The 72,089-nt window shown below is 37.5% G+C and overlaps 2 protein-coding genes and 1 pseudogene across 2 annotated transcripts; all 3 read left to right on the top strand.

Annotated features, from left to right (window-relative positions):
* The first annotated feature begins 14,734 nt into the window (after nucleotides 1-14,734).
* On the top strand, nucleotides 14,735-20,456 carry LOC149234805 (protein SHOU4-like). Its single transcript, XM_089461244.1, has 2 exons — nucleotides 14,735-15,429; nucleotides 20,250-20,456. The coding sequence occupies exons 1-2, from the start codon at nucleotides 15,118-15,120 to the stop codon at nucleotides 20,424-20,426; spliced, it is 489 nt and encodes a 162-aa protein (XP_089317370.1). The 5' UTR covers nucleotides 14,735-15,117; the 3' UTR covers nucleotides 20,427-20,456.
* An 882-nt stretch (nucleotides 20,457-21,338) lies between these two features.
* Nucleotides 21,339-22,518, top strand: LOC149234804 (protein RTF1 homolog). The gene is made up of 2 exons (XM_089461243.1): nucleotides 21,339-21,459; nucleotides 21,601-22,518. The coding sequence occupies exon 2, from the start codon at nucleotides 21,804-21,806 to the stop codon at nucleotides 22,125-22,127; it is 324 nt and encodes a 107-aa protein (XP_089317369.1). The 5' UTR covers nucleotides 21,339-21,459; nucleotides 21,601-21,803; the 3' UTR covers nucleotides 22,128-22,518.
* On the top strand, nucleotides 22,387-23,247 carry LOC149234803 (protein RTF1 homolog pseudogene; annotated as a pseudogene).
* Nucleotides 23,248-72,089: the final 48,842 nt, after the last annotated feature.

The raw sequence follows: 72,089 nt of genomic DNA, 5'->3' as shown, positions 1-72,089 counted from the left end.
TTTTAAAACAAACTGACTCAGAAAACAACACAGTCACAAAGGATTTCTATTAATTAAAACAAACAGAAACTCTGTTACATATTTCTTCTTCTGTGCAAAGAGGGAATCCAAAAACTCTGCTACTCTCACAGATTTTTCCACTGCTGTGGATATTACAAAATCAGTTCTATATGCTTCAATGGTAGAATCAAGACATTACATACATACATCTATATCGCACTGCTGTGCGTTTAATACATACCCAAAAAAAACACACGCAACTACCGTGCGCAGTCACAACACACATAAAAACTACTGCACGTAAACTATTTTTTATGACAACGTATATAAAACATATATATATAAAACTTATATTAAAACATGCCCATAACTTATATTAAATATATGGGACATATGCCCATCATAATATTAAAGGCCGCTACCAAAAAAAACTACGAAAACATTAAATCCATTGAATTCCTCCTACGGCGGTCAACTGATGAACTTTCACTCCACGTAAAAATTGATTTGACGCAGGCAGTGCACCTTCGGGAAGTCAACGGCTGTGATTGAGCGCCCAGATGATCCGACGTGGTTCGCACACCCTCCTCGGGCAAACCAATCGACCTTTACCGTCCGGGGAAAGTGGTTTTGGGCGTCGTACAAGAGACGCGTGGCGGCATGTGAATGTGTTCGGAGCCTCAGCAACGGATACCGCCTTTGGTGAATGGCGGTGCGGGGAGACCGGGTGGTTTTCCTAAACCACCGCGCTGTTCAAATTAGAATTTAACACTCCCCTTTAATTTTAACAGCCGCGCGTTCGGTCATTCCCAAACACTTTCTCAAAAATTCAAAACTCTTCTGAACTAGTGGCTTTGTCAAGATGTCTGCAACCTGTTCCTGGGTCCTGCAATGTTCGAGGAAAATTTCTCTGTTGTTCACTAATTCTCTGATGTAGTGAAACCTTGTATCGATGTGTTTCGTTCTCTTATGAAACACTGAATTCTTTGACAAAGCAATAGCCGAGCTATTGTCACAAAAGACCACTGTCGCTTTTGCCTGCTCTTGGCCTAAGCTTCTCAACATCCTTCTAATCCATACTGCCTGACATGCTGCTGCTGTCGCTGCCACATATTCAGCCTCTGCTGTAGACAATGCTACAATGGACTGCTTCTTAGAAGCCCATGAAATGGCTCCTGAACCCATATTAAAAACATAACCGGAAGTGCTCTTCCGATCATCTACACTTCCAGCCCATTCGCTATCTATGTACCCAACCAAATATGAATGTCCTGAGGCATGATATAGAATTCCAAACATTTTGGTACCTTTGACATAACTCAAAATTGTCTTTGCTGCCTGCCAATGTGCCTCCTTTGGCCTCTCCATAAATCTAGAAATTAAACTAACAGCATACATTAAATCAGGTCTAGTTGCTGTTAAATACATAAGGCTGCCCACAATGCTTTTATACAAACTAGGATCAAAATCCTTGCTGCTGTCCTCTCTGCTGAGCTTTAATCCCATTACTGTGGGAGTGATGGCTCCCTTGCATTCTTCCATCTTAAATCTGCTCAAAATTTGATTTACATATCTTGCTTGAGATATAAAAATTCCTTCTTCATTTTGATATACTTCTATGCCTAAGAAGTATCTCAACAAACCCATGTCAGTCATTTCAAATTCATCCTTCATGACTGATTTAAAATTCTCAATAAGATAAATATCATTTCGAGTGAAAATAACATCATCTACATACAAGACAACAATTAAAATTTTACCATCCTTTTCCTTGATGTAGACTGTGGGCTCTCCTTCATATTTGTCAAATTCATTATCCAATAGATATGAATCTATCCTGCTGTACCATGCTCTTGGCGCTTGCTTCAGCCCATAAAGAGCTTTCTTCAATTTGCACACTTTGTGCTCTTCACCTTTCTTCTCATATTCGAGAGGCTGTTCCACATAGACCTCTTCCATTAACACTCCATTTAGGAATGCTGACTTCACGTCCATTTGGTAGACTTTCCATTTGTTTTGTGCTGCTATGGACAGCACTTCTCTCACGGTTTCCATTCTTGCAACCGGGGCGAAACTCTCCTCATAATCTCTCCCATACTGCTGCTTGTAGCCTTTGACAACTAGCCTTGCCTTGTGCCTTTCAATCTTTCCATCAGCATTGCTCTTGGTCTTGTAGACCCATTTCACACCAATGACTTCTTTGCCTTTTGGTAACTCAACCAAATCCCATGTCTTGTTTCTTTCTATGGCATTCATTTCCTCATCCATAGCTTCTATCCATTTTCTATCTTTAATAGCTTCTTCAAAATGAATAGGATCATCAACATGACAAAACAAGGAAAATAAAGAATTCATTCCTTCTTCATAAATTTCACTTAGATTTCTAAACTTCTTACCTCTTTCACTTGGTGTGCAAGTGCTTGAAGATGCACTTGAATTTCCTCCTTGTGGTGTGCTTGGAGAAGCACTCTCATTGATCCTCAATGGTGTACCTTGCTGTTCTTGTGTTGGTGCTGCTGTTTGGGGATTCATTTCAGCCACCTCCTCTTCATCTTCATCCTGAGGCAAACAGCTTTTAATGTTCACTGTTTTCTCTATGCTTCCATCCCAAGCTTCCTCTTCAATGAATTGAACATCCCTGCTCACAAAGAACTTCTTGGATGATGGAATGTACAGCCTGTAGGCTTTGGATTCATCACTGTATCCAATGAAGATACATTTCTCCCCTTTGCTGTCCAACTTCTTCCTTAGCTTATCTGGAATGTGTGCATAGGCCACACACCCAAAATCTCTCATGTGGATGACACCTTGCTTTCTCCCACTCCATGCCTCTTCTGGCACTTTGTTCATGACTGCCTTTGTAGGACACTTGTTTAAAATATAAACTGCACAATGTACAGCTTCAGCCCAATACTCATTTGGCAAATGCTTTGCCTTCAACATGCTCCTTGCCATCTCCATGATGGTTATGTTCTTCCTTTCAGCAACTCCATTTTGCTGTGGAGTGTACCGAGTTGTAAACTGTTTATGTATTCCATTTTCTCTACAAAACTTTAGGAATTCATTGGAGATATACTCACCTCCTCCATCAGTTCTCAATACTATTATGTGCAGCCCACTTTGGTTCTCCACAAGTGCTTTGAAATTTTGGAATTTCTCAAAGACTTCACTTTTGTTCTTGAGGAAATATATCCAAGTCTTTCTTGTAAAATCATCAATGAATGTCAAGAAATATAGGCTGCCAGCTAATGATGGAGCTTGCATTGGTCCACACAAATCCGAGTGGATAATATCTAAGGGTGCCTTTGCCCTTATACTTTTCCCTGATGGAAAACTCTCTCTATGTTGTTTGCCCAATATACAACCTTCACAAAGGCTTTCCGGCTTCTCTATCAATGGTAATCCTCTTACCATTCCTTTTATGCTTAATAGATTTAGGCCTCCAAAATTTAGATGCCCAAATCTCAAGTGCCACAACCAATTTTCATCCTTTGGCACGCTTTGGAAGGCCTCTTGGGTAACTGTTGCCATTTCCTTCTTGTTCTTCAAGTCTGCCCTGATCCGGAGAGGGAACATCCTGTTCCTTGTCATCTTCACTTCAGCAATGCATCTTTTGCTGGGTGGTATATCCATGATGGTGCACACATCATTTACAAAGTAAACATTGTAACCCTTTTGGATAAGTTGTCCAACACTCAATAGGTTACATCTCATTCCGGGGACATAGTAGACATCTGCTATGGTTTTCCTTTCTCCTTGCTTTGTAAATATTTTTACCTCCCCTTTTCCCATAACAAACACTTTACTATCAGTTCCTAGTGTGACCTCTGATTTCAAATTCTGATTTAAGGCTGAAAAGAGGGCTATATTCCCTGTCATATGGTTGCTGCAACCTAAGTCTAAAAACCATATGTCCTCACTATGTGTTTCAGCCATGTTACAAGCTAAGAGGACATTTTCTTGACTGTTGTTTTCTCTTGTAACATTTGCATTTTGTCTGATGTTCATATCATGCTGTTTCTTTCTACAATCACTAGCATAATGTCCATACTTTTTGCAATAATAGCATTGAACATTAGATTTATCATACCTTTGTCCTTGAGGCTGATACTGATCTCTTTGTTGGCTGCTGCCTTGACCTTGGTTCTCATTTCGATTTTTGCCTCTTCCTTGTGCATTTGATGGGCTGTTCCTTCCTCCTCTGTTCTGGCTTCTGCCTCTTCCTCTCTTGTTTCCTCTTCCTTGACCTCTTCCTCTTCCAAAGGACATCTGGGTCTTGAAGGCTTGCTCAAGGGATGAGTTTTCATTCCTACTCAACCTCTGCTCATGAGTTATCAATGATGCATGTAGCTCATCAACTGAATAGTTTGAGAGATCCTTTGTCTCTTCAATGGTTGTGACTATGGCATCGAACCTTGAGGGTAAGACCCTCAATATTTTCTCCACTATTCTTCTATCTTCAATTGTTTCTCCATGAGTTCTCATTTGTGTGATTACACCAATCACATGAGTGAAGAATGAGTCAATGTTATCTGACTCCTTCATGTTCAAGTTTTCAAAGTCCTTTCTCAGCATTTGCAATTTTTCTCTCTTCACTCTCTCCATGCCTTGATAGACAGTTTTTAGGGTTTGCCATGCATTGTGTGATGTTGTAGCTGCTGCTATCCTTGGGAATATACTCTGTTCCACTGCTTGATACAACAAGACAATGGCCTTTGCATCCTTCTTCCTATTGAGCTTTAACTGGTCCTTCTCTCCCTGAGTTAATGCATTGAACTCAGTTTCATCTGCTGGTTCCTCAAACCCATATTCTACTAGTTCCCATATATCTTGAGAGATGAACAAAGCTCTCATGGTTATAGACCAGTAGTCATAGTTCTTCCCATTAAAGTGTGGGAGCTGGGTGTTGAACATACCCATGCTTGTGCTTGCCATTCCTTGCATCTTGAACTATGGTTTTAAATCTTTGACTGTGATTTTTTTTAAAAAAACTGACTGTCTTCAGCAATAACAGGAGAAATTCTTTTGGGGAATACCTGAATCCTTCGCTGTCTGAGTCTTCTGTCTGCCTGAGAAGTTTTGCTGCAGCAACAAACCTTCTCTCTTCAGCTTCTTTAACTTCTTTAAAGAGCCTGAGCCTGCTCTGATACCACTGTTGGGTATTTTTAATGGGAAAATACCAAAACCAAATAAAATTAATCACCACAGAGACAATGCTCTGTTTCCTCTGTCCAGGATCTTTACACAGGGAAGCTTTTAAAACAAATTGACTCAGAAAACAACACAGTCACAAAGCATTTCTATTAATTAAAACAAACAGAAACTCTGTTACATATTTCTTCTTCTGTGCAAAGAGGGAATCCAAAAACTCTGCTACTCTCACAGATTTTTCCACTGCTGTGGATATTACAAAATCAGTTCTATATGCTTCAATGGCAGAATCAAGACATTACATACATACATCTATATCGCACTGCTGTGCGTTTAATACATACCAAAAAAACACACGCAACTACCGTGCGCAGTCACAACACACATAAAAACTACTGCACGTAAACTATTTTTTATGACAACGTATATAAAACATATATATAAAAAACTTATATTAAAACATGCCCATAACTTATATTAAATATATGGGACGTATGCCCATCATAATATTAAAGGCCGCCACCAAAAAAAACTACGACAACATTAAATCCATTGAATTCCTCCTACGGCGGTCAACTGATGAACTTTCACTCCACGTAAAAATTGATTTGACGCGGGCAGTGCACCTTGGGGAAGTCAACGGCTATGATTGAGCGCCCAGATGATCCGACGTGGTTCGCACACCCTCCTCGGGCAAACCAATCGACCTTTACCGTCCGGGGAAAGTGGTTTTGGGCGTCGTACAAGAGACGCGTGGCAGCATGTGAATGTGTTCGGAGCCTCAGCAATGGATACCGCCTTTGGTGAATGGCGGTGCGAGGAGACCGGGTGGTTTTCCTGAACCACCGCGCTGTTCAAATTAGAATTTAACAATTTGATCAAAATGATATAAACGTTGTCGTATGACTAATGTTACAAGACATTAACGTCATGATTAACAAAAATAAATAAATACATTTAGTTTTGAGTTTTGACACAATTTATGTACAAAATGTTTGAATAACTAAAAATCAAAATCACAATTTAACAATATATCATTTTTTTAAATAATACAATCACATGAGAATTAAAATGGTCAGCTATTAATAATATAGTTTTTGTTGATATAAATTTGCTATTTTTGTATTATGGTTATTTTTTACTTTAATATTTTATTTGATTAGATAAATAGATTATTTATGATAAATATTGAATTTTTTAAATATAATAATTAGGTGAGATTTTAAAGTTTTGTGATCCATAATGATAATGAGATTGTCTTTTATCTATATATCTCTTTTCTATATATAAGTCATGACACATTTTATTTTCAAAAATTAGGTAAAATAATATCATTGAAACTTGTAATAAAAAATTATCAAAATCTTACTAAATAAAACTTTTTTTTGTGCAGTTAAATATTGTTTTTTTTTAAACAAAAGATTATAAGAAAACATTGACAGTTTTCAAATGGTTGGCCACCATGAAAACTCAACCATGTCTAAAAATTCACTTCCCTTAGAGAGACACAAGAAATTGAGGAAACAAGAAATTTAAAAGCAAATTGAGGAAACAAGAAATTTAAAAGAGATAGACATGACAAAATACTAAATAGAAGGGTCTAAATCAATGGTTGCAACTTGGATAGGGTACTTGTTGTTGCCTCTAACTAGGGAAGGATGCAAAGGTGTTGCCTAATGCACTCTAGGTGTTGATCTAGGTCCTTCTTCATGTGTTGATGCAAATGCTCAATGGAGTGGAGGAGGCCTACTCTATGTTCATGGTAATCTAAGAGAACCCTACCTAAGAGGAATTTTATATGTGAGTACAAGTCCATTGTGTGCATGTACTAGTTAGATCACCCACCTGTATGCACGAATGTGCCGCACCTAATCAACAAGTTTAGCTAGAACCTTGTTATCTAGAGTTGATGCATTTATGAGGTCCCTTCTATCTTTGCATAAGTGACTTTGTCCTGAATGGGACGGCCGAATATTTCTCTAAACTGAGCAGTTGTTTGCTCCAATTCGTGATGAGTATGTGTACTACCTTGACTTGATCATTCCTGCTAATAAGTAGCTCCCTTGCAAACCATAGTAGGCTGATGAGTCATGATGGATGCACTAGAAGGGCGAAAAGAAAAAATAATAGAATTATGAGGCACATGGATAGGAGAGCCAAGCTAGCAAGTTAGAGCCATGAATGTGGCCTAGAAAAATGAGTGATATTAGTGGCAAGCTGGAGAGATGAAAGGAGGGCTAGTAAAGGAAGATGTTTACTTAGGGATCCTCTTCAAAAAAAGGGAGCCACAACGAGGAATGAGGAGTCTAGTAAGGAAATAAGCATAGAGTGAGAGAAAGTGATAGCATTGGATAGTTATGAAGGTTGGCATACTAGACAATAACACTTTGAGTATTAAATCAAATAAATAACCAGGAGAGGGATGATCATGCTTGAGAGAGAATTTTGTTAGCGTTTTATTGATTTGGTAGCATATGACACCAGATCTCCAAAACTTATACAAAATTTCAGGAGATAAGATTGTGAAACACCTTAATTAAATTAATTAGCCATAATTTAGATATTTCCTATGCTTAAGTTAAGAAACATGGTTAATTGAAGTGAATTAATTGAGAAAATCAACTTATGCGCTAGCTACTTCCAAAAAATGACTTGGATCAAGTCTGAAATGATCTTAGTCGTTGATATGGCTCTAATCATGGTAATTGAAGCTCCAACCAGAGATTATAAGAGAAAGGCAATGGGATGGAGACATACACAAGAGGGAGAGTGAGTTACCATGGCAGATAGAGCTACCCTATTGTAGTGATTCAACACGGGAGAAAGTTATAGATAGAGAGAGCATCCAAGAGAGGGAGCAACAGAGAAATTTGGAGGAGAATTCTATAGTGTGTCCTAGTGGTTTCTCCAGTGCTAGAGAGGTAGGAAAAGGGAGGTTGAAATTATTCTGCAGAGAGGCCAATGACAATAAGAGCAACCAAAAATCCCAATGTGAGTTACCAAAAGGAGGTCATTTCAATTGTCTGAGGCCAAAACTGTCATTAGAGAGGTAGAGAGGAGAAGGACTACTCACTTGGAACTAGCTAGGCTGAAGTGTGAATTGTTTCCAAACTATTTGTGCCCATTTCTAGATGTTATTTTTTGAAGCATCAAGTGCGTTATAGCCTTAAAATTTTGTGGAGAGGCTAGAATGAGTGATATCTCCAAAATTCATAAATTGTTTTTGGCAATTCCACCTAGAAATTACTTCATTAGATTATTAGTAAGTTTTTAAATATTTCCTAAGTCTAAGATTATGGAATATGACTAATTAATAAAAAATAATTAAGTTAACGTGTGAATATTCTAGAAACTCACACGGATTGACAGGGTAGTAGCCTCTAGAGGCAAAGTCAATTTGCTGGGAAAAAATTAAATTTGAGTGAACCCAGTGAGAGGTTAGAGGCCATGAGAGAATTTTTCCTATACAACAACTCGTAAATCAGTTTGAGGAGAAGTTGTTCCAAGATGAGAGAAACAAAAACTGCGCTAGGGTGATGAAATGACTCCAGAGAGACAGTTTGGGTGCCTCAATTTGAGCTGAGGTCACTGCCAATTGGAATGAGGAATTTATCCTCACTAGATTTTCTAGCCATTATTTCTTGGTAGGATTGCGAGTTTAGGCATCAAGTTGTACTCATATTATTTCACTATTTCATAATAATAAAACCCTCAACTATTGCACCGATTTTCTCAAGGTTTGTTTGTTGTAGGAAACAATAAATAAATTGTTAAATTTAGTTAACAATTAGGAGATTAATTTCTAGTTGCTGCAATAGGATTCTAGTTTCTAAATTTTCACATGGTCGGAGGAGAGCTCAGTAGCGAAGGAAGAGGGAGTTTCGATGTTCATTGAGGGACAATAGATCGAAACAACATAGGTATTGTAGTCACCTTGGGCAAGAGGTCAAATTCTTCAAGATAATAGATTTTTCTAAGAGGGGCAGAAAACTTTGATCTATCCATATTGAGGGTTTCCAAAGACAAAGGGAGTAGCTAGTATTTTTCATAGAGAATATCTCTAGCTCGACTCAACAATTTTTGTAGTAGGTTACTAGAGAAGAACTAGCATCAGCAGGAACAAGAGAGCACATAGAGGGAAATGTTTCCTCAAGGAACTTCTACTATCAAGAATTTTGAATTCCCTTGTAGATCAAAAATCATTGTGATAATTTTTTCTCACTTGAGAAGGGAGTTTGAATAGCCTAGCAGCAGTTGATGAGAATGGAAGAGGATAGTTTCAACATCATTTGAGATGGCCATTGCTGAACTGTGAGATCAAGGAAGGCTAGACGGTGCATCCAACTATGTCATCTAGAAGGCAAGGATGTCCTTCCTTCCAAATGAATATGGCCTGAATAGACATATTAATGCAGCGGTAACAGTTCCCATGGATGCAGATTAGATAAAGGAGTACAAGAAGTAGATGGCAAGGGAAAAGAGGGTTATCCTTGATGGTGTTCACGATCACATTGTATCACACATAGTGGCCAAGAGAACAACCAAAGAGATGTGTGATACACTTTCCACGATTTACCAAGGAAATTACAAGAAGCAAAAGATGTGCTTGGAGGAGAAGTTGAAATGTGCTTGCAGGAGAAGTTGAGATGCATAAGGATGTACAAATGGGAACACATAGACCCCTTCCTAACCAAGATTTAGGAGATTTGGGATCATTTGTCAATTGTTGGGGCAACACCTCAAGTCACAGAGCTAGTATGATTCACACTCGATAGTGTCTCTAAGGAGTGGTAGGTATTCGTACACCTAGTAGAAGAGATTGAACAATGTGGTCCTATTGATATTCGAAAAATGTGGCTCATGGAGCGATATATGAAGGTCTTAAAACAATTCGTGAGGTGAAGGGCTTGACCAGAAGGGTCCATAGTTGAGGTGTAAAACAATTTGTGAGGTGAAGGGCTCGACGAGAAGGGTCCATAGTCGAAGAAAAATAGGTCCTCTAAAACATGAATTTCATTGATACCAGTAACAAACCTCACTGGTAATTTTCTGGTTCTAAAGGCCATATATTATTATTTTTTTTCATTGTAGGCCATTTCTTTATGGATATGGTTAAAACCGATTACCGGTGTGAGACTGTGCCTATGTTTATATGGGAAATTAGGGGGAGCTAAGTTGAAGATGTTGTTGCATAGGTTTTTGCAGATGAACCCTGAAGGAAAAGTTTCAATCATTGATATTGATTATAAGTGGATTCCAGACTCCGATGTTATAACCCAAATATTTGAGGAAAAGTACCCGGAACCACCTTTGGCAACCCCACCTAAGAAGGAAACAATGTATGTATTCTCAACTCTTTTCCATGTTACATTTTTCCATAATCTATAATTTAATGCTGGAATTATGGATCTATTGCTTCAGAACTAAAAAATACATCACAAACCAATCAGAAAACAACCCAAAAAATCTATGTACTATTTGTTTCCCCATAAAACAACCCAAAAATCTGCATCCATACATCAAAATACGGTTCCAGATTCCATAGCTGCAGATAGAGTATTATTGTGGGTAAAATCACTATAATGTGATCAATTTAACACCTAAGAAATGAAGCGAATCCACTCTAAGGACTTTTCTACAGAACATTTACTTGGGAGGGCAAACAACTCGATTCTTTCATATAACTCTTATGTCTTAATTTTTCCCAAGTTTGCCGAAAATGCATCCGCTCCATCTATTTTTGTACTTGCTACTGTTGTTCTCACTAGTTGCTCCTTTGGGATACTTGTAGGTTAGAATATGTATCATCATCTCTGATAGACTTAGTAATTTCACCCAACTACTCCTTGAACTCTGAGTTTGAAATTTGTCTATTGTTTTTACTTTATCCGTCATCTATGATATACTGATTAATTGCTATGAATTGTTCCTGGAATTTTGGGTTGGAAATTTGTCAATATTTTTTGGCAGCATAAATAACTCTTCATGCCACTCGAAGCTAGATATTCATATGATATATGGCCATAATTCGCTTTGCCATTCTCTTTATCCAACTATTACTGACACAGATGTTTATGGTGCTCACTTCCCATGTTTATAAACTATCTATTTGTTGTCGCATGAATTACTACCATCAATATTTCCTCACCTTGGTTGCTTTCACAATGCCTTTCCACATAATTTTTCTGTTCAGACACAGACATAGAGTGTGAGAAAATCTTCATCTATTATTCTTCAATAGCCATTTCAAATTTTAACAGCTTCCTTTATTATTCCTCAACAACCATTTCAAATTTTAACAGTTGACGGTAAGGATAGCTGCTTCCAAACAAAGACTTTTTTTTCTCCACAACATTCATTTAGGAGGCCTAAAATCTTAGTCCTTTCATATACACCCTTGTGTAGTAATGTCTCCTTAATTTCCTCAAAATATTTCTACTTCTATATTATATTTATCTTTATATTTATATTATATTGCATTTGGATTCAAAAGAGGCATGTAGAATGCTAAACTAGTTACCCGAGGGCAACCACCTTGAAGCCATCACTTGTATGCATAAGACCACAATACATAAGACTAAATAGTTATACACCACTAAAATTTAAATATGTCAATATATATGGCATACATATTTACAAATGCATTCCTCATATTATTTTAACAATTCAAAAAATCTATCGACCTCTCATTGCACCTTTTGGGCCAATTGCTAGTAGACCAGATTGGTGATACTCAGCACTACCAACACTCGAGGGGAATGCAAACTACCAACCCTTTTGAATGAAGATTCATTCTCCTCAACCTCTCTTCATTGAACTCGTTTTCTCATGCTTCCGAACTCATTATTGTAATAAGTAATGGTATTTGTGGGAGAGTTCTCTCTGTGATTTACTGCAATAGGCAGAGTACCATCCAGTTGAGTAGTTCGCTGGGAAGGAGGACATTTATTATGTTTTGAACCAACTTTCCTCTTCTTTGTTTGATGTTTTCCATTTCAATCACCACTTGATCTCACATCATCTCGCTAGGTGGAAGACTTCACTTCTCTCTCCCATATCTCCTCATTTAGGTAAAATCCTATATGATTGCTCATTATTAATGTTGATTGAGATTCTGAAAGTTTTAGTTAGAGATTTTGTTCACTCTTCTAATAAGAGTTTTCAAATACTTCCCATCCCACTACAGAGAAAAATAGGTGATGTAGTTTCATTTTAAAAGGGTTTGAGACTTACCTAGTATTTTCACTAGTATTCACGACATTTTTGGGCTTTGATTGGGAAGAAACAATGCTACCAACCAAAAATAGAGATGGTATCATAATCAAAATTTATGTCTATATTAAAGAGTATAGTGATTTTGTTTTTGAGCCATTTTTATATTGAGAGTTTAATAAGTTTGCGGAATTTTAATTTTATTTTAATTATTAATTATTATAAAGATGGTAGGGGTTTTCATTGTAAAAAAATAAAATGACTCTACTATTGCATTTGCAAGTGCTCCGGGCGGGCAAGGAAAGGCAAGTGATAATGAATAAATACTAAGAGTGCACACATTTCTATTTCAGTTACTCACTACATTTATTTTATTTTATTTCAGTAAGTAGCTCTCTTGGATGGTTGAGAAATGGCATAAAACTTGTCTTAGAGGAATTTATTATTTTATTCTTAACGACAAGAAGGATGGGTGGTTTCGTGTGCCTCCAAGAAATGATTAATTTCCCAGAAAAAAGCTAGTGATAGAGACTTCTCTGCAACTTCAGCTTGCTATGAAGTTGATCATAATAGTTCATTACCAGAATTAGATTCATTGGATATGAAGCTTCCTAGGGAACTATATCACGACCAATTTTGATACGAAATGTAGCAATTCTCAGGCTCCAAACAAGAGATGGAGCCAACTCGAATTGTGAAATCTAATACTGGAGAAGATAATTATGTAGGTCACCAATAGACTGAGAATTAATCTATATCATATTTCGAGGACCTGTGTCAATTTTTTATCTTTTGTAAAACCTTCATTAAGATAGAATTTCCAATCAATTGTAAATTCAAATTTATATACATTATTACAATTCCTTGTTATCAAGGAAGCCAATTCCAATTATACAAGGGTATTGAAATTATGGTTTAACAATTGGATATGAACTTAATTTCCACCATTTAATGTGACTGAAGCTTTGGATTTCTATGTTAGAGAGTAAACCCGCCTCTTGTAGGATGGAGAAATTTGGAACACTTCTTTTTTGACTCATAATATGTCTTAAAATGAAGTTCGAAAGGAGGATCCTGCATGTTCAAATGAGGTGAATGCATTTCCATAAAATATAAGTGTGTTGCCTTATTATTTTCAATGTTGCTTTAGAGAATTGTTTTTTCATTTAGATTTAAAATTACTTTGCTGTTAGCATTAAAATTAATGGATTTATTTATTTTTTATTCTGTTGGTATCCATAAAAAACAAAGATTTAACGTAATTAAAATCACTATTTGGGAACTATTCAAAACGATTTTATTTATTTATTTTTTAAATTTTTTTTAGACAATAATTTTAATTATTGACATATAGTCCCGATAGAGACAATATGTTTTTAATCTCAGCTATTGTCTCTAAAAAAGAAAAAAATGTAATTGCCTCTAAAAGGGACAAAATGAAAGTGTCTCTACAAAGACATTTGTCTCTTAATAGACAATAATTCTTGTCTTTATAGAGACAATAATAGTATGTGTTCTATATTGGACATTATATTTTAGACAATAATAGTATGTGTTCTATATTGGACATTATATTTTGAGACACCCAGTTAAAGACAATATTTAAGACAATACACAAGTTTCTTTTTGTCTTAAGTTAAGGCAATTGACTCAAATATTGTGTTAAATATTGTCTTAAAATCCCCCTACATGTAGTAGTGTGAGTAGATATGTGTTTTTGTTTCTCAATCGGAGGCTATGTGTTGAGATGTAATCTGCTCTTTTTCATTATTTCAAATAAATTTTTTTTTATCTATATAACTTGATTAGGAGGTTGGACAATTTACTCTTTTTTTTCATTTAAGTGCTTCATATATTTTAATATTACTAATATTAATATTTTAATTGACAAATCTACCCATCTTTTCAAACAAATTGAAGTGGTAATATAAATATATCAACATCATTAATTTAAAATGGTAAAGAATTATATCTCAAATAACTCAAACACTAAAATGGTGATACAAGTAAAGGAAGGTCATTAATTTAAAAAAATGGAGAATGATCTAGACAAATAAGTACATTATTGAAATGGTAATATAAATGCATGAGCATCATTACCAAAACAATAGAGAATAATGTGGACAACGACCTAGAGAATAATGTGGACAACGGCCTTTTAATTAGTATTTTATTTAAAAACATATTATAAAAATTAGATAAGTAAAATACCTAACAAATTATGAAAAATAGATAACCAAAATACCTAACACATATTTATATTTAAAAAAATAAAATTAATTACGACGTAAGGCGTTTTCCTCTGAAATCAACTCCCCTCCCTGTACACCTGTCATCGGGTGCACCACAAGATTGTATGTTAGACGATTGCAAAAATTTCAATCGTTGGATCAAAGTGGTTACCCATTCGTTGCAGAAACGGTTTGCTGCAGGATCTGTTTGTTAGATTCTTCCATCTGGGTTTGCGACTTGGCGCAACAGTGCAGGACTGGTGTCTGTTCGCCTGCATATCGGTTTTTCAAACTGTAGTGGTTTTCAAGGTGTTGGATTCTTGCACCTTCAGGTGGCAAGAATTCTGGACCCCAGTCATCTGCTCCTCCTATTGCGAGGACAAACTCTGGTAATTTGCTTCCGGCAACAGGGCTTATAACATCGGGACCTATATCATCGGGTCCTTTATCGTCCTCCGGAGCATTGAAGAAGGTTACCTCTGGTCCCCTGGATTCTTCAGGCGCGCCTGTGAAGATCGTTAGTATGAATCAGAATCAAGCAGTGAGCAACCTTAGCAATGCCGAAGAATATTCCTTCCAGAAGGGATTCCCCAAGATCATATTTTGGATGGTCATCCTCGTGTTTATAATGGGGTTTATAGCAGGAGGGTTTCTCGTGGCTACTGTTCACAACGCAATCTTTTTTATTATCATCGGATCGTTGTTTAGTGTCATTTGCTTTCTGTTCACGTGGAACATTTGCTGGGGGAAGAGGGCTCTGCTTAATTTCTTAGCCTCGAACAGGGATGCAGACTTGAGTAATGCTCGGGACGGACAATATGTGAAAGTTACTGGGGTAAGTCTTTTGGTTACAAGGCTTTACTTGAGAAATTTGTAAAGAGGATTGTTGTATCTATTCCAACACCTTAAATTGCTAAAATATCAAAGAAATGCAAATATCATATCTTTTGCAGGGTCCCATGCTATTAACTCTTATTTGTTTTCCCTCCAGGCTGAGGTAGGTGTGCTATTAGTTTCGATCAACAGCCTGATTATTAAATTAGGTGGACGTTAATATAATTTTGCATTTAAAGGTCGAGAATAATATTTCCGATTACATGATATTAGAATTTAAACTTACGCTTAGTAAGGGTGAAGGTTTGTACACATGCTACACTTCCTATGACACGGGAAGATTTAAGCAAAATTCATGAATGTTGTTTTATCACAGTTCAGTGTTTTAGGTTGTTATATAGAAGTAATTTAATCATAAAATTCAGGCTGTTATGAAGGGCTGCATAAAGATTGATATCACTGAACATTGGATTTATAGGGCATTCTGCATAGATCATGTAATAGAAAAATTCACTACTACAAGGCAGCTGAGAGACGAGAATATCATAATGTGCTTTATATACTATGTCAACCTTGATAATACATTGTCTTTTTGATATACTGACTAATACTTTTATGTTTTGTTTTTGAAAATATTGCTGACATTTTATTGTTTTTCCTTGAAAAAATAACACAGAATTGAATACGTTTAAAAGCACATTCTTAGCCCTCTGGTGTTTTATTTTTGTTTTTCAGCTTTTTCTACTGTTGTACTTCTTTTATTTTAATTTTTTATATTTTTATTCGTGTTTTTTTGGAAGTACTGTTAAATAGATTATTTTTTTATTGTTTTTCCTCGACAACATATTAATGATATTACTTAGAATCCAATTTGCTTAAAACTGTTGTCGGCTATTTAAAAGTACATTCTTAGCCCTGCAGTGTTTTTCTTTCTGCTGTTTTTTTGGTGACTTAGTTTTTCTATTATACTAGCATTTCAGAACAGAGTACAGCATAGCATGGTTACATACTATTCAAAAAAACCCTCAGAGAATCCTTCCTGATAACAATAATTGGAGGAGCAGGAGATTCTTGAGTAGATTGGCTGAATCTGATCAAAAGAACTTAGAATCCTGGCCATATAGGGAAACAAGGCTAGAGCTAGATGTACCTGGACCTGCCCTAAAGGGGGAACCAGGCCATTAGACCCCTGGAGGCAGGAGCCGCCTTCTCCATTTCCTACACCCTGCAATGTTGCTCTGACAAGGTCAAGGTGTGTAAAGTGATTGCTGCTGCAACATGCACTCCCCTAACTTTGATGGAGCTTTGTTCTTGGCATCTTGCAGATGGGATTTCCTGGCCATATAGGGAAACAAGGCTAGAGCTTGATGTACCTGGACCTGCCCTAAAGGGGGAACCAGGCCATTAGACCCCTGGAGGCAGGAGCCGCCTTCTCCATTTCCTACACCCTGAAATGTTGCTCTGACAAGGTCAAGGTGTGTAAAGTGATTGCTGCTGCAGCATGCACTCCCCTAACTTTGATGGAGCTTTGTTCTTGGCATCTTGCAGATGGGATTTCCTCACTGAACGCCCTCAGCTCTTTTAAACCCACTTTTACATGTCTCAATTTTAATTCTAAACCTAATAGAACAGAGGCCCTAACTAGAGCGGTCAGAGATATAGATGCCAACTTCTTTGAAAGTCTCCCCATACAAATCTCAGAAGTACCGTTACCAGTGCTGAATTCCACTAATTGTGATGATTTGTCTCCGTATTCTCTATCTCTGTAGGAAGGGATAAATAATGTAAATACCAACAAGTATTCTGAGGCCAATCAGTGGAGAGCAATTGCGCAACAGAATTTTTGGTGCATCCGGTCTTTTGTGATTAGACCCATCTCCACTCTGCATGCACCATTGAAAGAAGCTTCTGGATGTAGGGAACTGGTGATGCTTTATTGTCAGTTATTCTCATGCAGGAATGCATCGATTAATGGGTCTCCTTCACATATCCACCATGCTCTGTAGTGACTGTAATTCGCTGTAAAGTTCTCAAGTCTGACATTCTATGTCCTCAGCAACCCTGTTATTCTGTTATTCTTGTTTTAGTTACATTCAGCAGAGAATAAATTTCGTATTGATTTGTGTAAAATAAACCTTTTATTGCAGGCATTATATTGTTTGTTATTTCAGGATGTCATTACCCTAGACTCATGAATTTTCTGAATGTATGGCAATGAGGCCTTCCCCTATAGCTTATAGGTATGTGGTATGTCATTCTTGTGTTTACTACTTCCAAGAGAACAATAGATCACGCTTGTGCTCAAATGAACGAAGCTTCCACATCTGTTAATGAGTTAAATATAAACGGTTCAGCTCCCCTAGGGCATTCTCAAATTGCAAATTCTATGTTCTATGGGCTTCCTGCAGAAAGTGCTACTACTCATGATGCCATCCACAGTCTTTCTCTTGCCACAATGCTGGCATATCAAAGAGCTCTATATGGCAATGATTCTGAGTTTCTAAGGACATTCTTTGATCCCCGTAGCTGCAACCTATCCCCTCTCAATTTTGTGTCATTTTATATTAGTGATCGGTGTTTATCAATTTTTTTGGGTGTTTTTTTGAAATTTTATATCATATGGAAATAATGTTTTAGCTGCTGACATTCTGCCTAGAAATCTTCACTTTGTTAACTGACTGCTCGTGAAAACTCATTTATCCACTCAAATTTAGATTAATTTCCAACTTTCTGATTTTTGACTTGGATATTTGAAATTGTTGTCTCATCCCTAAGTACATTCGAATCTGAAACAAATTGCATAGTTTAAGCCCTCTATATTGGGCTAAGTTTGACTTATGATATTTAATTACATCTTTAATTACTAAAAAGAAGAACTATGCCATCTGTATCAACCAGCTCATCTTTGGTCTAATTTTGGAAAATAATATTTCTTATGCAATTTTACAAAACCTCTATTCATCAAATTGAGGCTAGATGTTTGGATAAAACCTCATTATAACAGTGTTGAAATAAGTCAAATTGTTTTTTAAGACAAATATTCTGCAAGTTGAGCCTTTACGCCTTTCAAAATTCTAGCATCTATATCCATGAATGCTGAAAACTTTTCTGAGGATGTTCTTTAGGAATAATCCTCAATCTACTCATTTTTCTCCTTGAAATATGAGACATTTTCTCTTGCATCATCTTATAAATTTGATTTGTTCGGTGAACCATCTGGAGTAGCATTGGAGAGTTTTTTTTATGATGCCTCTTTTGTCTTCACCTACACATTATCTCGGGTAACAATTTTATTTATTTTATATTAGTGATCGGTGTTTATCAATTTTTTTTAGTTGCTGACATTCTGCCTAGAAATCTTCACTTTGTTAACTGACTGCTCGTGAAAACTCATTTATCCACTCAAATTTAGATTAATTTCCAACTTTCTGATTTTTGACTTGGATATTTGAAATTGTTGTCTCATCCCTAAGTACATTCGAATCTGAAACAAATTGCATAGTTTAAGCCCTCTATATTGGGCTAAGTTTGACTGATGATATTTAATTACATCTTTAATTACTAAAAAGAACTATGCCATCTGTATCTACCAGCTCATCTTTGGTCTAATTTTGGAAAATAATATTTCTTATGCAATTTTACAAAACCTCTATTCATCAAATTGAGGCTAGATGTTTGGATAAAACCTCATGCCAAGACCGATGGATGAAAAATGAGACATCCCGTTTAGGCCAGGTGATAAGAAAAGACCTGAGAATAGCATCTGGTCCTGACACCATAAAAAACCTCTGTGAGATCGATGATGTTTATGATCAAATAATTTTTGCGGCATTCAAGACTGAAATGATCGAAACATTTGAAAATGATAGAAGTAGTAGAACTCAGCTCATACTGAATCCCCAACCACTAAAGAGAGGGAAGATATGGGAGAAACTGACAATCGTGCTTTGGATAGGGGTTGGAAAATTAAATTATGGAAAGGCAGGTAAAAAATGATATTTATGCAGAAAACTATATATGTATATGTAATCCACTTCCCCTGGAAAGGCAAGTGCAATAAAAAAAAGAAACTTAGAACCAATAAAAATTGATATTTATGTAGTAAATTAGTTCTATTTCATGAGTCCCTAACTGGCCAACCCATGAAATGTTTGGGGGTGTGCTCTGGTCATTCTAAACACCCCTCCTCCCATCTCCCCAGTTCAGCTGTCCTAGAAACTTGTACACATAGTTCAAATTCAATTGGGGTGCCCAGAAAGTTTGTTTTCCAATCCAAAAAATGGACTTATGCAAATGGGGAGATGTGCTTCCTTTAAATTCCAGAAGGATTACATTTGGGCTAGACTATGTTAGGCATTGCAAGTGGCCCAGTTTTGGGGTCTTCTAAGATGAACCATGCATCACAATCACTTTTGTTTTGCCAAGCTGCGGCAACAAGGAGTTGCTCTTTCCATAAAAATAAGACAGTGCTTAAATTTTGTCCCAACAGTTTATTGGTGCTGTGGAAGACTAGATCTTTGGTGCGTCGCCTGACACACCATTGCATTCACCATTGAACAATGATCTCATTGGTTGCTCAGCTGAAATTTCTATTTTTTGAAATTTCTTACTTTATAACATGTTTTTAAAGGCAACACAACATGTTGCAACTTGCATGACAAGTAATGTCCAACTGTGGGACATGCAAGGACAATGGGTTTAAATTTCTATTTACAATTGTGCATCAATTACATATAAATAATGACTTAAATTAAGCCCAAATATGTTATAGCCAAAATATAACAAGGGAGTCTTACTAAGATTATGTTGGATATGTTACAGTTGGAGAGTCTTCCTGCAATGGTAGCAGGGGTCTGGTCTGATGATCCTACCATGCAGTTAGAAGAACCAACTCAATTCAGGAAGCTTCTCTCTGTTGGTAATAGTCTTGAGTATATGTATCTTTATTACCATTTTTTTTTGTCTTTAGGAAATGGCCATCTGAAAAAATATATGTGACAGAAGGCAGTCCTCCAATTGAGGAAGTTATCGCTGCGGGCGTGGTCCCTCGATTTGTAGAGTTTCTTGCAAGGGATGATTTCCCTCAGCTTCAGGTATGATATGTTTTTCAAATGAGATTCTAAGTATTGAATTGAAATTATATTGTGGTAATCTAATATCGTTTTAATTTGGTCATATTATAGTTTGAGGCAGCCTGGGCTTTAAAAAATATTGCATCTGGAACCTCAGAGCATACCAGAGTTGTGATTGATCATGGAGCTATGCCCAAGTTTGTGCAACTTCTTAGTGTTGCCAGTGATGCTGTCAGAGAACAGGTTGCATTTTGGACCTTTCCATCCATTTATGTTACTTATAAATATTTTTGAAATTTGCCATCTCTATGTTCAATGTGCTTTCTTTACAGGTCTAAGGGTTCTTCTGAACTAATTGAGAGAGTAATGTTCGTTTCATTGTAAGGACCATGCATTACAAAACGTAATGTCGGTGATGTACATTTATTAAGCTCCATGGTGTGGTTTGCCTCTCACAATTTTAATCTGTTTGATGGACAGTAGGTTTTAGGTTTTGAAGATCTATTGAGTGGTATTTGCAGTCTCTGCTCTAGCCAGGGAACGGACTATTCAATCAACATGGGTGTTTAGAGGGGAAAAAAAAGTTATGGCTGAACTGGAGCATTTGCTGCTAGAAGCAGCTGGTCGAACATCTACCAATGATGGAAAGCAGTCCTCCAATTGAGGAAGTTATCGCTGCGGGTGTGGTCCCTCGACTTGTAGAGTTTCTTGCAAGGGATGATTTCCCTCAGCTTCAGGTATGATCTATTTTTCAAATGAGATTCTAAGTATTGAATTGACATTATATTGTGGTAATCTAATATCGTTTTAATTTGGTCATATTATAGTTTGAGGTAGCCTGGGCTTTAACAAATATTGCATCTGGAACCTCAGAGCATACCAGAGTTGTGATTGATCATGGAGCTATGCCCAAGTTTGTGCAACTTCTTAGTGTTGCCAGTGATGCTGTCAGAGAACAGGTTGCATTTTGGACCTTTCCATCCATTTATGTTACTTATAAATATTTTTGAAATTTTCCATCTCTATGTTCAATGCGCTTTCTTTACAGGTCTAAGGGTTCTTTTGAACTAATTGAGATAGTAATGTTCCTTTCATTGTAGGGACCATGTATTACAAAACGTAATGTCGGTGATGTACATTTATTAAGCTCCATGGTGTGGTTTGCCTCTCACAATTTCAATCTGTTTGATGGACAGTAGGTTTTAGGTTTTGAAGATCTATTGAGTGGTATTTGTAGTCTCTGCTCTAGCCAGGGAACGGACTATTCAATCGACGTGGGTGTGTAGAGGGGAAAAAAAAAGTTATGGCTGAACTGGAGCATTTGCTGCTAGAAGCAGCTGGTCGAACATCTACCAATGATGGAAAGAAAAACCAAAATCCTGCGAAAGGGAGACTGGAAGATTCTGATTCAGATGATGGCAGTGACTCGAAATACATTGATGACGATGATTCAGATGATGCTGGGACAGCAAATAGGAAGGCTTCTGGGTCAAGAATGCCCCTGAAAAAGAGATTTGATTCTGGTGACAAGGATGATGATGACAGGGGTTGCTGTGATGATTCCGATAGCGAATTATCCATAGGAAGTGATTTATACAAAGATGATGAAGATAGGGAGCAGCTTTGAAGATATTAGAAGCATAACAATAAGGAGATAAAAACTTTCCAAGTGGTTTATGGAACCATTCTTTGAGAATATCATTGTGGGCTGCTTTATAAGAATTGGGATAGGAATGTCCAGGTCAGGACAGAGTACTTACCGTCTTTGCATGGTAAAAAATGTTGATGTGATAGACCCTGATAAAAAATACAAGTTTGAGAACCACACCACATACAAGTATTTGAATTGTTTCTAGGGTAGCAAGAGCAATGCAACAAGATGGCAGATGGCCAGGGTGTCTGATTCACCTCCACTTGAGAAAGAGTTTTCAGATTGGGAACGGGAAGTAGAACGCAGTGGTGGTCAGATGATTAGTCGAGCAGAAGTTGAGGAAAAAATAAATGCGCTAAAAAAGATAAATCAATTTGTGTATTTTGCAGAAATTGTAAAACAAATGTTGCAGGAAAAGAAGTTGGCTTCCAAAAGGCCATCGAATGTCGTTGCTGAAAAGGACAGGGTTAGAAGAGAGATGGAGCTAGCAGATAGCAGGCATGATTATTCAGAAGTTGAGAGAATTAAAGTGAGATTGAAGGAACTAGAAGTCCTTTCTCTTCAGAGCAAAAGCAAGGATGCAAAAGCCTTGATGCTAGTAGAAATGAATAAGAAAAACAAGGCTGAAAATTTCAAGAACGCTTCTGAGATCAAGCCTCTAAACCTTAATCTTAAAGCAGGTGAAGCAGGGTATGATCCTTTCACTCGGCGTTGGACTCAATCTCAAAATTATTATGATACAAAGGCGAAGGTTGTTGAAAACAACACTGATACGAACAAAGAGGCAGATGAAACCAAAGTAGAGGAAGCCATAGCAATAGAAATTGCTGAGGATGATGGAAAGCTTGTCGACACTGATGCTCCTGTATCACAAGATGCAAGGGTGTATTCTTTGCATGATTTTCAACTTCCAATTTCACTTGCTGGACTGCAGAAGTATGGGGGTGCTCAAGGGGCCCCTTTAGTTTTTATGGCTAGAAAGCAGAAGATTGAGTCAACTTGTGGAGTGCAAGTTCCTAGCAATGATGGAAGGAGGCATAACCTGACATTAACTGTGAATGATTACAAGCGTAGAAGAGGCCTGCTATTAAAATAAATAATGATATTTTCTCTGCTTGTTGGTTTCCCCATTTAATTTTTATATGAAAGATTCGGAAATTTCCTTTTGGGATTGCCAGACACATATACAGAAAAGCCTTAAAGTGAACATTTTGTAAATTGTTTCAAATTCTATATGTAGTGTGCCATTATAGGCACTTTAAAACACAACTGCAATAACCTAGTCAACCAAGGATTGTCTTTTAACAGTAGCAACATCATGGATTGTTGGCAGGCATGAAATCAACAATGTGTTAGAAATATAGGCTGTATTTTCTTGACATCTAAAGTTCAAGGGTGTTTTTTTGTCTCAACCATTATGCTAAAAAATGGTATATAATGTTCCAAAAGGATTCCTTTCCTCTAAGTAACACTATTCCACTGTAAGTTATCATGCAGTTGGTGAAACATGGCATTTTATGTTGTTTGAGATTGATCTTGAGTGATGTCTTTTTCTAAATTATTGTTGAAATATGTATTGTTTTTCATATTCATGTAATAAATGCTATGTTTTATTAATTTCTTTTGTTGTAGTATAGTTTGCTTAAATGCTTTTAGAGTTGTGGTTGTTTTGTTGTGCCTAGTTGTTTATTCTTGCTTTCGATTGATTGCAATTCTATCTAATAAGCAACTATCTTTTACATGGTAAAAAAGTTTGGCTGAATCGAGGAAAACATTCGAAAATCTAGAAGAACTTTGGTTCAGCCAAATAATTCAATCTATTGTTTGTCCAAAACTGAACCAAACCAAATCCAATTTTAACCCAAAAAAAATCATCTTCCCAAGAAACCCTAAAGAATTCTTAAGAAAATGCATTTTAGCTTTCAAGCCACCAATGAATATGATATTTGCCCATTTCTTCTCCCTGTCCTGCCAATGCTTGTCACTACTCCCTCGTTTAGGAGATAGCCATGGGAGATTTCAGGAGACTATGCTGCTGCTGATGCCTAGAGAGGTTTGTCTATTCTTTTGATGTGTGAAGTCTCGAGGAGACTGCATTTGTAGTTGGGAAACTGTTGCCTGCACCTTAAAGGCCTGCTTAGACCTTCATAAACAAAGTTACACTCAAATGAAGCATGCCAACCGAGCCGACACACTAAATAAGTAGATTCCACTAGGTATTTAGTCATATATTCTCTGTTTGCTATGTTCTTATTTAATTTTTATTTTTCAACTTGAAAGGGTGTACCTAATGTCTGTGCATATCCTTCTTACTTCCAGAACACCTAGAACAGGTTACATGACCTGCATTATCAAAAGTAGAATCACAACACACACAAACAAATACATACGCCCACCAAGCACAAGAAAATAGTGTGATGGCTATCAACCTTTTAAAATCAAACTTGTAATAATCTCAATAATAAATCTAATGTTCTTTAGAGAAGACCTGCTACATTTTGCTGGGTTTCGTACAGTTTATTGTGTATGATAAGGAAATACATTTTCTTGAAGGCATTGCATCAGAAGGCTCAACGACCTTTGAGCATTTTTGTAGGGGTTTATGTTATCCAATCATTAAATTTTTGATAAAATTAGTCTGGACTATCTACATACCTATTTTTTTTCAATAAATTTGAAGAAGTGCATGTTTTTGCTTTAATAATATGTATACTCCTGAATTTTTTGAACTGTAGTTTTGTGGGCCAATTGTTTTCTGTATTGTATGGTATTGTATGGTATCCACATTTGAATTTAGATTCTATCTTGATAACTATCATTTCTTAGTATGTTTTTATGAATATATTGCATTGTAAGTGTTCTTTCTCTTCTTACATTGGACAAGAGAATACGGCTGTCTTTGACAATGTGAAGTTGTTGAAGATGCAAAAATTCCCTTTGCTTTACATGAGCCAACTTGACCTTCAATAGAAACGTTGCTAAACACAATGAGAAGTTTCATGTTTCTTTAGAGAGCATCCCGATAGGCTTGTGTAATTCCTGCATTGCATTGTTTTGGTTGATGCCTTGCTGAGGAATCATTGAGACTCATCATGGTTTTGTGGTCCAATCAGAACCTATTCAATACTCACCTTCATTGACTATATTAGTTGGACACAAGCCCTGTCAAAACTCTCAAGCCAGTAGGGCTCGGGCACAATGTTAGTTCCTCAATACGGTGATCAAAGTCTGTCTTCAACATTACAATTGTCTTCACGCATCCTTTTTCTAAATAAATCTATATTGCATGCGCTTGAAGGACTAGCTTTGAAGTCTCTATTCTCCAGCAATGTTCAGGTCTAAGTTCATGTAGGCAATTCTATGTTGAAATTATACTTGCATACCGGAATCTGATATTGGCGGAAGACCGTTACTCAAATGTCTGCCAAAAAGAGCACCCATTCTGACACACCACCTATGCAAAGGAAGAAGCCTCACAATTGTTTGGGCTCCTTTTCTCTATCATGGCTGGGGAAGTAGCCAAGAGTAAATATCTCTGCAGGTATGAAGTCCAATAAAAATAATGTATAAGACATATTTGACAACCAACAATTGCATCTAAAATGCAAAATATGTTCCCGGCCTTTCAGAAAATGTGGAGTCCAGCAGAATGTGAGGCCACCACTATCATCGAAATTCCAACCAGATATGAATCTTTCAACCAGATATGAATCTTTCAGTCTTACGGTATTATGGGACAATAACATCACTGATATATGAACTATATATCAAGCTTTCAATCCTAAAATATAAGTGTTGGATGCTTCATTGCAAAGCCTAGAAGCCTTCTTTCAAATGTAACAACTGGATGATGCACAGAAGTTGATGCTAATAGAAGTCCGTATGGAGCGACCAACCCTTAACATGGTGGTGGGCTCTTGTACGAGAAGCCTTCTTTCAAATTTAACAACTGAATGATGCACAAAAGTTGATGCTAAAAGAAGTCAGTATGGAGCGACCAACCCTTAAACATGGCGGTGGGATCTTGTACAAGACTTAGTCAACTCAAATTCACCTCCTACACAAACTTTGGTCAAAGGCATCAAACAATATTTTTGATGGCTTCAAGTCCATGGTGATGAACTTGGAAGTTCCTCGACTCACTTCGCAAAGGACTCTCAACCAAAATATCCAAAGAAAAATGGACCTGCATAGTATAAATGCTTTGGAGAATTCTTTACAAGTAGCTTTCGAGTTTGAGGCCAAAGCTTCGGAAGAAAATGTACTAAGCCTCCACCAACTAAAGCAAGGTTCTCGAAGCCTTATCTTTTAGAAATGTCTCTATTAGTAACTGAGAGCAGCGTTTAAATTAGGGAAATGATTACACAATAGATAAAATTGGCCAGCACTTATAAAAAATTCCATCCACCCAGATAGTCGATGCTCAATCCTACTTTATATTTTCTAAGGACAACCAATAACTCCACGAGGATAACATGATCCCTATTTAGCAAATACACCAGCTGCCCGCTCAAATGGCTGGTACCTTAAATCATAGCCCTGTATGGATAAAAACTGATGACTACGAGTTACATTGGCTCTATATATTGATGACAGTTTCTTTAGCTTTGCCAACAATCATTGTACTCTAGTATAGACTAAATGGACACTGGAATTTCCATTATCCAGAAGATGGAATCTTACCCAAGGCATTCACAAAAGTTGTTGCCAACCCACAACTGGTTGAAAATAATCTCCATCATCATAATAAACTTTATGCCCATAATATGCACAAATGGTAACACATGATACATCTCCCAAACCAATGGAGTCCAACTAAAGTCTAATCCGAGATCCTCCATTCTCAACACCTTATACATAAAAAAACTTGTTTGTAATCGGCCTCTCTTTGCACTTTTGGGGCAATCACTAGTTATATTAAGTTACTTGAAAAATCGGTCTCCTACAATGTATTTTAGGTATCAGAGGAGGGAAATGGTTATTTCTATTGATTGAGGAATCATTTAGGCAATTTCCATTGATTGAGGAATCATTTAGGCAATTTCAGTCTTGTAGAAAAGATTTGTGTTGGTTCAGCTTGGGCTCGAAACTTTTTCGTTGTCATCTAATTAATGAATGCATTAGGTTGACCATAACAAAATATCCATTTTCAGAATACACATTATCGTCCACCCTTGGTTTCAACAATGCCCATTCACATGTCGCTATTCTTCCCCACTCTATGCCTTACCGAGTTTCCTTTGCAACATAAGGTGCAAATGCTAGTTATTTTTCAATAAAACGCATTTATAACATTGGATGGAGGTTTTCGATGCTTACCCGACTATTAACCCTCCTTATTGGATTATGTATAAATTCTAATCCGTAACCTACTCCATCGAGAATCTAACTGTGAATTTCCTCCAGTCTCATTTCAAAATTCCAGCCGTTATTCCTTTACCAGTCTTTTCACATTCTCTTTGATATCTTCAAAAATGCTATCTACACTTCCATGGAATCCGCGCCCGGGCAGGCAACCAGGCTGTCAAATGTCTCCGCCCATGGATTATAACACCGCCCAATACCATTCTCATCCGCAGCAAAATACGATAGGCGGTTTTCCTCCCCATTGTTCTGGCCAATGTCATCGGCACCCAAATACAAGAGGAGGTTTTTCATTCAATTATTCTGACCATTCTCATCGGCAACCAAATCCCAGAGGCGGAATCCCTCCCGATAATTCACACCATTATTTCGAGCGGAGTAATCCGAAATTGAATTCACACCATTATTTCGAGCGGAGGAAGAAAACTAATAATATGCGAGGAGATCCAAGGGTTTGCATAGAGAACGAGAGGAGTAATTATCCGTATCAGCCACCTGCTCCGCGCAATAGGACTTCGTTCCTCGTGTGGGCACCTAATAATGGCGGTATCCTCCACGCGATTACACTGCCATCGCTACTCCCGTTAACCCTAACCCTAACAGTAGCTCGCATTTTGCTCCCGGACCGGACTACCTAGGCGATTACATTCCCACTACTCCAACCATTAACACAAACCGTAGCTCTTATTTCGCTCTCGGACCAGACTACCCATGCGATTACATTCCCACTACTCCAACCATTAACCCTAACCGTAGCCCACATCACAGGCCCGATCTGCATCACACTTTCACATCTCACGTAATTAATGGTAGCCATAATGCCAGCCCACGGCTTTCTGATAACAATAATCATGAGGAGGACAGTGAAAAATTGAGCCCAGGCAGCCTTCGAAGACGTCTGGAAGAAGAGAATGCCAATTTGATTACTCGGCTTAAGGCAATGGAGATGAAAGTTGACAATATTTATCGCCGCTTGATTACGCTTGAGCGTGCACATCCCTCGTTCTCGGAAAACAGTATCGGATATTAACAGTGACTGGCTAGCTGAAGAGCTGGTGTTATTGTGTTTGGCTTCTAGGTTGAAGACCTGCACATTAAATTATTGTGGGTGGACTTCGCTAACAAAGGTTGATTTCACACTTATGAATCTTTCGTTGGCTATTGTTTAAATGGCTATTGTTTAAAGACCAGGTTTCCATATTTATCTTCATCCGGATTTTCCATATTTATCTTCATCCGGTTGAAATCTGCTGCCCTCACAAGTCATTAGACTGCCAATGGCTTCAATTCCACTGAATTTGTCAAAAGAAGTCTGGATGGAAAATATTCCTTGCTTTGAGGAAACAGCTTAAACTTCTATAATTAAGCTATACCTGCGCACTTCTTAATCAGGGTATTTCTCTTCTGTTTCACGCAGTCGTGATCATCATTTTCTACATATTTGATCCTTATGATATAAACGTTGTGGCATGACTCAGATTCATGGCATTGACTTTCACACATATTAAATACAAAATGTTTAAAATAACTAAAAACCATAACTACACCTCAACAATATATTATTTTTTCAAATAATACAATAAGCATGAGAATTAAAATGGTTAGCTATTAATAATATTGTTTTCATTTATATAAATTTCATATATAAACTTGTATTATTATAAGATAAATAGATTATTTAGGGTAAATATTGAATTTTTAAAATATAACAATTATTAATATAAGTTATTATTTTAACTTATATAATTAAATCTATGTTAATTTGTAATTTTTTTTATATTATAAGTGGAGGTTGTAGCTTAAATCTATGTTAATTTGTAATTTTTTTTATATTATAAATGGAGGTTGTAGCTTTATATATATATATATGAAAATTTCAAAATCACGAAACATTACATCTATATATCTCTTCTCTATATACAAGTTAGCAAATATATATACAAGTTAGCAAATATATTATTTTCAAAATTTAGGTAAAATAATACCTAACAAATTATGAAAAATAGATAACTAAATACCTAACACATTTGGATGGAGGTTTTGGATGGTTCGACGACTATTAACCCTCCTTATTCGGTTATATATAAGTTCTAATCCGTAGCCTAATCCATTGAGAATCTAACTGTGAATTTCTTCAGTTTCATTTAAAAATTCCGACCGTTATTCCTTTCATGAGTCTTTTCACATTCGCTTCGATTACTTCAAAAATGCTATCTACACTTCCTTGGAATCCGCGCCCGGGCAGGCAACCAGGCTGTCGAATGTCTCAGCCATGGATTATAACACTGGCCAATACCATTCTCATCGGCAGCAAAATACCACTGGCGGCTTTCCTCCCAATTGTTCTCGCCAATATCATCGACACCCAAACACAAGAGGCGGTTTTCCGTTCAGTTATTCTGACCATTATCATCGGCAACCAGATCCCAGAGGCGGAATCCCTCCCAATAGTTCACGCCTTATTTCGAGCGGAGTAATCTGAAATTGAAGAGGAGGAAGAAAACTAATAATATCCGAGGAGATCCAAGGGTTTGCATACAGAACGAGAGGAGTAATTATCTATATCATCCGCCTGCTCCCCGAAATAGGACTTTGCTCCTCGTGTGGGCAAGTAATAATGGCGGTATCACATTTAATACTCCACGTGATTACACTGCCATCGCTACTCCTGTTAACCCCAACCCTAACCCTAGCTCGCATTTCGCTCCTGGGCCAGACTACCCAAGCGATTACATTACTACTACTCCAACCAATAACGCTAACCGTAGCTCGCACTTCGCTCCCGGACCAGACTACCCATGCGATTACATTTCCACTACTCCAACCATTAACCCTAACCCTAGCCCGCATCACAGGCCCGAGCTGCATCACACTTCCACATCTCACGTCATTACTCGTAGCCCTAATCCCAGCCCATGGCTTTCTGATAACAATAATCATGAGGACAGTGAAAAATTGAGCCCAACAGCTGTCGAAGACATCTGGAAGAAGAGAATCCAATTTGATTACTTGGCTTAAGGCAATGCAGATGACGGTTGACAATATCTATCGCCGCTTGAGCATGCACATCCCTCGTTCTCGGAAAACAGTGTCGGATAAGACCTCGTGTTATTGGTTTGGCTTCTGGGTTGAATACCTGCACACTAAATTATTGTGGGTGGCCTTAGCTAATAAAGGTTGATTTCACTGTTATGAATCTTTCGTTGGCTATTCTTTAAAGTCCAGGTTTCCATATTTATCTTCATCCGGATTTTCAGATCCAGCTGAAATCTGCTGCCCTCACAGTGATTAGACTGTCAATGGCTTGAATTTGACGCAATTTTTCAATAGAATTTTGGATGGAAAATTTCCTTGCTTTGAGGAAACACTGTAAACATCTATAATTAAGCGATTCCTGTCCACTTCTTAATCAGTGTATTTCTCTTCTATTTCAGGCAGTCCTGATTATCATTTTCTACATATTTGATCCTTATGATATAAACGTTGTGGTATGACTCACATACATGGCATCACATTTTAACAATATATCATTTTTTTGAAATAATACACGTTGATACTAAAAAACCAGAATCACATTTTAACAGTATATCATTTTTTTAAAATAATACAGCTATTAATAATATTGTTTTCATTTATATAAATTTCATATATAAATTTCTATTGTTATTAGATAAATAGATTAATTTGTAATTTTTATTTATATTATAAATGGAGATTGTGGCTTTATATATATATGGAAATTTCAAAATCATGAAACATTACATTTATATATCTTTTCTCTATATACAAGTGAGCAAATATATTATTTTCAAAATTTAGGTCAAATAATATCATGAAAATTTGTATAAAAATGATCAAAATGATACAATAGAGAAGTTTTGTTTGGACTCCACTTTCTACCTAGCATTTCTCTAATTATTGGTTCCACTTCTTCAAAAGACATTTATTGAGGAATAGCCTCATTTTGTTCTAGTGTTACCAAGGAAGGGATGTGCTTAATAATTTGTTCGATCACCTATTGTCTGCTTGTAATATCCCTATTATAACTAACCCTGAGTAAAGTAATTCTAAGTTACAAAACTTATGAATCAGTTATTGAACCGATTCTTGATTTCCATGGAACGGAACTTCTCGTCCCTTTGACATTGTATAGTTTCTCCCCGTGCGCTCATAGGGTATGGATCTGACGGTTAGGCTTCTCGAGAGAGGGTTGAGGTAACCACCTTCCCCTCAAGCTCCATGTCCTATGGGAATTCCGGCAATGAGGCGAGGTTTAAGGCGCTCTCCAACGGCGGGATGGCTTGGGGAGAGAAATGGCTGTAATAGTTAACAGTTAGTTTTGGAAACTGATTCTTGGTATCGAGAAGCTTTACTTGCATGAGCTCTCCGACACCCGTAGAAATGATGGCTATCTCATCACATCAAACTTTTAAGATATAATCTGGGGATGAATGGACGTCGGCCGGGGGGAAATCGCAGTTGAAGCGGTCGTGCTACAGAGGTCACGATTTCGAGGCTCATTCACACCACATTCAGCTCTCGGCTCCAACAGCAATGGATCAGCTCTTAGAAACCCTGCTACAGAACTCTGACTCCCAGGTTTTAGCTGAGTCCTTGGAGCGCCTCCTGGATAAACAGGCCAACGATAGAGATAAGAATATATTTTTGGAGAAATCGCTGGATTTCGGGTGTCATCTTCAAGAAGCGGCTAACAAATTGACGAGACAACGTGCTACACATCGCAACTATATTGTTTGGCCGCTTACTTATGACCTCACGGTCAAGAGAGTTGTTAGCTGCATCGTTGGAAACTACAGCATCTCTCATAGAAGACTTGCGTGGAAGCGTTGTTGGTCCACTGATAACTATGGACTGTGTAAAGTTGTTTGAAATAGTTTGAGTGCCAAGTGTGGATTGAGCTTGTGTGAACACTTTGAGAGGAGTTGCCCCCAACTAGTGAAAAGATTGGGTGGTAAAGTGCTGCCGAAGCTCACTGTTGGAGCTATAATGCTGTAGATCTGAGGCGGCGGGGGGGTCTGCAGACTTGAGTTCAGATATGCAAGTTAACAAGACCTCAGCATGCGCTATGGCGACGAAGATATCGAAGGAAAAAGAGATAAGTTGACCTCGTGTAACACTCTTTGTTTATGTGCAGTAAAAGCATGTTTAAATTATATGTTTTCTTAGTAGAAAATTTGTTAATGCATGCAGATAGAAATGATTGTTTGATGTTTTTTCATGGTGAAGAAAACATATGATAATGCATGCGGTGAAAGATTATCATTATGGATGTTATTTACGAAGATTTATCTTGGAAAATAGGAACCTAGTTTTGGTTCTTTCCTCGGTTTTACATAAGCTAACGAGTTAGAACTCTTAAAGAGAGTTATGCATTAGTAAACATTGTGGAGGTCAAACAGAATTATTTGGGTATATATATGCTAGTTAGCTAGTATGCTATGCGTGCTCATGCATATGAGTAGATGTTTAAAGATCTCTTTAGATGTTGATTATTGTTTGAATAATAATGTGACTAATCGTGTTGCCAAGATTGTTGATGACTGCATTGACAGGAAACCATGGCAGATGGTGCCAAGGAAAGTGATGTTTAACATTATGGCAGGAAAAAGGATTATTCGTCCATGCAGATGAGGTCAAGCTGCAGTATTGTCCGTTGCTAGAAAAATTATGCCACAAGGAATGTTGTATGTGGCGGTATGTAAATAAAATATTACATGAAAATTGTATCAGCTCTTAGCTAGTTATGTGCACCTTAATGATAATTCATTGCAAAGATTTTAAGACAATGGTTAAGGGATGGAATCCCTTATAAACCATTGAGTGAGGGGTAAAAACCCTCACGAGTGTTTAATAATAAGATTAAACGTTTGTTGGTTTTCACCCTACGGGGTTTCCAGGGTATATCCGTGCTCAATGGTGTGATTGATGTGATTGCCTTTTGTGTTAGATGGATGATGTTGAATCCTTGATGTTGATGGTTCTTTATTTGATTACATGATTATCTAATATGGTTAAGGAAATCAAGAAATGGATGCATGGATTCATGAGACAGTTTATGTTACTACAATGATGGTTAAAGGTTATGCAATGGTTATGAAACTTACTGCCTTTGATGGAAATTTACTTGCTACACTAATGAATATTATATTAATGGTTAATGATGATTTGTGGAGTTGTGAATTGGTAATTTGTATGAAGAATTCTAACTCCCTACCTTTTACATGCGAGGTTACCAGGGTATGTGACAAGTGGTATCAGAGCTAAAGGTTGCAGTACTGGCGCCTTTGGGAATTGGTAAGCGGAAAGGATATTGAGGTACGCCATCAGTAGGCATTAACTCAGGTACGAGTTTAATCATTCACATATTCATTTATGTAGTACACTACTTTTGTCATGATAGGTGTGATTCATGTTTATAACTGCTTTAAGTAGTAAGTAATAAGTTGTTGCATAACTACGTTCATAATGTTAAATTCCTGATGAGGATAGAAGACAATGAAACTTTTGTCACACCTAAAAACAATATTGAGTATTCATTACATTCATGAACAATATTGAACACTCATTGAGGTAAGTGACAATCAACTACCAAGTTTGATTTGCAAATATGGCAATAACAATGATGCATTTAATGAAAAAAATTGAAGTTACAATGAAGAAAACTTAATGAGCCAATGCATGAATATAAATTAGGGGAACATCCTTGAATAGGATGAAAAATTGTTTTAAAAAGGACATTAGAAGAACCCCTCTAGATATTGAAAACATGCAATGAGTCAAGCAGCGAGACTTGATTGTCATAACTAACTTTTGATTCAGTCTTGTCATGGATGCATGATGACGATTGGTAGTTGAGATTGGTTAGTGTTGTATGACTAGCCCATAGAACTTATATGCATTAATTGAATTGGACTTAAGATTATTACAATTCGAAAACAAGTGAAGGTTGATTGATGTCACATGCATGGAATGTGTGTATGAAGATTCTTACTCTCTCTGTGCTATAGTTCCAGTTGTTTATGAGAAGGGTTCTTAATTTTATTCACCATGGGAATGCATGATGAATAGTATATGATTATGTCCTAATAGATTTAATGATGATTGCCCTCTAATTAATTGAAATCCATTAGCATGGTATGTGTTTATCATTACTTTTTGAGAGATAAAAACCATTGGAGCCTCGATTTAATGATGTTTGAATTTATCTCTACTATGGGAATGATGGATTTATTATGCATGTTGCATTTCAGTGTGAACTTAATTGGAGAGGCATGTTCAGTGGGTAACATTTCTAGGACCCATTCCTCGTATAATTACATGTGATAATTATTCATAAATAGACTACCTGTGTTAATACAGTTGTAAGTAAACATTAACTACCTTCCCCAACTATAGATGCTTCCAAAGGAAATTGAAGCAAGGAGAAGGAAGAAGACCGTGCTGTAGGGACAGACGGAGATAGGAAAAAGAAATCGCCAAGTCTGGTGGTGACCAGATAGCGCAAGCTTTGAATGTCAGAATCTTGCAGAAGACGCTAAGTTTGGGGTTGACTAGATAGCGCTTGATGTGCATATGAGTATTCCTTTGACCATGCTTAAGGAGTTGGAAAATGATAACTATAGTGTGTTGATGTTAATGATTTTCGTAATGTCTCCTTGAACTCATTATTCTGAAATGGTCACATAGTAGAGTTATGATAGTTGTTGCATCTAGCATCAAGTGGTAACTCTGGTGCATGTGTGACACTTAGGAGATTATGCTTCTAAATGCATAAGTAGAGTAATTGCTCCTGGTAAGGGTGGGTTAATTTGTTAGTTATGCATGTTGATCCAAGGATAAGATAAGTATCTTGCTCACTTTCTTGAAGAACACGTATGAATGTTTTATATGATTTCTTAGTAGAGAAAGTATTTGAATGCATGCAATAAAAGAATGGTTCTTTTATAGATTTTCTTGGTAAAGGAAATGTGTTAAGGCATGCAGTTAAAGATTGATTATTTGGCATGTTTTCTTGGTAAAGAAAATAGGTAGTCCCTATTAGAAAGACTCCACGTGAGTCTTGTGTGTGAAATGCTTGTCTCTTGTCTGTAAAATCCTTGCTAAATATAGCCAGAGTATCTTCTTGAGAAAAGAGGATGAGGCATATAAATGTCCTAAGGACATAGCATGGAAGGTGGTCAAGTTTTCTTGAATTCAAAGATATATTTTTATTTGATAAAAGTTTTTTGGAAAATATATATATGCTAATTGCATTATGATTCTAGTTAGTCTCTAAGTTCTAGTGAAATGATTATGCATTACATGCATGATAAAGATAGCTAAAGATGTGCTTCTAGGCACATAGATATTCATTTCTAACTTTTTGAAGAAAGAGTATATTATATATATATACATAAATATAGTTTCATTCTAAGAGTGTGCATACTTCATGTATGAAGATGAAGGATTTTGTGAGAGTTTTCCTGAAAATAAAAATAGAGTTTCTTTCCCTTAAGACACATTAGAATAGTGTTCATGCAAGAAACAAATCCTTACTTGTTTCATGGAAAGAACTATGTGCAATGAAGTAAAGTAATTGTGTTAGGAAAAGACATGTTGCATAAAGGTAGCTATTGTGACTTTGGAATTATGACTCTGTGTGTACTTAGAGAAAGTGGTCATGCTAGCTTCCTTGAAAATAATAATCTCTTGGAGAGATTGTCTTGTTGGATGAGCTGTGTCGATTGCTTGATTTTGATGCATAAAGGATAAGTAAACCTTGTTTTTGTATCTTGATTTTTATGCCTAAAGATAGATATCTTTAATAATTTCTTGAAAGGGAATCTTGAGAACCCTCACATTGGAAGATAGAAGAATGAGGTTAAAATGACTTCCTTTAAGAAAGAGGTATGTAGTTTGTTGTATGAAATAATGGTAGTATTCTAGTGAAGGGAATATGTGTTGCGTACATTAAAGAAAGGCTTATACGATAAGCAATGGTATGCACAAAGATTAGTCATTGTGTTATAGAGTTATGCTCTTTGTATGTTAGAGAGATTATGTTTAATTACATTAACAATGCATGACCCAAGCTAGCCATAGTAAACGTAAGATAATACTCCATTAATGATGATTTGAATTGGAACAACAGACTATGGCAAAATTGGGAATGCTGAGAGTATTAACTCAACTGTTGTTGACATTTATAAATTAATGAATATTTGCATATGCTTTTATACATGACAATATTGTATGCATGGACATTCTTGGAAATGGAATACATGTTAACTGATGCATATTTATAACTAACGTTGCTGATGGGATTAAGCAGTGGTAGCTTAATGGCAACAAGGAAAACTCATTACATAAATTGCTACAATGTGAAATTCAATCATAAATGAGAAAGTATGATGTTATATGATATGCATGAATTATGTTATTTGGGAAATTTGCATGCATACAACATGTATGATAGATATGGTTCCCATCAATCTAGATGTTGTGGACCCATGTTGAGGGTTAAGTGTAGATGCATGGTATACATGCATGGTTGTTGTGCTAATGACAATGTTCATATGGTTCATTGTGTAAATTACTTTGAGAAAGAGTAATAAAAGAGAAATTTAACATGCCAGTTAGTTGCGGATAGTTGGGTTGATGACAGTTACCTGCCCGGAGGGGTTGATGGTACTTGTCTACCTGGATTGTGAAAGGCTTGAATGCCTTGGGTTGATGACAGTTACCTGCCCGGAGGGGGTTGATGGTACTTGTCTGCCCGGATTGTGAAAGGCTTGAATGCCTTGGTTTGATGACAGTTACCTGCCCGGAGGGGGTTGATGGTACTTGTCTGCCCGGATTGTGAAAGGCTTGAATGCCTTGGGTTGATGACAGTTACCTGCCCGGAGGGGGTTGATCGTACTTGTCTGCCCGGATTGTGAAAGGCTGGAATGCCTTGGGTTGATGGCAGTTACCTGCCTCGAGGGGTTGATGGTACTTGTCTGCCCAGATTTACTCTTCCTAGAATTCTTGAGCTGGTTGGCCAGTGGAATCCCATGTTAGACCTGGTAAGGTCTCTATCAAAGAAACTGTCTGGATGTGAAAATGACTCGATTTGGTTGTGGAAACCAGTTCCCATGAGTTGGGAATTCTTTAGTCCATTGTGGTCTCATGGCTAAAGGAATTAACTAATCAGCTATATGTTATGCTAAAAATGAATTTTACATATAGTTGTGTAAAATATGTTATGCATATTTAACAAGAAATGAGCTTAGTGCTCAATAAGGGGTAATTGGAAATTTTAATTCCTTTATTGTATTATTAATTTTGTGAACATCTTAGTGCGAGCTAAGACAGTTTTTGCTTGATGCAGTGATTGACTGTTTTGATGATGAGAGAGCTAGGTGCTCTTTTGGTACTTTTAGAAGCACTTTGCAGATGTCTTTAGTAAGAATTCATTCAGTGTGCACGTGACCAGTGATTTATCATTTGTTGATTAGTGTTAGTGCTCTTTAAGTACTTGTAAAAGTACTGTGATTTAGAAATCACTTAGCATTGCACAATTGATTGATAGTCAAAAGTATTTCATTTGACTCAACATATAGTGACTAATGTGATTGAATTTGTTAGTCATATATTACAGGAATTACTTACCATGGAGGGTTGAAGAATGGTCCAACCACTATTAAAATGCTTACATGAAGGTATTCATGATTTTCAAGAATAGATGGTAAGTAATGGTAAGTTGACACAAAGAATTGTTTATTATGAATGAATAAAGGCCAAGTGGTGGCGTTTAGAAGTTGCATATTTTTGCAATTATGAATGCTTATGACCATTGATGCTTATAACTAATGATATTTTTTATGATTATATCATTACTATTTTATTTGTTGTCATTTCTTGGAATGAAAAATTTGAGTTTAAAGAGGAAGGATCACATTTTGTGTGGTTTAGATGATTATACATTGAGTACAATCTGAAGTTCCAACAAGAGATGAACACCGAGGACGGTGTTCTTGTTAAGGGGGGGGGGGGAGTATGTAATATCCCTATTATAACTAACCCTGAGTAAAGTAATTCTAAGTTACAAAACTTATGAATCAGTTATTGAACCGATTCTTGATTTCCATGGAACAGAATGAGGGGAAGCTTCTCGTCCCTTTGACATTATATAGTTTCTCCCCGTGCGATCATAGGGGTATGGATTTGACGGTTAGGCTTCTAGAGAGAGGGTTGAGGTAACCACCTTCCCCTCAAGCTCCACGTCCGATGGGAATTCTGGCGATGAGGCGACGTTTAATGGCACTCTCCAACGGCGGGATGGCTTGGGGAGAGAAATGGCTGGAATAGTTAACAGTTAGTTTTGGAAACTGATTCTTGGTATCGAGAAGCTTTACTTGCATGAGCTCTGCGACACCCGTAGAAATGTTGACTATCTCATCTCATCAAACTTTTAAGATATAATCTGGGGATGAATGGACGTCGGCCGGGGGGAAATCGCAATTGAAGCGGTCCTGCTATAGAGGTCACGGTTTCGAGGCGCATGCACACCACATTCAACTCTCGGCTCCAACAGCAATGGATCAGCTCTTAGCAACCCTGCTACAGAAGTCTGACTCCCAGGTTTTAGCTGAGTCCTTGGAGCGCCTCCTGGATAAACAGGCCAACGACAGAGATAAGAATATATTTTTGGAGAAATCGCTGGATTTCGGGTGTCATCTTCAAGAAGCGGCTAACAAATTGACGAGACAACGTGCTACACATCACAACTATATTGTTTGGCCGCTTACGTATGACCTCACGGTTAAGAGAGTTGTTAGCTGCGTGAAACTACAGCATCTCTCATAGAAGACTTGCGTGGAAGCGTTGTTGATCCACTGATAACTATGGACTGTGTAAAGTCGTTTTGAAATCTTTTGAGTGCCAAGTGTGGATGGAGCTTGTGTGAACACTTTGAGACGAGTTGCGCCCAACTGGTGAAAGGATTGGGTGGTAAAGTGCTGCCGAAGCTCACCGTTGGAGATATAATGCTGTAGATCTGAGGCAGCGGGGGGGTCTGCAGACTTGAGTTCAGATATGCAAGTTATCAAGACCTCAGCATGCGCTATAGCGACGAAGATATCGAAGGAAAGAGAGATAAGTTGACCTCGTGTAACACTCTTTATTTATGTGCAGTAAAAGCATGTTTAAATTATATGTTTTCTTAGTAGAAAATTTGTTAATGCATGCAGATAGAAATGATTGTTTGAGGTATTTTCTTGTTGAAGAAAACATATGATAATGCATGCGGTGAAAGATTATCATTATGGCTGTTATTTACGAAGATTTATCTTGGAAAATAGGAACCTGGTTTTGGTTCTTTCCTCGGTTTTACATAAGCTAACGAGTTAGAACTCTTAAAGAGAGTTATTCATTAGTAGAAATTGTGGAGGTCAAACAGAATTATTTGGGTATATATATGCTAGTTAGCTAGTATGCTATGCGTGCTCATGCATATGAGTAGATGTTTAAAGATCTCTTTAGATGTTGATTATTGTTTGAATAATAATGTGACTAATCTTGTTGCCAAGATTGTTGATGACTTCATTGACATGAAACGATGGCAGATGGTGCCAAGGAAAGTGATGTTTAACATTATGGCAGGAAAAAGGATTATTCGTCCATGCAGATGAGGTCAAGCTGCAGTATTTTCCGTTGCTAGAACAATTATGCCACAAGGAATGTTGTATGTGGCGGTATGTAAATAAAAGATTACATGAAAATTGTATTAGCTCTTAGCTAGTTATGTGCAGCTTAATGATAATTCATTGTAAAGATTTTAAGACAATGGTTAAGGGATGGAATCCCTTATAAACCATTGAGTGAGGGGTAAAAACCCTCATGAGCGTTTAATAATAAGATTAAACGTTTGCTGGTTTTCACCCTATGGGGTTTCCAGGGTATACCCGTGCTCAATGGTGTGATTGATGTGATTGCCTTTTGTGTCAGATGGATGATGTTGAATCCTTGATGTTGATGGTTCTTTATTTGATTACATGATTATCTAATATGGTTAAGGAAATCAAGAAATGGATGCATGGATTCATGAGACAGTTTATGTTACTACAGTGATGGTTAAAGGTTATGCAATGGTTATGAAACTTACTGCCTTTGATGGGAATTTACTTGCTGCACTAATGAATATTATATTAATGGTTAATTATGAATTGTGGAGTTGTGAATTGGTAATTTGTATGAAGAATTCTAACTCCCTACCTTTTACATGCGAGGTTACCGGGGTATGTGACACTGCTGGGAATGGGTTCTTAGAATTGTTAGAAATACTCAGAGAGGGAGGGTGAATCAATATTTCTTACTAATTCAACATTAATTATTTTCAATATTCTTTATAATGTTGAAAGAATGACATCAAATCTATACATAAGAATCAGAAAATAAAGTGTAACATAAGAGAACAACACATCATCATCACATAGAAACACAAGATATTAGGTGGAAAATCCAACTAGGAAAATATACCATTGTTGTCATCTTCATCTTCTCAGAAAATCTTATTTTACATCTTGGACTGGCACAAACTTCTACCTCTTCTCAAGATCCTACCTATTGGAGGCAACCACCTTCTTTTATTTCTCCATCTACACTCGAAGGAAGCTACTACTCCCTAAGCAAGTTCTTTGGCCACCATTGGAAGGAAGCAACCACTCCCTTGCTAAAGGCTCCATCCCTCACATCTTTTATGGACCTAATTTCAAAATATTTCGCACTAGATTCATCTAATTCAAAACCCAAACACTATAGGCCATGTTTCATCGAATTTTCAAAGTAGATCCACATATAAGATTATGCTCAATTACTAAACACAAATCTTATCATACAATCTCCTCCACACAACTGACAACAAGTCTCTCTCTGCAATAACCAAGTCACCAATATTCAATTGATCAAAAGTCTTCGCTGACACAAGTCATACTCAAGCCCACTACAAGATAAATGTCCATGAACCATTGATCTAAAATGACTATATACTAAATACTGATGTAGAATTGATTAGCCATTAGTGATTTGAATGATAATTGAAAGCATGAGAAATGAGAAAAAATGTTGGCGCAGAACACATTATGATAGCTGATAAACCATAATTAAGATGAAAAACATAAGTGTAAACAACGAATACACAAATATACGAGACAACAGGATTGATTATGGAGTTCATCCCTCATGGACTACATCTCTAGGTCTGCTTTCAAGATGGACGGCTGTTTTTATTAGGAATGAAAAGAAGAAATCAATTACATAGTGATTTGAACTTATTGAACTTGCACACAGGGAACTTTGACCTCTCTCATCATAAAGATATATAAACCAGTTTTCCAACACTTCTTACGGTTTCCAAATCTGATTACGGATGCTCCTGAAACACTAAAAACAACATCACCTCTATCACTCTAAAACCTGCATACAAAAGCTAAAAACCACTCTTAATCCTCACTAATTCATCACAAGGCTACAAATTCTCCTTTATAAAGTGGTTAGATGCATCATAACCACTCTTACTTAGTTTGGCATGAATGTGCTGACTTGAAGGGTCGAATTGGGGTTGATTTTTCCACCTAGGGTTTATGTCATGGTCCTCGTATTAATTGATAACCAAATTTAATAACAAAACCCAAACAAAACTTTATATTAAGGCCGTAATTATTAGTGGTTAGCTAACCGGGTAGAGGGTGATGACACTGCATGTGAACACCTATTTGGAGAGCAGCTCTATTAGTGGTCTTATGTCCCCGCAGTTCCGGTCTGCTATGACAGTTGTCATGTGACCACACTCTCCTCCAGCGGTTGCAGCAACGGCATGGTAATTGCTAACCTCGACAGCTTTTTAGTGTTGTTCACATGACTAACAACCCACTGCGGTTCCGACATTGTCAATTCCCCACACGGTTATCCTTGACCTCTGACGGTTTCTATGCAGTGTTCACATGGTGGGGGTCCCCCGATACAACCATGTCTATGGTTGTGACCTACAGATTATGAAACCTAACGGCTAACCCGTAACTGTTCACATGCAACCGGTTTCAAGGTAGTTTGGCTACGGTTAGGGTTGTGTATTACATTTTAAAATATTTTACATAGTTAAACAAGGCTAAGGGTGTATAAAGGGTTTAAGGCTTAGGTTTTAGGACTATAGGCTTTGTTGTATTTAATAAATAGTTTTTGGTTAGGACTAGGGTTTTAGCATAGGATGAATGTATGGTTTAGCGGATAAAAAAAGGCATTAGGTTTATGAACATAGGATTCTTATGTTAAGCAAATGGTGAAAAGATAGCTTAGGTGTTAAGGTTTAGATCTACGCTTAGGTAAAGAGTTTTCTTTAACTTTTCAAGACCCATGTCAACTCTGTAAAGTGACATCAGTGAAACTGAAGCCTTTACCAGATGATCAACCCTTGCACATCCTTGTGGTCTCGTGCGACATTTGTCAACATTGTACGACGACAACCATCACATCTTTGTAAGTGACACTCGTAGCGATGACGATAAGACTACATCATCGACGAGGTACTTTAACTTTAAATCCTTTTAAAAAATAGACTATATCAATCAAAAATCTTGCAAAGTTGGACGACAAAACACATGTCGTCAAACAAACCCTGCCAGAACTATCGATGACATAAGTCGATAGCTAGATACAAGATCACATCAATTGAATGCTATGAAACCATAACTACGAGCATTACCTCAACAACCTCGTCATAACCAACATTGTCGATCTGTTGAAGCTAAATTGAAGCTATGACAACACTAAACGACAACCATGAATACTGATGATGACACTTCAAACACTTGTGAAATTGGATCGATGGATCCTCCTCGGTCTTTCCTCTCCACTTGAAAGCTTTTGGACCATAAAAGTTTTGAGTAAACAATTAGTCAATGAGGGTAGAACTCCCTCTCTCTCCATCTTGACCTCACAATGTACCAATACATTTGATCAATCACCTACAGATGATGACCTTGATGATGCTTACCATGATACATTTAAGATTTGGTTACCTGTTTCCTCCATCCATAGTATGAAAAACTTGCTACGATGGGAAAACAACCTGTTATCAACATGGCAATTGAATTATTTCCATGAAGAATTATGAGTTAGTGATTTAGAAACATCTTTGAAAACAATATTTGTAGAACTTTGTTCAATACATGTTATGGGTATTAACAATCTACTTTCTAGAATAACGGAAATATTTAAAGACTCCTTTTATTTTGACTTCGTATCAATTACCTAACTTGATTTACTTTGCTATTGACTCATTACTAAGTGAACTTGCTGTCCATAACTCATCCAACTGTAATGTAAAGACTACTGCAACTTAGTTTGATTTTTAAAGTATCTAAGTAATTGTTGATTTACTTGAATCACTATGTCTATTAAATTATATTTCCCTTGACTAACACTTTCACTTAATGAATTAGTTTTCAAACCATGGTATGGAAACTTTAGATCTACTTTTGAAAATGCTTTGTCATGAAAGCTTATAGACTTCCTCTCCACTTGAATAGGGGTTTCATTACTTTTAAAAGCATGAAATGATGATGAAATACCAAAGAAATGTAACAATGACTTTCCCCAATACTCACTTGCACCTCTGAAACTAAAAATAAACATACCATATTAAACAAGTCTCTGATTGGATTCACATGTACCATTCCTTGCAATACACTGCTAATGATGATAGCTTCTGTAATTTAGTTGAATGAATGAATTGATATTCATTCTATCTTTAAGAAGATGTTTATAGGACATTAAATGTATCTCATGTTGCTCATCCTGTTCATGAATAAGATTTCTTGGAAAAGAATTAACCACCTTAACCAATTGATCTATAAATTGAATCTCGCATCTCGAGCAATCAACCTTATGTCGTTCCTTAATAACCATGAGTAAATATTTACTTGAACTTATAAACTACTTAACTTGATTTGTAAAAGTTAAATCCAAGTTTTCTTTGAATTTATGTGCCCTAACAATAAATTCAACCCCTTCTTTCTTTAGGTGATACTTATGTTCTCTTCTGTAAAACACTACATTTCTATCATAAAGATAAGGACTTCCTAAGAAAACTCCACATATGTCTACTGGGACCACATCTAACTCCACTTCATCAATGTACTTAGATGTAATTGCAAATTTTAATCGACACTGCTTTGTGACATGTATCTTCATTGATTTATTAATCCAACCTAATGGGTATGGTCTTTAATGATTCTATGTCTCCAATCCCAACTGATTAGCTATATGCTTAAATATTAAATTTTCTTGCGATCCATTGTCAAACATTGTGCCAATCTTTGTATGATTAGAATTTATCCTTATGTGGAAGAGTTCAACTTGTTTATCTTCATGTGAAGTATTTATGTTTGAAAGAGATACATTAGCTTTCAAAATTGAACGAATATCATAAGTTTTACCTATCGTAACCATGGCGATTATTCTCCTTTCATCACCTAAATATGAACCTAGATCCTACTGGACTGCTGCAATGGCCTTATTTTCATCCTTCGCCTTAAGGAAATTTTTGGGCTTAACGATCGTTGATTTCTTTCTCTTCAAAATGTTCCCCTTATTGTCTCTGGATTCTCTAGTTTCCATCTCTTTGGATGACTGAGATGGAGACTTGAATGATCTACCACCGGATTCAATATGTATGGCCTGAACACACACCTTGTAACTCAAATTTAACAAGTTTCAAAGGAGATGATTTCTTAGGTTTCTTATCCATCTCGGATGCTGCACTGTAAGAAGAAGAAGAAGAGGATGATGGAGATGATGGAGGTGAAGGAGGTTTATCTTCCTTGCCTTTACCTTTGTACTTCTTTGATGCCTTTGAGGAAGAAACTACATCTCTCACCTACTTGTCTTCGTACAATTCTCCCAACATCTACTGCATGGTTAAGAACACCTTCTAAAGCTATTCTTCACTCATCTTAGTCTCAATTTTTTCACCTGCATCAGGTCTTGACATGGCCGATTTTTGAACGACTCATTGCTTTCCAATCTCTGGATCGATCTACTAAAGGATTCCTTCTCCTCGTTGCGACTTTGACCTGGTTAACATTCAATGGCACATTCTACAAATGCAATCTACTTTGGTACCAAATTATATGATCTGAAATGACCATATACTAAATAATGATGTAGAATTGAGTAGCCATTAGTGATTTGAATGATAATCGAAAGCACAGAAAACATGGAAAATTGCTAGAACAAAACACTTTACGATAGCTAATAAACCTGATCCGGATTTAAACAGGAACGCAACAAATTACAGAGATAACCATATACACAAAGATGCAGCGGAAATAATACTTCATTTCATTAATGGAAAATACTGAAATATGCTTACAAACAGAAATGGAAATAAACTAGCTAGGGCGATGGTAGCTTATCTCTGAGAAGAGATGTGATGGCTACATGCCTCTGAACTGTGTTACAATGAGGCTCGAAGGCCTATTTATTGTTGAGAAACAATGGAAAAACCCTTAACATTCCAAAACCTAACCCTAGGAGATGAAACGCCAAACTGTGGGCCTCGTTTGGGGGTAAGTTGGTACATCAACTTCCCGGGGTCGTAACTTTGGCATATGATCTCCGTTTGACGTGTACAATAGCTCATTAGAAAGATCTATCCGAGCACTATCATTGTTGGAACGGGCAACACCAGTCCATTCCATGGACTCGTGTTGCCCCCGGATTCCCCAAAAAACGTCGTTTAGGGCCTCAAAACGGCTCCGGAAGTTCAGGACCCGAAAAACTGCTAAAAATAGTAAGTTGTGCTACAATTAAGGAAACTGAAAATGCTGAGAAAGACAATGGTGGGGGTCCAGGTGGACTTGGCAGGTGGCCACCAATATCCACCTGGATCATTCCTCCCCCCTTAGGAAGCAATGGTCCCCATTGCGTTGAGCTCCTCCATGAGATGAGGAAACTTCTGCTGAACTTGTTCCCTGGTGAGCCACTTGCCCTGCTGAAGGAGTTGGCCCGCTTTGACAACTCGATACAGTTGGATATTCTGTTGGCGAGTGTTCTTGATCTATGTGTCCATGATCCGATCAGTTGCAGCTTGTTCCATGCAATCTGGATTTAATTCTGTGGGTTTGAGCTGTTCTGCAATGTTGGATGTGTCTAGCAATGGTGGAAAGTATGGACGAAGGCAGTCCACATTGAATATTGGGTGCAGGCCAAGGAATGGGGGAATGCTGAGCTCAAATGCATTGTCTCCCATAGCCTTAGTAATGGTGTAAGGACCATATTGGAGTGGTCTCAATTTCCGATAGGCTCCAGTAAGGCGTTCCTTTTGCAAATGCAACCAGACTTTGTTGCCCACTTGAAACTTGTGTGGCACCCGATGTTGATCATGTCGCTGCTTGTACTTGGCATTTGATTTCTCAAGAATGTCATGGACCTGCTGGCAAATATGTTGGATGCGCTCAATGAAGCTGGTGGCCTTATCTGTTTCGGACTGGACATGAGCTGAATTCATGTGAGTAGCTGCAAGTGGCATGGCCACATCAATGGGGCATAGTGGCTGGAATCCCAAACCCACCTGAAAAGGGCTATGGCCAGTGGAGCTGTGAAGAGCTCGGTTGTAGCTGTGCTGAACGTAGGGGAGACTCTCATCCCATGTGCGTGGATGCTTTGAGTTATACATGCGTAGAATGTGCACAATCATCCTATTGACAACCTCTGTCTGGCCATCAGTTTGAGGATGGAAGGCTGTGGACTTCGTGAGTTTGGTGTCCAGCATTGACCAGAGACTGGACCAAAAGGTGCTGAGAAACCGACTGTCCCGATCTGAGATGATAGACTGTGGGATCCCAAAGTGCACCCACACTCGTTCAAAGAAGAGTTTAGCAGTGGCTTCTGCTGTGATATTCTTCTTGCAGGCCATCATAATGGCCATCTTTGAGAACCTGTCGACGACCACAAAAACACAGTCATTTCCATGCTTAGTGGAAGGAAGGCCTGACATGTAATCCATGGAGATGGATTCCCAAGGTCGACTAGGGGTAGGCAACGGGGTATAGAGGCCTTGCTTCTTAATGGTCGGTTTGGCAATGGCACAGGCAGTACATGATCGGATGTACTTCCCAACATCCTGTCGAAGATTCGGCCAATAGAAATAGTTTTGCAGTACTGCCACTGTTTTCTCGACCCCGAAATGCCCAACAGCCCGACTGTAGTGTGCTTCCCAAATCATCTTGGCACGCTCGCTTGAAGGAACACAAAGGTGACCAAGGTGGCATAATAGGGCATCCTGGAGGTGAAAATCTGCAACCTGCCGACCCTCCAAGAGTGTCTGGTATGTGTGGCCGAATTCTGGGTCGCTTTTGTAGAGAAGTGGCCAATCAGAAGTCTCGTGCCCACAAGAGTTGAGCACGGTGGTTAGCGCCATGATCGGTGGTCGACTGAGGCAATCTGCAACATTATTGGTGATGCCCTTTTTATACTTGATATTCAAGTGAAATTGTTGTAGGTATGTAGACCACTTCTGATGGCGATCATTCTGCAATTTCCCTTGGGTCTGTATGAACTGCAGAGGTCGGTGGTCTGTGTGGATGACCGTTTCCTTCCCCAAAATGTAATGCTTCCATTGTCGGCAGGCCTGTACAATGGAATACATCTCTTTATCATAAGTGGGGTACTTCCGGACTGTGTCTGAAAGTGTTTCACTGTGATATGCCACTGGATGTCCATGTTGAGTAAGGACTGCCCCAATAGCATAGTCAAAGGCATCTGTCTCGACCTCAAATGGTTGTTGTAAATCTGGTAACGCGAGCACTGGTGTCGTGCAGAGGCGATCCTTCAACTCCCTGAATGCCTTCTGTTGAGATTCAGACCAAAAGAATTTTGCTTTCGCCCCGCCCTTGGTGACTTGACTCAAGGGCCAAGAAATATGAGAAAATCCCAACACAAACCTGCGGTAGAAGTTGGCAAGACCTAGAAAGCTGCGGAGCTCTGTTAGAGTGGTTGGAGAGGGCCAATCCCGAATGACTTGGACCTTGGCTGGATCGACATGCACCCCCTGTTCATTAATGATGTATCCCAGATACTGAACCTCGGTCATGCCAAAAGTGCATTTCTCCAAATTGGCACATTGCTTGTGTTGCCGCAGTGTTTGGAGAACCTGTCGGATGTGGTGGAGGTGCTCTTCCCAACTCTGGCTGAAGATCAGAATGTCATCCAAGTATACTACTACAAAGGAGTTGGTGAATGGCCGCAAGATGTCATCCATTAGCCTCATAAAGGTTGCAGGAGCATTCGTCAATCCGAAAGGCATGACCAACCATTCGAAGAGGCCCTCCTTGGATTTGAAGGCAGTCTTCCACACATCTGAGGGTTCAATTGGTACCTGGTGATATCCTGACTTCAGATCGATCTTGCTGAAATATTTCGCCCCCTTTAGTTGGTCTAGGAGGTCATCAATCCGCGGGATCGGGTACCTATTACGGACAGTGATCTTGTTCAGTGCCCGATAGTCAATACAGAGTCTCCACGTCCCATCCTTCTTCTGTACCAACACTATCGGGCTCCCACAGGGCGAAGAACTCGGACGGATGTGACCTTTCTGCAGGAGCTCCTGAATCTGCCTCTTGATTTCATTGTTCTCCAGAACGGAGCGCCGATAAATTGGTCCATTGGGTAGCGGCGCACCTGGGGTCAGATCGATGGAGTGCTTGACTTGACAGTGCAGAGGAACCCCTGCCGGGGAGGTGAAGATGTCTTCGTACTCCTCCACAATCTTGTCCATCTGTAGCTGCCGTGCAGAGGGACCCCGTTTGGAGGCCGCGGCCACTGTCTTCTTCTTCCCTTGAGGGCGTATCATCAGGAAAACAAATTTCCTGGTTTTGGAAATGATCTTACTGCATTGTTTTGCAGTAATCAAAGAGATGGCGGCAGGTGGTGCTACCTCTGGTATCCTGAACAACTTATTTCCCAATGTAATAATAATAGCACGGGGCCTTGATTCATACACAGCATGTTGCTTCCACAAGTATGGTTGTCCTAGTAATACATCACAAACTTCAAGGGGAGCAATGTCACACAATACCTCATCCGTGAAGGGCTTGATGTTGTATGGAAGGCGACACTGCTGGCTCACGCGAAGATCTTGCCCTTGGTGAAGCCACCCAATGGTGTATGGTTGTGGATGTGCTGTGGTCGGTAAGCCCAACCGCTTCACGACCTCTGCCGAAATGAGGTTCTTTTGACTCCCGCTATCAACAATGAACTGTATCGGGGAGCCCTTTACCCACATCTGGGAGTGGAAGAGACGCTCCTCCTCCTCTGGATCTTCGGGTTCATTTTTCTGGATCTTTGCGGTAGCAACAGTGGCGCTGGGATCCGCATCAATGATCTGCTTCCCTTTTTCATACCCCTTATCGGGTTCTGACTCAGAGTCGAAACATGCATCTGATTCTGAAACCTTTAGCTCAGCCACCAGTGACTGCTTGGCCCGACACTCACTTGTGTTGTGAGTGGAGCTCTTATGGAACTCGCACCATTTTCCAGTGTCCTTTCTCGGCTTCGCGACATTGCTCTTTGCTTGCAGCTTCGGCTGGTTGTCTTGGGCTGTCCCGCCTTGGCTTTGTCCTTTGTTCTGTGGTTTAGAGGCACCTTTCCCCTGCTTTGGATTCGCAGATCCAAAGTCTCGCTTCTTTTGTTTAAACTTCTGCTCGACCTTGACGGCATACCGGTATGCTGCACCGAGCGAGGGGATGTTTAGGAACTGTATTTCTTCCTGGATGTACTTGTGCAGGCAGCCACGGTATTTGAGTATCAAATGTTGCTCCGAATCCTTGATACCCAACTTTGTGCGAAGGGTATGGAAAAGATTGGTGAACTCCGGCACGTCTTGGTCCCTTCCCTGCCGCAGGGTGGTCCACTTTATGTATTCATCCTCATAGCTTCCGACAGGGTAGTACTGCTCCTTAATGGCATCCCGGAACGAATCCCAGGTGGGTGCGGCTGAAAATAGTGAGCCAGTACTTTCATCCTTCTGCTCGCAGTAGGTTTCCCACCAGTCCTTGACATGGGGGGCTGCTTTAAGAAGAGCAAAAACAATCTTTTCCCGACTCGAAAATTCATGAACAGAAAAATAACCCTCTAGCAGATTTAACCATTTATCTACGGCATCGGCGTCTATCTGCCCCTCGAATATGGGGATTTCAAAACTAACTTGTACCTTAAAGGGTGTGGTGTTTCCAGAGGAGCTGCTGGAAGCCGATGCGCCGCTTCTGGGTAGCCGCTGAAGGATCTGCGCAAAGCTGTCCATCATCGCGTTCCGTTGTCGCTCGAGCGCTTCTTCGAGCAAGATTTTGATGGGATCTCCTGCCCCCTCGTCTTTCTTCTCGTCCGCCATGGGAGGCCGTCGGGATTTGCGAGGCTGGTCTTGCAAAGGTTCAACCAGTTCAAGCCCTAACTCTTTATATCCCGACCTTGTTGGGGACATGCAAAGAAAAGCAGAGAAAAAGCAGACCGCTCTGATACCACATATCCGGATTTAAACAGAAACGCAACAAATTACAGAGATAACCATATACACAAAGATGCAGCGGAAATAATACTTCATTTCATTAATGGAAAATACTGAAATATGCTTACAAACAGAAATGGAAATAAACTAGCTAGGGCGATGGTAGCTTATCTCTGAGAAGAGATGTGATGGCTACATGCCTCTGAACTGTGTTACAATGAGGCTCGAAGGCCTATTTATTGTTGAGAAACAATGGAAAAACCCTTAACATTCCAAAACCTAACCCTAGGAGATGAAACGCCAAACTGTGGGCCCCGTTTGGGGGTAAGTTGGTACATCAACTTCCCGGGGTCGTAACTTTGGCATATGATCTCCGTTTGACGCGTACAATAGCTCATTAGAAAGATCTATCCGAGCACTATCATTGTTGGAACGGGCAACACCAGTCCATTCCATGGACTCGTGTTCCCCCGTATTCCCCAAAAAACGTCGTTTAGGGCCTCAAAACGGCTCCGGAAGTTCAGGACCCGAAAAACTGCTAAAAATAGTAAGTTGTGCTACAATTAAGGAAACTGAAAATGCTGAGAAAGACAATGGTGGGGGTCCAGGTGGACTTGGCAGGTGGCCACCAATATCCACCTGGATCAAAACCATAATTAAGATGCAAAATAGAAGTGTGAGCAGCAAAGAGATAGACATACTAGAAAACGAGATTTATTATGGAGTTCATCCCTGATAGACTACGTCTTTGGGTCTGATTTCAAGATGGGTGACCATTTTTATTAGGAATGTGAAGAAGAAGTCAATTACATAGTGATTTGGATAGACTGAAATTACCCATAGGCAATTATGACCTCTATCATTAGAAAGCTCTCTGAACCAGCTTTCCAAAGCCACTTATGGTTTCCAAATCCAACTCTAGATGGTCCCGAAACACTAAAAACAAAATCGCCTCTACCCCTCCAGAACCCGCATACAAAAGCTGAAAACCACTCTTAATCCTCACTAACTCTTCACAAGGCTACAACTACTCCTTTATACAATGTTTAGATGTGTCATAACCACTCTTTCTCAATTTGGCGTGAATGTGATTACTTGAAGGGTTGAATTAGGGTTGATTTTTCCACCTAGGGTTTATGTCATGGTCCTCGTATTAATTGATAACCAAATTTAATAACAAAACCAAAACAAAACTTTATATTAAGCTTGAAAATATTAGTGGTTAGCTAACCAGGTGGAGGGCGATGACACCGCAAGTAAACACCTGTTTGGAGAGTGGTTATATTGGCATATTTGGGTCCCAGCGGTTCTCGTCTGTGATGAAAGTTGTCATGTGACCAACCTCTACTCCGGCAGTTGTGTCAACGACATGGTAACTGCTAACCTCGACGACTTTTCAACGATGTTCACATGACTAACAATCCGTTGCGCTTCTCACGTTGTCAATTCCCCGCGCAGTTATTTTTGACCTATGATGGTTTCTATGCAGTATTCACATGGTTGTGGTCCCCTGATATGGTCATGTCTACGGTTGTGACCAACGACTTATGAAACCCGATGGCTAACCTGTAATCGTTAACATGCACCCAATTCCGATGCAATTGGCTATGATTAGGGCTGTGTATTACATTTTACAATCTTTTACATAGTTAAACAAGGCCGATGGGTGTATAAAGGGTTTAGGACTTTGGTTTTAAAACTTTAGGCTTTGTTTAATGTATTTAATACATAGTTTTTGGTTAGGACTAAGGTTTTGGGATAGGATGGATGTATGGTTTAGGGTTTGAAAAAATACATTAGGATTTACGCATTAGGTTTATGAACATAGGAGTCTTAGGGTAAACAAATGATGAAAAGATAGCTTAGGAGTTAAGGCTTAGGTCTAGGCTCAAGTAAAGAGTTTCTTTTAACTTTTCAAGACCCATGTGAGCTCTAAAAAGTGACATCAGTGAACCTAAAGCCTTTACCAGATGATCAACCCTTGTACATCCTTGTGGTCTCATGCACATTCGTCAACATCGAACGATGATGACCATCACATATTTGTAACTGACACTGGTGGTGATGAAGATAAGACTATGTTGTCGACGAGGTACTTTAACTTTGAATCATTTTACACAATCGACTATATCAATCATAAATCCTACAAAGTCGAATGACAAAACACATGTTGTCGAGCAAACCCTAGCGGAACTGTCAATGACATAATTCTATAGCGAGATACAACATCACATCAATTGAACACCATGAAACCATAACTATGAACATTACCTAAACAACCTAATCATAACCAACACTATCGATTTGTCGAAGCTGAACTGAAGTGACAACGACAATGAACAACACCCATGAATACTGATGATGACACTTTGTATAGTTGTGAAATTGGATCGATGGATCCTCTTGGATGAACCATCAAAATGTAATGAAAAAATCCCTCTCTCTTAGCCAGGATATCAATGCCAAACCCTATCGAATCTACCAACATCATAATGACAATACATCTCCATAAATGTAAAAAAATTTGACCATCAATGACATTTATTCATATCTGACTCATCTCATCTAGCCGTCAAAGGTTGTTAACAATTGCATTACTTTGACTTCACCATTTATCACTCTAGCCAACACTTTTAATTGACTCATAAATAAAACTTATAGGCATAAACATTCGTGATACAAACATAAATTAACCCTCAATCCAAAATCTGACTTTGATTGGTGCAAGTAAGGTACTAACTATGCAATTAGTAATAATACTAGACCCTGCAAACTGCTAAGTCATAGCACCATTAAATCATAGATAGCATCATCACTTCAGGGAAAAACTGTGAAACCCCCTCAATAAAGTAGTAAAGACTCCATGTTGTCTTCATGAATTTCCACAACCCTGCAAGAATCAATTAAGACAATGTTATACATGTTAGTGGCCTTTACACTTTTCAAACCATAAACTATGACCATGTTATCCTTGCAAAACTCATTGTTAGTCATTATTCCTTTGTCCATATACAACCCAACAAATGGAAACAGCAATACATCATAAGGTCCTCTCACTGATGCTCAACCTCATGTAACCTTAGCAGCCAAGTCATACTCATTGAAACAACTTAACAATATCATCATGAGCCTATAAATCAAAAAAACGGTAGCTACACCAAGATATGTATGTCCCTGCCATATAAACATTGTTAGTAGTACTATGTCCATCCATGCTTTGTCTCATTTTCACAGTAGACCACAATCCCTTGCTACAGGTGGATATAAACAAGGATGCCACTTCACCTCTACTTCATGAAACCATACATATCCCTACAAAAACTTTTTCATTAATCAAGAGGACATTAAGTTGCAAGGTGTGACAAGCTTAGAACAACATGATTACAAGCTCATTGAAGTCATAGGTAACCGACAGAAACTTTTACTTTGATGAACAAGGCACACACAACAATCTTTGAACGCAAATTTATGTCATAAAAAACTTCTTCCCTTAGTGAGCAAGGCAGTAATCTCTATTATTCTTATTGATATATTTCAACCCCTACAACATATTTTTCCATATGTTAAGATCTATTTCTGCAATAAACATAGGCTTCAAAGCTCTTAAAAGGCGTGTACAATCACATTAATTATGCATGTAATTTAATATCTATGTGTACAACCAAATATATCATTACATAGTGTGAGTAAAGGTATCATCTTCGGAATAGATTTTATGTTTCTACTCCTCTAATGATATTATCAAAAGATGCACCAATATCTTGCATAATTAATCCCTTGCACACGGGTGCACTTAATTCTTCAATTATTAGAAATGTATTAAGCCATATCTAATTAATATGAGAATCTTAGATCCAACCTTCAACATGACTATGGAGAATCACCAATTGCACTTCCTCACAGTTGTTCCATAAAAATATGACCAAAATTAAAAAAAATTGTCTAATATCAGTGCTAGAGACAATGGATCTTCACAAAATGCACATAAAGTTGATCGATCTCCTTGGACATTTAAATTTTAATTTCCTTGTGTTTACCATGGGAAAATACATGGACTTTGTTGATGGAAATTTTGACCGGATCACATAGATGTTAGAACTCCTTCAATTGCATCGTTATCTTATGAAATTCAACGGTTTTTCCCTTGCTTTTTTATTTTATTTAGCTTGAGGCATTGTCAAGTGGATAAGCTTGGCTCCAAAATAAGATTGTTGTAGGAAAATAATGGGAAACCGAGAGAAGAAATAGTAATGTTGCACTATGCATAACAATCCCCTAGCTAAGATAGTTAAACTTCAAGAAAATCTTAGATCATTTGCCCATAAATTTTCCAAGGTACTACATCACCTCACTACGCATCTCGAGATCCTATCCAACCTCCCACAACTCCTTTGAAACCATCACCATAGTCTCCTACACAACATCCTTTGCAACCATTTGATCATCATGCACGAGCATAGTGACTTTTTCACATCAATTCCAACCTGACAAGCATCATGTTGCCAATAAGAATATCCTAGGAGTAACATATTATCTCTTAAGCTATATCTTAATTTCTGTAATTTACTCCATTCTTTTTAGCGAAGGAAATGTTATTATGATAGTGATGTTGTAGGATGGATTTTTGGAAAAATGTTGTGTTTCTGTCCCCCTCCCAAGTCATCGTACCCTCAATTTGTTTTGCTAAATATTTTCTTCCTACTTTTATCTCTCTTCAAGATCAGTAAGAGTGGTGGATTTTTCTATGATTGGCCATGCAAAATGGCTTCCTATTGTGTTATTTCCATCTTTTCTAGTCTATGCTTTTCCTCCAAAATATTGCTAAATTTTGTTTCATTCTAGACTTCGAGCTACCATTTGATGTAGTTGAGTTAATTTTGAAGCTTATATATAGATGTGCCATCGAGTGCTACCTGCTCCTCCCAACACTTCTTTATGTTAGCTTGAAAGTCTAGACACTAACCATAACTTTTCTAGACGAAAGGGAATTTTACTCGGTTAAGTATGTTTTTCAATATTAAGACATATAGGCCAATGATCAGAAACATGACTTCGGATAATGGATGTGTCTAAGAGTATTTCCCGAGTCATAATGGATTTTGTGACTAGGAAACAATCGAGTTTGGAAGCCACTTTTTGCACTCATCCACTTTGATTGTTCCAAGTGAAAATTCCGTTTATATTTTTTATATCAACTAAGCAAGAAGATGCCATTCTTTCCTAAACCTAGATGGAATTGACATTGATTCTTATTATACCCCCTCGTCTTTCTTCTAGGGTTTTTGTGAGGAAGGATGGTATCAACCAAGAGAGAGAATGAAAGAAGAGCATAATCATGATAGGGATGAGAAAATAGAGAATTTAGGAATAAAGGGTTGGAGGTTTTGGCTAGATAGGACATAATCAACAACACTTGTCACCTCTTCCATGAGGTTAGCAAATGAAAAATTAATAATATGTGAAACATATGAACTCATTAAGAATTAATAACTCATGGGATTCCCCAAAGTGAAAAATGTATTAATCATAGTTGATGAGGGGCCCCAATGCATCATTATATATCAAGTGGAGCCCCACTAACTATAGATCTATCTCTTAGACACAAAATATATTCTATGAGTAATGAAAAAGGGGAGTTCAGAGGGATTTAGTGTAGAAGTCAAAGTCACCTAGAAGGATAAACTCCAAAGCTCTTGAGAACTAGTTGATGTTGGCATACAAAATGATAAATGAGTTCCCATCAAGCCCATTATGAGTGGAATATGTTGAACACATGGAAATGTAAATGGCCCTTAGGAGAGGGGAAGAACCTTGAACCCATACCCACATAAACATGGTAAACTCATTTGTGACCACCAGTGAAATCCTTCTTTGAATGGAGCGTTTGTTAAAATAATAAACTCCACCTAAACCCATGATACCCTCAAGCTCCTTGTCTCTTGCCAACTTGCTGCAAATTGATGGTATCCTATAATGTTTGAGACATACCAAACAAGGCTCTCATGTTTCTTTGTGATGATGAAGATGTCCCACTATCCATGATAATCATACAATATACCTGAAAATGACCAAAAAGATCCATTTCCATTCCAACAATTAATGAAAATGGATGTACTCTATTGCCCCTCCTAATGGCCACATCATTTTGAATCCCTTGAATAAGGTTTCCACCTGGGTGGAAAAGAGTCCCACATGACTATTTTGAGGTTCCTAATGGTCGTCCAGTTACATTCCTATTGTGTTTTTGTGACCAAATCTATGAAGCATTTAAGCTTTGCAACCTATGTTCTAATGAGATCTTCATCAAGGAAGTTCCTACAAGTAAAATTAAACACTTTAAACTTGACTCTAAGTTCCTCAAATTGGAACTTCACCCAAGTCAAGCCATATATATCAAGGGTCACATAGGAAGATTTAGATTATACTTAGGTAATAAGGTTTCAACCACCAAGGGAACTGAGGTTGGAAGAGGTAAATAAATCCCTATCACTTTAAGGTTTAATTCTTCTACCCACCAAGTACATTCCTCGATGTGTGTATCCTGTGCCACCTCATTAATTGGTGCTTGAGGTGGGTTGGGGGTTTTATTCCTTGTTCTAACTACATAATCCCATGAATAGATATGCATTTTTGTTTCCCATTTAAGGGAAGTGTTGAGATCTAGTCTCCTCTTTTATATTTTTTTCCGAATAGAGAATTTTTTTGCCTATATAGTGTCATTAGGGGGTTGGACCACTTTGTCTTTGTTTTCATTTAGTTGCTTCACATATATTTTCATATTATTAATATTAATATTTGAGCAACGAGAGGTGCTCTAAAGCCTATTATGAGAGTGATGGTGCATTGTTCATAAATGAGTGTAAACATTTAAATGTTGGCTCAATAGTGGAGAGTGAGATATGTAATTTTTTTTACTACTTAATATACACTTCCCATAAGACATGTAAACATAATATTATTGAAATTGCATGATGTGTAACTAGTTCTCTATTTATGTAAACATAATATATTGATATTGCATGATGTGTAACTAATTCTATGTTTAGTTGACATGTAATATAGTTTAAAATAAAAATATATTAATGACCACAAATATTTTAGTGTCAACCATAAATATATTATTCCAATGTCCATATTGAATAACCACAAAGTTTAACTAATATTAGAAATGGATTTTTTCAATGCACAATTTTGGTTAATTTTAACCAAAATTCTCATATTTTTTAAAACTTGAGTTTAAGTTCTTTAATCTACAGAATTCGTGTGTTCCATGGATTTTTGTGTTAAATCTATTTATGCATTCAAAAATGTATTTTAAACAACAAAAAACCATAATTTTGCTTGAAATTGTATGTACAGAGTCTCGTTAAAAAAAGAAAAAGTCATTTCATTTATTGATTTTCAAAGTTATATTTAAATATTAGATAAATAAAAATAATTTAAATAGTTAACAAAATTGATTATTAATTCATCAATTAATAAATTGCTTACTTTAATTGTTTATTTGAATCCTATAATTTTGCATTTTATTTTATAATATTTATCTTTATAACTTTTTAAAAATTAGCATTATATTAATAAATATTTGATTGGATAAACCAAAAGTTTGAAGCACTTTGATCTTAAAATATCAATGCTATTTTTAGAGAAGATTTTTGCTTAAAACAAATTATCAAATTAGATAACTAAAATACCTAATACATATACAGGTTTAAAATTTTTAAAAAGCCCTTATTTTTCAATGAATAAAGAAACGGTCATTTTCTTTATACACTTATCCAAACGCCAAACTAAGAGAGGGACGCACGTGTAAACAAAATAGTAACTTTGGATGGAGGTTCAAAGAGGTGGTTGGTGCCAAGCAGTTTCCCGACTATGACCGACTATTGGGTTATATATAAGTTAACGATTGTATTCCTTTCGATCAAACTCTGCTACCTCTTTTCATTTCAAAATTCCATCCGTTAATCCTTCATTACTCTCTCCACATTCCTTTTGTTTGGTTCAAAATTAATAATATGCGAGGAGATCCAAGGGTTTGCACAGAGAACTAGAGGAGTAATTATCTGTATCATCCGCCTGCTCCCCGCAATACCACTTCGTTCCTCGTCCGCGCAAGGAAAAATGGCGGTATTGCATTCGATACTCCACCCGATTACACTGTCATCGCTACTCCCGTTAACCCTAACCCTAGCTCGCATCACGCTCCCGGAGGCGATTACATTCCCACTTAACGAACCATTAACCCTAACCCTAGTGCACATCACAGGCCCCAACTGCATCCCTCTTCCACATCTCCTGTTATTAATGGTAACCCTACTACGAGCCCACGGCTTTGTTATAAGAATAATCAGGAGGAGGCCAGTGAAAATTTGAGCCCAGGCAGCCGTGTAACACGTCTGCAAGAAGAGAATGCCAGTTTGATTACGCGGCTAAAGGCAACGGAGATGACACTTGACAATATTTATCGCCGTCTGGCACATTAAATTATTGTGGGTGGCCTTCCCTGGTAAAGGTTGATTTCACTATTATGAATCTTTCGTTGGCTATTGTTTAAAGACCAGGTTTCCATATTTATCTTCATCAGGATTTTCAGATCCAGCTGAAATCTTCTGCCAGCACAGTCATTGGACTAGGAATGGCTTGAATTTAACTGAACTTGTCAATAGAATTTTGGACGGAAATTTTTCCTTGCATTGAGAAAACACTGTAAACTTGTACAATTAAGCGAATCCTGCGAACTTTTAAGTGTATTTCTCCTGTTTCAGGCAGTCCTCATTATCATTTTCTACATATTTGATATTTATGATATAAACGTTGTGGTATAGGTAACGATACATGGCATTGACTTAGACGCATCTTAACTAAAAAATATTTACAGTAACTAAAAACCAAAATCACAATTTACAATATATCATTTTTTGAAATAAAACAATACAATCAGAATAGATCAGAATTAAAATGATTAGTTATTAGAATTATTTATCGCCGTTTGGGGACGCTTGATCATGCACATCCCTCGTTCTCGGAAAACAGTATCGGATATTAATAGTGACTCGCTAGCTGAAGACCTGGTGTTATTGGGTTTGCCTTCTAGGTTGGTTTCATTGTTATTGGGTTTGGCTTCTGGATTGATTTCACGTCTGGGTTGGCTTCTGGGTTGAATACCTGCAAATTAAATTATTGTGGGTGGCCTTCTCTACTAAAGGTTGATTTCAATGTTACGAATATTTCGTTGGCTATTGTTTAAAGACCAGGTTTCCATATTTATCTTCATCAGGATTTTCAGATCCAGCTGAAATCTGCTACCCGCACACTCATTAGGCTATGCGGAATGGCTTGACTCTAACTGAACTTGTCAATAGAATTTTGGATGGAAATTTCGCCTTGCATTGAGAAAACAATAAAACACTGTAAACTTGTATAATTAACCGCTGTGATGACCCCAAGAGAATGTAAATATTTAGTTTTTACTACGGTAAAAGATTGAATTTAGAAATGACATTGCAAGATTATCTCATTGATTGTTAAAGGAAGATTTCAGAGTATTTCTTTTATTTTTTTATGCACTTAAATGTTTAAAAGGAAAAGAATACTCATCATATTGTTGGCAACTCTTGGGAGGGAGTTGGCAAGAAAAGTCAGTTATTGGAACTTACTTTAACCACCCTCTCTAACTTAAAATTCCCAAAGGAAAAGGGGAAAAAATGACAAAAGGTCTGTGCTGTAGAGACACGAAGAGAGAGAGAGAGAAAAGAGAGAGGAAAAAGAAAAGTGAGCTAAAGACTAAGTCTGGTAAGGACCAGATAGTCGACCAAACTATGCGAGGAAAAAGAAAATTGAGCTGAAGACTAAGTCTGGTAACACCCTTAGGATAGGGATCCGACAAGAGGAAGCTAGGGGGGAGGCTATGGTCTCGAAAGACGAGTCTCGTGGTTGGGCGGCTAAAATACTATGCTTGAAAGATTATGCTTAAAAAATTATGCAAGAGCTTGCAGATGACTTATTGAGAACTTAAGGACTAGCACCAATGAGTTAAGTGAGACTGACCCTTATTTCTCTGTAAGTGTCACAAGTCATTTAAGTTAGACTGTAGATACCTATGAGATAAATAAATAGGTTCTTGGAAAGAATACTACCATTGCCATATTGGTGACATGGCAGTTGTATAGAACAAGCTGCATAGTACAGGTCATTATATATATATATATATATATATATATATATATATATATATATATATATATATATATATATATACTTTGGAACTCTGTGTTCTGAAATGACAGACAAAGACCGAGCCACAAGGCGAATGACTCGTTCCAGAGCCTTGTGGGACGCGGAGAGACCAAGCAAGTTACGTCGTTCAGATGGAAGCGCAAGACAAGTCAAGAAAACAACAAGGTTGAACGAAGTTCTGCCCACTCAAGGCAAAAGAAACGGAATAGAACCGGGTCAGAGCCCAGAGAAGACGGGTTGTTCCCGAAGCCACAGAGAAACCCTCAATAATAAAATAATAATAACTATTCAATTAAACTCGGTAACCTTGCATTCACAACTAAAATATACATTTGCTAAAATATACATTTAAATACAGCGCACAGAAAGATAAAAGTGTAGAATATGAAATGACTTATTTCCACCCAAATGAGAAAACAGTACTATGAAGAAAAAAATTTATAAAATATAAAACAATTAAAAAACACAGTGACTATGTGTGCTAACAAATGCTGCAAATCTCATATATTTCATTCAACTATAAACTACATTCTTAAATACTAAAACTATTACTAAAATATTTGTCAATCAACTCTACAGCTAATTTCAACCACTACCGCAGCTAACAATTTGCTGCCTTATTTTCCAACACTACCGCAACTAACAATTTGCTGCCTTATTTTTGCAGATAACACTAAATAGAAATTTACATAACTAATTAAGCATTATTCCCAACACTCCCCCTTAATGATTAATGAGGATTTACTATCTTATCTCGTAATGCCAAAAAGTGATCTTTTGCAACTGCTTTAGTGAATATATCTGCTAGTTGATGCTGAGTATTTATATGCTTCAATTCAATCTCCTTCTTCTGCACCAAATCTCTAATGAAGTGATATTTGAGGTCAAAATGCTTTGTCCTGCTGTGATGAACTGGATTCTTTGCTAACTTGATGGCACTTACATTATCACAATAAATGACTGTAGGCTGAACTTGTTTTTCTCCAATTTCTTCCAAAAATTTTCTGAGCCAAAAAGCTTGTTTACCTGAGCCAAAAAGCTTGTGTACCTGCTCAGGTAACTGCAACATATTTTGCTTCTGTGGATGAGAGGGCAACAATGCTTTGTTTTTTTGAGCTCCATGTAATCAAACCAGAACCAAAAGAGAAACAATTTCCACATGTGGACTTACGGTCATCAAGACTACCTCCCAAATCTGAATCACTAAATCCAACAAGATTGAACTTTTCAGAAGAGTAGTAATGAATACCAAAATTTAGAGTGCCTTTCACATACCTTAAAATCCTCTTGGCTGCCTTCATATGTATTTGAGATGGATTTGTCATATACCTTGAAACAAGTGAAACTGAATATGTAATATCAGGCCTTGTGTGGGTTAGAAAGATCAAGCTCCCCACAATACTTCTGTAAGTTTTCTCATCAACTAAATCAGCACCATCATCTCTACATAACACCTCTCCATGAGAACTTGGAGTAGGGGATGGATGACAATCAAGCATATCAAATTTATTTAGCATATCTTGTGCATACTTTGTCTGACAAATGAAAATCTCATCCCTACTTTGATAAACCTCCATTCCTAGAAAATTTTTCATGATGCCTAGATCTTTCATCTCAAATTCATTCATCATAGCAGCTTTGAATTTATCACTCATCTTAGAACTACTACCCATATACAATAGATCGTCAACATACAAACTTATGATTAAAATATCAATACCTTCTTGTTTGTAGTAAAGGGTAGGATCATTCTTACTTCTCTGGAAGCCATTTTCCTGAAAGTATCCATCAATCCTTGCATACCACGCTCTTGGTGCTTGCTTAAGGCCATACAAAGCCTTCTTCAACTTGTAGACATTATTCTCCTTTCCTTCCACTTCAAAACCTTGTGGCTGCTCCACATATACTTCCTCTTCTAAGTACCCATTCAAGAAGGCACTTTTCACATCCATATGATGTATGCTCCACTTTTTATGAGCTGCTAATGAAATCAACATTCTAATGTTCTCTTGTCTTGCTACTGGTGCAAATGTCTCTTCATAATCAATTCCATACTTCTGTGTGAATCCTTTAGCAACTAATCTTTATTTGTGTCTTTCAACACTCCCATCACTGTTAAATTTAGTCTTATAGACCCATTTGGTGCCAATCTTTTCCTTGTCATGTGGAAGCTCTGTCAACTTTTAAGTGTCATTCCTTTGAATGGAATCCATCTCTTCTTGCATGGCTTCCATCCAAACCTCATTAGTACATGCATCTTCAAAACATGATGGTTCAAATTCAGCCTTAGCTAATAAAGCAAAATTGACTATCTCACCTATTGGGCTTTCTTCATGTGCTTGATTTGCACTCCTCTCATAAATATCACTCAATCTTCTTACCTTGCTTGTAGAACTTGGAGAAGAAGTTGGACTTGAACTTGATGTTGAAGAAATTGATGAAGCGCAAGCTTCATAAGGAGTCATATTTTTCAATGCACTGGTGGGGCTACGGTTGAGGATGTATACTGTTGTAGCAACTGCATCTCCCCAAGAAGTGTTGCTCAATCCCTTAGTTTGTAGCATGCATCTTGCCATTTCAACCAAAATACGATTTTTCCTTTCAGCTGTGCCATTCTGTTGGGTGTGTATGCTGTAGTATGCTGCCTCCTGATGCCATTCATATCACAATAACTCTGGAAAGCTTTTGAGCAGAATTCTCCTCCACGATCAGTCCGCAAACATTTGATCTTGCACCCTCTCTCATTTTCTACAAGGGCTTTGAACTTCTTGAATGTATCCAGGGCTTCACTTTTGGCCTTCAAAAAATATACCCAACAATTTCGTGAGTAATCATCAATAAAAGTGATGAAATATGATGACTTACCCAAACTCTTAGTCTGCATAGGACCACATATGTCTGAATGAACAAGCTAAAGTGGGTAATGAGCCCTCCATGCACTTCCCTTTGGAAACCTTTCCCTTGCATGCTTTCCTTTAGCACATCCTTCACAAACCTCCTTATGCTCTTCTACCTTTGGCAAACCAGAAAGTAATGCATGTGAGGTTAGAAACTTCAAACTGTGAAAATTTAAATGCCCATACCTGAGATGCCATAACCAACTTGAATCCTCATAAGCCATATTAGCAAGATTGTTGTTATGTTCATCAAACCTCAAGGGAAACATCCTATTTCTTGTCATAGGCACAACAGTGATCACCCTATTTCCCTTATTCTTATCATAGATAGTACATGTCTTATTTTCAAAGACTACTTTATAATTTTTCTCACATAATTGTCCAACACTCAACAAATTATGCTTCAATTGTGGAGTATAATAAATGTCATGAATACTCTTTATACCTTCTTTTGTTTGGACCTCCATAGATCCTTTGGCAGCAACCTCCAATGATTTATCATCACCAATCTGGATCTTGGATTTGAAACTTCCATCCTTTGCTGAAAACAACTTCTCATTCCCTGTCATATGGTTAGAGCATCCATAATCTAGGTACCAAACATCTTTACTAGTATTTTCACCTTTGGCATAAGATAAAAATAAGTGATCTTGAGGATACTCACCACTTTCTTGAGCATAATTAGCATTTTTACCTTCTTTCAATCTGCATTCTCTTTCAAAGTGACCATACCTATTACAATGGTAACATTGAACATTTCTCTTATCAAATCTACCTCTACTTCTTCCTCTGAAACTACCTCTTCCACTTGAGCCACCTCTTCCTCTACCTCTTGAATAATTTTGGCTTTGCCATTACCTTGACCTTGATGGCTTTTGGTACTGCTACTTGCATCTTCATTCTTTGTAATTTGTAATTTAGAGGAAAAAGCTTTCTCTACAGCTTCAAAGTATCCTTCAATATTTCTTCATGAGACATCAAAGATCCAACCAATTCATCAAACTGTAGTTTTGTTAAATCCTTACTTTCTTCCATGATTATTGCAACATGATTCCATCTATGTGTTAAAGACCTCAATACTTTTTTACTTAAAACTTCATTACTTACAACTTCTCCAAGTGTAGCCATTTTATTGACCACATCTTTGACTCTCACACAATAGTCACTGATACTTTCAGCTTCTTGCATCTTCGAATTCTCGAACTCTCGCCTCAATGTCTGAAGCTTGACCACCTTAACTTGATCACTACCTTGGTAAGCTTCTTGTAGAGTCTCCCAAGGAGCTTTGGCAGTTTTTGCTCCAGATATTCTTTGAAATAAGCTCTTATCAAGAGCTATCTGAATGTGAAACAAAGCTTGAGCATTCTTCTTCCTTGCTTCCTTTCTTGTTGTTCTTTCATTGGCTGTAAGATAATTCCAATCAGCTGGCTCTTCATATCCTGATTCAACAATCTCCCACAAATCGTTTCCAATCAAAAAGGTTAGCATCTTAATGCACCAATAATCATAATCGTTGCCATCAAATTCTGGAACTAGCATCTGGTTAGAATTCGACATGATTAACTTTGGCGAAATTCCAACAATATAGCTTTAACCCAAAAATAATTTTACCTGCTCTGATACCACATGTAGAATATGAAATGACTTATTTCCAGCCAAATGAGAAAATAGTACTATGAAGAAAAAAAACATATAAAATATAAAACAATTAAAAAACACAGTGACTATGTGTGCTAACAAATGCTGCAAATCTCATATATTTCATTCAACTACAAACTACATTCATAAATACTAAAACTATTACTAAAATATTTGTCAATCAACTCTGCAATCAATCTACAGCTAATTTCCAGCACTACTGCACCTAACAATTTGCTGCCTTATTTTCCAGCACTACTGCAGCTAACAATTTGCTGCCTTATTTTTGCAGAGAACACTAAATAGAAATTTACATAAGTAATTAAGCATTATTCCCAACAAAAAGGACATATAATCTTGCGGTGCTGAACACCCTTTATGCTCCTTATCTCATGAAAACGAGATATATGGGCAGCTGGGTATCTCGGCACACGCGTTCCTATAGGGAAACGCTGTTACCCGAGACCCCTCTTAAACGAACATGCATGAACCCTCTTAGGGAAATGCCGGGTCATGAGAACCCTTAATAAAATTAAAATGCGATGAACCAGCAGCGTTCATAGAATGAGAAGCGGCTGTATACATGTTAAAATTTAGAAAACAAACCAAGCGATACTGAGCACTGCCATTAAATTGGTATACACAACACCGGTTATGAAACCCTGCTGTAGCAGCTCTTAGTACGAGCGGCATGTTAGACCTGTTCCTTGCTCAGCGCAGACATATGACCGGCTAGCCTGCACTGTCCATGGACCGTCATATAAGCCAGATAAACAAACAATGAGATATACAAATCGAAATACCAAATAATCATATGTATAAAAACCCTCATGAGATAATATACTGCGGCAAAAATCAACAAAGGTTGCATGGTCGGAGTTTGAGGCATCTGGGTGGATAGGATTCTCCCCGACCTCAAAAAAAAATACAAGAAAACCATTATTTCCACCAACAGAGGCAGTAGCATATACTTACGGGTATGTGACAACTGCGCACTTCTTAATTAGGGTATTTCTCTTCTGTTTCAGGTGGTCTTGATTATCATTTTCTACATATTTGATCAAAATCATATAAACGTTGTCGTATGACTAATGATACAGGACATTAACTTCATGATTAACAAAAACAAATAAATACATTTAGTTTTGAGTTTTGACACAATTTATGTACAAAATGTTTGAATAACTAAAAATCAAAATCACAATTTAACAATATATCTTTTTTTTTAAATAATACAATCACATGAGAATTAAAATGGTCAGCTATTAATAATATAGTTTTTGTTGATATAAATTTGCTATTTTTGTATTATGGTTATTTTTTACTTTAATATTTTATTTGATTAAATAAATAGATTATTTATGATAAATATTGAATTTTTTAAATATAATAATTAGGTGAGATTTTAAAGTTTTGTGATCCATAATGATAATGAGATTGTATTTTATCTATATATCTCTTTTCTATATATAAGTCATGACACATTTTAATTTCAAAAATTAGGGAAAATAATATCATTAAAACTTGTAATAAAAAATTATCAAAATCCTACTAAAGAAAACTTTTTTTTGTGCAGTTAAATATTGTTGTTTTTTAAACAAAAGATTGTAAGAAAACACTAACAATTTTCAAATGGTTGGCCACCATGAAAACTCAACCATGTCTAAAAATTCACTGCCCTTAGAGAGACACAAGAAATTAAGGAAACAAGAAATTTAAAAGCAAATTGAGGAAACAAGAAATTTAAAAGAGATAAACATGACAAAATACTAAATAGAAGGGTCTAAATCAATGGTTGCAACTTGGATAGGGTACTTGTTGTTTCCTCTAACTGGGGAAGGATGCAAAGGTGTTGCTCAATGCACTCTAGGTGTTGATCTAGGTCCTTCTTCATGTGTTGATGCAAATGCTCAATGGAGTGGAGGAGGCCTACTCTATGTTCATGGTAATCTAAGAGAACCCTACCTAAGAGGAATTTTATATGTCAGTACAAGTCCATTGTGTACATGTACTAGTTAGAGCACCCACGTGTATGCACGAATGTGCCGCACCTAATCAACAAGTTTAGCTAGAACCTTGTTATCTAGAGCTGATGCATTTATGAGGTCCCTTCTATCTTTGCATAAGTGACTTTGTCATGAGCCGAATATTTCTCTAAACTGAGCAGTTATTTGCTCCAATTCGTGATGAGTATGTATACTACCTTGACTTGATCATTCCTGCTAATACGTAGCTCCCTTGCAAACCATAGTAGGCTGATGAGTCATGATGGATGCACTAGAAGGGTGAAAAGGAAAAATAATAGAATGATGAGGAACATGGATAGGAGAGCCAAGCTAGCAAGTTAGAGCCAAGAATGTGGCCTAGAAAAATGAGTGATATTAGTGGTAAGCTGGAGAGATGAAAGGAGGGCCAGTAAAGGAAGATGTTTACTTAGGCATACTCTTCAAAAAAAGGGAGCCATAACCAGGAATGAGGAGTCTAGTGAGGAAATAAGCATAGAGTGAGAGAAAGTGATAGCACTGGATAGTTATGAAGGTTGGCATACTAGACAATAACACTGGATGATCATGCTTGAGAGAGAATTTTGTTAGCTTTTTATTGATTTGGTAGCATATGACACCAGATCTCCAAAACTTATACAAAATTTAACGAGATAAGATTGCGAAACACCTTAATTAAATTAATTAGCGATAATTTAGATATTTCCTATGTCTAACTTAAGAAACATGGTTAATTAAAGTGAATTAATTGAGAAAATCAACTTATGCGCTAGCTACTACCAAAAAATGACTTGGATCAAGTCTGAAATGATCTTAGTCGTTGATATGGCTCTAATCATGGTAATTGAAGCTCCAACCAGAGATTATAAGAGAAACGCAATGGGATGGAGACATACACAAGAGGGAGTGTGAGTTACCATGGCAGATAGAGCTACCCTATTGTAGTGATTCAACATGGGAGAAAGTTCTAGATAGAGAGAGCATCCAAGAGAGGGAGCAACAGAGAAATTTGGAGGAGAATTCTATAGTGTGTCCTAGTGGTTTCTCGAGTGCTAGAGAGGTAGGAAAAGGGAGGTTGAAATTATTCTGCAGAGAGGCCATGTAGTCAATAAGAGCAACCAAAAATCCCAATGTGAGTTACCAGAAAGAGGTCATTTCAATTGTCTGAGGCCAAAAATTTCATTGGAGAAGTAGAGAGGAGAAAAAATTTCGAGAGGTAGAGGGGGGAAGGACTACTCACTTGGAACTAGCTAGGCTGAAGTGTGAATTGTTTCCAAACTGTTTGTGCCCATTTCTAGATGTTATTTTTTGAAGCATCAAATGCGTTATAGCCTTAAAATTTTGTGGAGAGGCTAGAATGCGTGATATCTCAAAAATTCATAAATTGTTTTTGGAAATTCCACCTAGAAATTACTTCATTAGATTATTAGTAAGTTTTTAAATATTTCCTAAGTCTAAGATTATGGAATATGACTAATTAATAAAAAATAATTAAGTTAAGGTGTGAATATTCTAGAAACTCACACGGATTGACATGGTAGTAGCCTCTAGAGGCAAAGTCAATTTACTGGGTAGAAACAAAATTTCAGTGAAGCGAGTGAGAGGTTAGAGGCCACGAGAGAATTTTCCCTATAAAACAACTCGTAAATCAGTTTGAGGAGAAGTTGTTCAAAGATGAGAGAAACAGCAACTGTGCTAGGGTGATGCAGTGACTCCACAGAGACAGTTTGGATGCCTCAATTTGAGCTGAGGTCAGTGCTGATATTTCAATGTGGAATGTGGAATTTATCCTCACTAGATTTTCTAGCCATTATTTCTTGGTAGGATTGCGAGTTTCGGCATCAAGTTGTACTCATATTATTTCACTCTTGCATAATAGTAAAACCCTCAACTATTGCACCAATTTTCCCAAGTTGTGTTTGTTGTAGGAAACAATAAATAAATTGTTAAATTTAGTTAACAATTAGGAGATTAATTTCTAGTTGCTGCAATAGGATTCTAGTTTCTAAATTTTCACATGGTCGGAGAGCTTAGTAGCGAAGGAAGAGGGAGTTTCGATGTTCATTGAGGGACAATAGATCGAAACCGCATAGGTATTGTAGTCACCTTGGGCAAGAGGTCAAATTATTCAAGATAATCAATTTTTCTAAGAGGGGCAGAAAACTTTGATCTATCCATATTGAGGGTTTCCAAAGACAAAGGGAGTAGCTAGTATTTTTCATAGAGAATATCTCTAGCTGGACTCAACAATTTTTGCAGTAGGTTACTAGAGAAGAACTAGCATCAAGAGGAACAAGAGAGCACATAGAGGGAAATGTTTCCTCAAGGAAATTCTACTATCAAGAAGTTTGAATTCCCTTGTAGATCAAAAATCATTGTGAGAATTTTTTCTCACTCGAGAAGGGAGTTTGAATAGCCTAGCAGCAGTTTATGAGAATGGGGATAGTTTCAACATCATTTGAGATGGCCACTGCTGAACTGTGAGATCAAGGAAAGTTAGACGGTGCATCCAACTATGTCATCTGGAAGGCAAGGATGTCCTTCCTTCCAAATGAATATGGCCTGAATAGACATATTAATGCAGCAGTAACAATTCCCATGGATGCAGATTAGCTAAAGGAGTACAAGAAGTACATGGCAAGGGAAAAGAGGGTTATCCTTGATGGTGTTCACGATCACATTGTATCACACATAGTGGCTAAGAGAACAACCAAAGAGATGTGTGATACACTTTCCACGATTTACCAAGGAAATTCCAAGCAACAAAAGATGTGCTTGGAGGAGAAGTTGAGATGTGCTTGTAGGAGAAGTTGAGATGCATAAGGATGTACAAATGGGAACACATAGACCCCTTCCTAACCAAGATTTAGGAGATTTGGGATCATTTGTCAACTGTTGGGGAAACACCTCAAGCCACAGAGCTAGTATGATTCACACTCGATAGTGTCTCTGAGGAGTGGCACATATTCGTACACCTAGTAGAAGAGATTGAACATTGTGGTCGTATTGATATTCAAAAAATGTGGCCCATGGAGAGATATATGAAGGTCTTAAAACAATTTGTGAGGTGAAGGGCTCGACCAGAAGGGTCCATAGTTGAGGTGTAAGACAATTTGTGAGGTGAAGGGCTCGACCAGAAGGGTCCATAGTCGAGGAAAAACAGGTCCTCTAAAACATGAATTTCATTGATACCAGTAACAAACCTAACTGGTAATTTTCTGGTTCTAAAGCCCATATATTATTATTTTTTTTCATTGTAGGCCATTTCATTATGGATATGGTTAAAACCGATTACCGGTGTGAGACTGTGCCTATGTTTATATGGGAAATTAGGGGGAGCTAAGTTGAAGATGTTGTTGCACAGGTTTTTGCAGATGAAACCTGAAGGAAAAGTTCCAATCATTGATATTGATTATAAGTGGATTCCAGACTCCGATGTTATAACCCAAATATTTGAGGAAAAGTACCCGGAACCACCTTTGACAACCCCACCTGAGAAGGAAACTATGTATGTATTCTCAACTCTTTTCAATGTTACATTTTTCCATAATCTATAAGTTAATGTTAGAATTATGGATCTATTGCTTCAGAACTCAAAAATACATCACAATCCAATTAGAAAACAACCCAAAAAATCTATGTACTATTTGTTTCTCCATAAAACAACCCAAAAATCTGCATCCATACATCAAAATACGGTTCCAGATTCCATAGCTGCAGATAGAGTATTATTTTGGGTAAAATCACTGTAATGTGATCAATATAACACCTAAGAAATGAACCAAATCCGCTCTAATGATTTTTCTACACAACATTTACTTGGGAGGGCAAACAACTCGATTCTTTCATATAACTCTTATGTCTTAATTTTTCCCAAGTTTGCCAAAAATGCATCCGCTCCATCTATTTTTGCACTTGCTACTGTTGTTCTCACTAGTTGCTCCTTTGGGATACTTGTAGGTTAGAATATGTATCATCATCTGTGATAGACTTAGTAATTGCATCCAACTACTCCTTGAACTTTGAGTCTGAAATTTGTCTATTGTTTTTACTTTATCCGTCATCTATGATATACTGATTAATTGCTATGAAATGTTCCTGGAATTTTGGGTTGGCAATTTGTCAATATTTTTTGGCAGCATAGCTAACTCTTCATGCCACTGGAAGCTAGATATTCATATGATATATGGCTATAATTCGCTTTGCCATTCGCTTTATCCAACTATTACTGAGAGAGATGTTCATGGTGCTCACTACC

Source organism: Pinus tabuliformis, chromosome 8, assembly GCF_031772625.1.
Source record: "Pinus tabuliformis cultivar Carrire ecotype Pingquan chromosome 8, CPIR1, whole genome shotgun sequence".
NCBI classification, from domain to species: domain Eukaryota; kingdom Viridiplantae; phylum Streptophyta; class Pinopsida; order Pinales; family Pinaceae; genus Pinus; species Pinus tabuliformis.
This window is presented reverse-complemented; position numbering and strand designations above follow the sequence as displayed.

Excerpts from the sequence above, each read along its gene's own strand:
- LOC149234805 (XM_089461244.1), top strand. The coding sequence starts at position 15,118 with ATGAATCAGAATCAAGCAGTGAGCAACCTTAGCAATGCCGAAGAATAT. Across the intron at positions 15,430-20,249 it reads AATATGTGAAAGTTACTGGG|TTGGAGAGTCTTCCTGCAAT; the intron begins GTAAGTCTTTTG and ends GATATGTTACAG.
- LOC149234804 (XM_089461243.1), top strand. The coding sequence starts at position 21,804 with ATGGCTGAACTGGAGCATTTGCTGCTAGAAGCAGCTGGTCGAACATCT.